This window comes from Mesoplodon bidens, assembly GCF_964165515.1.
Source record: "Mesoplodon bidens genome assembly, contig: HAP1_SCAFFOLD_579, whole genome shotgun sequence".
Classification (NCBI taxonomy): domain Eukaryota; kingdom Metazoa; phylum Chordata; class Mammalia; order Artiodactyla; family Ziphiidae; genus Mesoplodon; species Mesoplodon bidens.
In genome coordinates, this window is record NW_027671439.1 from 84,076 (window position 1) to 147,446 (window position 63,371).

The following is a 63,371-nucleotide window of genomic DNA, read 5'->3' on the forward strand; positions in this document are numbered from 1 at the left end:
TACCTACGTGAGCCATACAATTAAATGTTGACTGAAAAAAAATGCACAATCTAAAAGTTGAGAATTATGTTTTATTTGGAGGACATACTGAGGACTTAAATCAGGAGACAGCCTCTCAGATAGCTCTGAGCGACTGTTCTGAAGAGGTAAGGGAGGGCACAGGATATTTAGGGGTTCTTGCAAAAAAAAAAAAACCCAGGTAGTTGGAACATCAAAAGATTACTGTTAATTAAAGAAACTAGACATCTTAAGTTAATAAATTTAGTACTTTTCTATATATGGTGAGATGCAAGAATCTGGTCTCATGGAAATCATTCCCTTGATATGCACTTTAATTATCTAGGGCCAGTATCCTGTTTTCTCCATCCTGAATCCCCTCAGGGTGCAGCACTGGGGGTGGCTTCAGTGGCTGATGGCTTGATGGCTATAACATCCTTTGTTACTGATACCGCAGGCTACATTCTTTGTCCACGTAAATGACTTGAATATGGATAGTAAATCTGTGGATTTGCAAAACGTAATTCTTGGAGCATTTTTAGAAGGACAAAGTTAAGGGCAATTTCAGAATCACTAGCAGCTAAAATTGCTATTTATACTTTTCCACCGGTAGGTAGTAATCTGCTGTTGCTATCTTCAGTATTCCCAAGGGATAACAAAAGCCATTTAATTCAAGAAAGAAATGTAAACTTTAGCACAATGCAACTTCCACAAAACCAAACACACAAACACACACCCAACTCTCGCAGATATGAAGTAATAATCTGAAATAGAATCCTAGAACTAATTGCAAAAAAAAGAGCAAATGTACTCATATTAGATTTTATTCTTTTATTAATGTTTGATATATATATATATGTATTTATTAATAAAATTCAGAGTTGCTATATGGAGAAATAGCTTTGTACGAATATTGTCTTTGTAGTGTTTATCAATAATGTATGAGATTGCCTCCTATGCTCCTTTTCCTTTATTCTCTTGCAGGCAGTAAATGTAGTTATCAGTTGTTTTTAAAATTTCTAGGCAGCCAAAGGACTAGTATCACTTAAATAAAGAAGGCAAATTGTCCCAAAGTAGGAACAATTTCCCTTCATTATGGAACATAAAGTCCTCATATGAAGGGGGAAGAATTTCATAGCTGAAAGCTTTCAACTACAGAAGATTTATGAGTAACTATGTATGTTGTTTCAAAGTGGACTCTCTATAATTAATGTCTAGGGGTTATCTTTGGTATATAATGGATTTTGATTTTTTAAATATTATTAGATAATATACAGAAGAATATATTTAATTGTATGTAAGTTATGAGAAATAATAAAAAACTCCTGCAAACACACCACCAAAACTAAGAAGTAGAATCAAAACTGCTGAGTCTTCTCTCTGTTCTCTACCCTGATCCCACCTTCCTGCTTTCACCAAAGAAATCACTCTGACCTTAGCTTTATGTTCAACATCCACATAATTTTTATCTGATTTTGCTTATTATTGAGATTTATAAAATTGATATCATACTTTAGTCTTCTGTGCTTGCTTTTTTTACTCAACATTATGTTTCTAAGGTTCATCCACTTTACTTTAACTAGTGTTCATTCATTTGTACTACTGTATAATATTTTATTGTATAAATACAAGAAAATGTGTTTATTATTCTATTAATGATATTTGGGTTGTTTGGGGCCTATTATGGACAATACTTCCATGAACATTTATTTTAATGTTTCCTGGTACACATGTGCAAGATTTAGCATAAGTAAAAGAGTAGACATGCTAAGAGTAGAATTGCTGAGTTGTAGGGAATTCAAATATTCAACTTTAAAAATTCATGTCAAAATGTTTGCCAAAGTTATGGCATCAATTTTCAGCCCTTTTGCTCTATAGCTTCACCAGTTAGAATGGCCATTCTAGTCTTTTGTTCCTTGTATTAGTCTGCTCAGGTTGTCCTAGCAAAATACCTCAGATTCAGTGGCTTAAAAAACAAGAGATTTATCTTCTCACAGTTCTGGAGGCTGGAAGTCCAGGCTCAAGATGTTGGCAGTTTTGGGTCCTCCTGAGGCCTCTTTCCTTGACTTGCAGATGACCACTGCTTTCTTGCTATGTCCTCACATGGCCTTTTCTCTGTGTGTATACATCCCTCTTATCTCTTTCTCTTCTTACAAGGACACCAGTCATATCAGTTAGGGCCCCACCATTATGACCTCACTTAACCATAATTATGTTTTTAAAGTCCCTGTCTCCAAACAGCCACATTGGGAGATGGGGCATCAACATACGAATTTTAGGGAACACAATTCAGTCCATAACAATTTTAATTTGTATTTCCCTAATTACTGATAGGCTGAGAATCCTTTCATCTGTTTAATAGTTGCCTATGTTTCCTATTCTGTGAAGTCCAGAGAATATCTTTTGTCCATTTTTCTACTGTTTATCTTTTTCTTACTTATTTGTATTGTTTTTTAAATACAAGCAAATAATCTTTGGTCAGCTATATATGACACAAATAAGTTATTTCATACCTTCTAACTTTTTTAATGTTGTCTTTTGATAAATAGCGGCTCTCAATTTTAATGAAATCAAATTTATCTTTTAGCTTAGTGTCTTTTTGTTCTACTTAAAATGTCCTTCCCTAGTTTAATGCTACCCAGATATAGTATATTTTCTTCTGAAAGTTCTAGTGTATCTTTGTTTTATATTCAAGCCATTAATGCACTTACAATCGACTTGTCTGTATTATCCAATTTCTTTGTTTTCTTATGAATAATTAAGTTTTCCAGGACCATTTTGGAATGAATGGATTTTTTAGGTGTGTCTGAGCTGTTCTTGACCATTCACATAAATTTCAGAATTGGCAATCCTGTAAAACCTCTATTAAGTATTTTTATTGTAATTGTATTGACTATATAAATTAAGTTGGGGGAAACTTACACCATTATGATGAGTCTTTTCTATCCATAAACAAGATGTACCTCTCCATTTATTTAAGACTTCTTTAATATCTTTCAATAAGGTTTTATTTTCTCCATAAATGTCTTGCACATTTTTATTTAGATTTATTCCTAGGTAGTTTTTTTTTCCATTTTAAATAATTTTTAAGCTCTCTCTTTGTTCCTGGGTTATAGAAATCCAATAGATTTTTGCATCTTGAGCTTATATCTAGCCATCTTGCTAATATTGTTTTTTAGTAAGAGAGGATTTTCTTAGCAAAGAGGAATAAATGTAAAATTAAATAAAAAGGTTATGGGTCAGCTCTGGTCAATAGAACTTTCCATGATAATGGAAATGTTCTTAGTGCTGTCAAAAACGACAGCCATTACTCACATGTGTTTTTAAATTTTTAAATGTAAGTTCAATAAAATTAAAATTTCAGTTCCTAAGTCAAACTTGCCCACATTTCAAGTATTTAATAGCCACTTGTGACTAGTGGACACTATACTGGACATTGTATCTCTAGACTATTAGACTGTGAAGCCATGGCGTCCCGGGATTTTATCTTTGTCAATGGCATAGTGAGATCTTTCATGTGACAGTTATTCTGTTATTAAAAAGAGGGCCTCCCTGGTGGCGCAGTGGTTGAGAGTCCGCCTGCCGATGCAGGGGATACGGGTTCGTGCCCCGGTCCGGGAGGATCCCATATGCCGCGGAGCGGCTGGGCCCGTGGGCCATGGCCGCTGGGCCTGCGCGTCCGGAGCCTGTGCTCCGCAGCGGGAGAGGCCACAACAGTGAGAGGCCCGCATACCGCAAAAAAAAAAAAAAAAAAAGAGAAGTTACTTAACCTAGTCATCCCGAACTTTTTGAAATAATCCAACATAGCTTTCACCATCCATGAATTTCTTGAATCATATTTATGTTTCTAAACTATTTCTTATGTCATGTGTTCACTTTGTAGCAAGTTCATTGTCCTAAAATGGCACATACCAAAGTATCAAGAGGTTCCCTTATTCCTGATAAGCTGTGATTGGATGAAGAAGACCTTGTTACCCTGCCTATCTGATTTTTATTATAATCAGATGTTAATCTGTATCAGTCTCCATATTCAAAATTCACCTTCAAAATTATATGTTATTCCCATGATGGTTGTCTTTATTTCATTTAGCTAGTATCATGACCTTATAAATGCAGTTTTGGTCATTTTCTACTAAAACCTCATATTTATCTGTGTGGAAATACATCTCCTACTTGTTTGCCCTCTTATAAACTCTTCCTGTAATTTAATCCTCATGAGCTTTATTTCCCCGAATTTTAATTACTTAATATTTTGTAAAACATTTAAGAGATCACTGGTATGCTCTTTTTTTCAGTCATCTATACTTTTAAACAGTGTGTTGCAATAAGAAATAGTACTGGTAATCAGAAGACCAGAGTCCTAGTTTTACCCATAAAAATGAACTATATGTGCATTTAAATAAGTTTTATATAAGGTTATATAAGGTTTATTCTGATTCTAAAATTGTTATGATTATTTAGAAAATTATGTTTGAAATATGACATTATTCAAAACCAATAGAGGTTTGAAATCTATTAAAAATCTACAAAGAATTCAACTATTTCACCTTTTTCCCTGATTTGATATTAAACTGTAATCCTTCATCTTTCACTTAACAGCATGCTGTAGCTGCTGTTGACACAAAGACAAAATATAATGTCTAAATATTGTGTACTTGTTTTTAAATGAATACTTTTGTTTAAAATTGTCTTTTACATAGATTCTTGATTCCCTTTTCACAACTTTTCCATTCCCCATGCTACTGCAATCAATCACTCATGATAGAAAATTATTCTCTTTTCTGTTTGCTAAAGCTCTTTTTAAAATACCAAGTTTCAAATGATCATCAATTCAAGAAACTTTGGGAAATGAACCTCATAATTTCCAGAATGAATATTTTGTTTCACTGGCTACCAGGACACCATCCTCTCCTAGATTTCTCCCCTCTCACTCACCATTCCTTGGCAGCCTCCCATGGTGATGCCTCCCATCCCTCAACGTCTGTTAGAATGCCCTAAGGCTCATTCCTGGCCCCCTTCACTCTCCATCTACCTTAACTACTCATGAGTTTTAATCTAGTCCCATTACTTTAATGGGAAGATGACTTATGACTCCCCAGTTCATACTTCTAGCCCTAAGCACTCACCTAACCTCCAGACTCCTAATTCCAATTTCCCACTAAATATCTCCAATCTATGCATAATAGACATTTCAAACTTAGCAAATAAAACTAAATAGTTTGCTTTGATCCATCCATTGCACTCCAGTTTTTCCTGGCTCCATAACTCATCCAGTTGCTCAGGCCAAAAATGTTAGATTCATCCTTAAACTCTCACTTTCCCACAATTCCTATGTCCAGTCCATCAGAAATTCTTGCCAGTCTAACTTGAAAATACATCCTGAATCCACCTACCTCTCACCTTACTCTTGCCGTCTTTTCTTACTCCAAGCCATCATTGCTTGCCTCATCTAATGCAATAGGCAGCCTCTTCCACAACCTCCTTGCTTCCTCCCCTCTTGCCCCAATCCTTATAGTCTCTAACCAATACAATAGCCAGAATAATCACAAAAAAACCATGAATCATATTACATTATTTCCCAAAACCTGTTCCCATCACTTTAGAATAAAAATTAAACTTTTTACCTGTCCCACATGCTTTATTCAGTATTTCTTCTGCCCTACTCTCCAAGCTCGTTTACTACTACTATTCTCTCACACACACATCCAGATTTTCTTTCTGCAGTGGCTTTCCCAACATCAGGGCCTTTGCACTTGCTATTCCCTAAAACCTGGAAGATTTTAAAAATCTGTAAGATTCCTCCAAGCAAGATCTTAGAAGGTATTTACCTTTCATTTTGGAGAGACATTTGGTAGAAGACATTTTTGCAGAAGATTGATACATTTTACTTTGGCGGCTATTCACACATCTGGCAATTTCCAAGTTGGTTAAATAACAAATGTGAATTGATGAAACTAAAATAAAAGAACTGTAGTTGGTGAGACCTATGTGTTTTAAACCGTGAACTTTGAGGAATTGTAGACATGCAAACTACACCATGGTTTCAGTGTTAATGTGTGAGAATTAGCTAAGGTATTTTCCAAATACTCATTACTCTCTAAAGAGCTTCTGAGCAGGAAATCAGAACAGGGCCTGTGGACCTGAATTTTATCTAGTACCACAGTTGATTCTGTTGCAGATGGTTTTCAGTCAGCCCTTTGAGAGACACCAAGCTGGGGTATTTGCCCAGATATGATTACCAATGGTCATGCAAGTCACCAATGAGATACAATCGAGAATCAACAAATGACTGAAAAGAGTGACAAAAGAAGAAGAGGATCCAGTAAGGACCAGTAGAGACGCTATCCCAAGCACTCGTGGCGAGGAGTTTTACAAATCCATTCATATAAATGGATGATAGTTAACAGCCAAATGGCACTGCATACTTTTTTAAGTTGCTGAGTATTAAAGTGTATGGCTAAGCATCATAAGTTTTGTTAAATTATATTTTGGTTGCTATAAAATTAGGTGTACATTGTGTGTCATAGATGTAGGGATACAGATGTGTAAATATATGTCGTTGTTTCAGTTCTTCAGCTGATACTTCATAATGTCTTTGCAACTTCTAAATGAAGGACCTCTTCAAATATTGTTTAGAAAGAAAAGATGCCTGTTCATCCCTGTCCACCTCCCTTTCTTCATCCCCTTCCTTGTCCCTTCCCTTCTTTTTTTTTATATCTTTATTGGAGTATAACTGCTTTATAGTGTTGTGATCCCTTCCCTTCTTGAACAAATTAGTCCATTAAGTGAGGTAAAATAACCCTTTGTCAGCATGGGGGAGGTGGGCATTCAAGGAACCACATGACTTGGCATTGGGTCTCAGAGTCTGAGAAAGGGGAGAGGATGTCTGCATAAGGGAGCCTGGAGTTGACTGCTGAAATCTGATTCGTGTGAAAGGGCATCCACATGAGGAAGTGGCCTTGGCAACCACTCTGTACAGATTGTCATAACCCGTGCCAGGTGGAGAAAATGTGTGGATGGGAAAGTGGCAGCTACAAGAATTTACTTAAATACAGGAAGATTGATCAAATAATTAAGGATATTAAGAATATGGTAATCAGTGTTATTTTAATATCTGTGGAGGGAGTTAAAATATGAAAAGGGCAAAAACTAGAATGAAAGGGTGTTGAAAGGGAATGGAGGATGTTAATGTGAACATATGATTTTCAATATAGAGACATTATAGAAATAAACATAGACTATATGTATGCATATGTTTATGAATGTGTTTGTGAATATGTGTAAATGGTTATGAATATGTGTTTTCATATGTGTGTATGTATATATGTACATAAATCCCCTAGCTCTGCCTATTGAGAGTACCTGGGACCACTGCTTCCCAAGAGCAATGAATACACCTAGTGTCCAGATCTTGGTTTCTAAATACAGCTCTCCAACTGAAGGAACTAAAGGTCTTTGGAGAAATGGCTGATTCTAGAACCACTACAGGGAAAATATAAGATGACCCTAGAACATACTATTGTTTCAAGAAGTAAGGGATCAGCCATAAAAAGAAACGAAATTGAGTTATTTGTAGTGAGGTGGATGGACCTAGAGTCTGTCATACAGAGTGAAGTAAGAAAGAGAAAGACAAATACCGTATGCTAACACATATATATGGAATCTAAAAAAAAATGTCATGAAGAACCTAGGGGTAAGACAGGAATAAAGGCACAGACCTACTAGAGAATGGACTTGAGGATATGGGGAGGGGGAAGGATAAGCTGTGACAAAGTGAGAGAGCGGCATGGACATATATACGCTACCGAACGTAAAATAGATAGCTAGTGGGAAGCAGCCGCATAGCACAGGGAGATCAGCTCGGTGCTTTGTGACCACCTAGAGGGTTGGGTTAAGGAGGGTGGGAGGGAGGGAGACGCAAGAGGGAGGGGATATGGGGATGTATGTATATGTATAGCTGATTCACTTTGTTATAAAGCAGAAACTAACACAACATTGTAAAGCAATTATACTCCAATAAAGATGTTAAAAAAAGAAGAAGAAGGGAGATATCAAAGAATAATTGGGAAACATCAAAGGATATAGAAGCCAAACTGAAGGGGTTTCCACTGGACAAATCTTGAACAATCTAAGCCTCAAAATAAATAATGGTAGAAACGTATTATAGTCAATTGAATAAAATAGGAGTCTATGAGTTCATACTGATTTAAATAATTAAATTGAATAAATTATGTTTGATGAGGAACAGGATATTTACATAATTACAAAGTGCCTTACCACAAAAATTATTAATAATGAAGGAGAAAAAAATAACTTTACAATGGAGAAGACTGGGTGATATACACCTTAATCAAATGAGTAAAATAATATTCCAGTAAGGTTACAAGTTAAAAGTTTGCCAAAATTGTTTGATAGGAAGCAGTGAGAAGAACAGAGCTTTACCACTGTGTTATTCCTGCCAACTACACATATCCTGAATAATCATGAGACAAATACAAACAGCTAAATCCTACAAAATAGCTGATCCATATTCTTTAAAATTTTCTAGTTTATGAAATTCAAGGGAAGCCTGAGAAAATTTTCCAGATTAAAAAACTAAAGGGCTTCCCTGGTGGCGCAGTGGTTGAGAGTCCGCCTGCCGATGCAGGGGACACGGGTTCGTGCCCCGGTCTGGGAAGATCCCACATGCCGCGGAGTGGCTGGGCCCTTGAGCCATGGCCGCTGGGCCTGCGCGTCTGGAGCCTGTGCTCCGCAACGGGAGAGGCCACAACAGTGAGAGGCCCACGTACCACAAAGAAAAAATAAATAAATAAATAAAAAACTAAAGAGACAGGACAACTAAATGCAACATGCGACACTGGGCTGATCCTTTCATTATGAAGGACATGATTGGGATAATTGACAAAACTTGAAAGGGGTCTGAGGATTAGTAGCTCTGTAGTCATGTGTCAGTGTTAATTTCCTGATTTTCATGATTATAGTTGGATATATGTTTGTAGGAAATACTAGAGGATTTGGGGGAGACATTGCATTGTGTTGGCAACTACTCTCAAATGGTTTGGGAAATAAATTATTTTTATTGTCATTTCAACCTTTCTTTAATTTTCGAGATTGTTAAAAGAAGTCAAACAAAGGAGAAGACCCCTGAGTCAGGTAACCCTCCTTTTCCTGGCGACTCCCATAGTTAAAAGCTCAGTTTACAATGGTGGTCAGTTTTGCAGTCTATTTGTGCTAATTTCTGTTACTAACAACATAGCATCTTATTTTCTATTTGAGGTTTTTGGATTTTTCCTAATTATGCTTTTGCTTTTTATTCTATCAAATGTCTATGAATTTAATAAAGTCCTCGGTATTAACACAAAATCAGTAAGATTCATAAAAATAAAAATAAGTTCTTGGAGAAATTTATAAATTTCTACCTGCATTCAAATTGGAGTAAGTTGGCAAGAAATTTATAAGGGGAAAATACTATAAGGAGCACTCCCATTCAGAAACTCAAAATGGTTGCACGTGTTTATCCTGTAAGAGGTCTGTGATGAAACAGCAGGATGAAGGCTGTATGTCCAAACTTAAATGCAATCTTTTAAATCACCTTTCATGTCAGGCCATGTAAGAACTGGGCAATTCAAGAAGTAAATTAGGGCTTCCCTGGTGGCGCAGTGGTTGAGAGTCCGCCTGCCGATGCAGGGGACACGGGTTCGTGCCCCTATCCCGGAAGATCCCACATGCCGCGCAGCGGCTGGGCCCGCGAGCCATGGCCGCGGAGCCTGTGTGTCCGGAGCCTGTGCTCCGCAACGGGAGAGGCCACAGCAGTGAGAGGCCCGCGTACAGCAAAAAAAAAAAAAAAAAAAAAAAAGAAGTAAATTAGAACAATTCTTATTTTCAATAATTTCTTAGGTCAACACTTAGAATAATGAAAAACTTATCTTTAACTCCAAGAAATCTGGACAGTTATTAAAGCAAATGTGTTGTCCTACTGGCCTACACCTGGTTATAAACAGCAGTACGACTTCAGAAAACCCTGGACACTGAGTGGACTTTCTAAATATAGCTTTTTCTTTCTATAAAGGTGTTTTACAAGAATGCTATCTTTTGTGAAAATGTGGCCTTTATAAAGGGTACACTAAGGTCTGTGACTTTTAGACCTAGAAAAGATTTGAAATATTTTCTTAGCCTGGGAATCCACATTTTAGAGGCATAGAAAGAGAAACCCAATGAAATTAAATATTTTGCCCACCATCAAATGGCAAACAAGCAGTAACGACAGCACTCAAGCCTCTGTCTTCTAAATCCATTGAATGCAGCATAAATAGATTGCAATAACTGCTGATTTTCATTGTCCTCAACACTACATTTCTTCTGTGCCTTATCCCTTTTCTTTTAAGAGGGATGACAACATTATCTGCAAACTTTATCTATAACTTTTTTTTTTTAATTTTGCTGTTTAGTAACTCATTTTTGAAAAATTCTGTTTCTATGTTGAAAATGTGTAAGGACATTTACCTTCTTTCTTGAAACACCTTTGCCTGCATTTATCACATTTTATTTTGAACTATTGTGTAGCAATAAGTACAAAAGCGCGTCTAGTAGAAGAGATAATGTCAGAGGCAACAAGGTGTGTGTATGGGGGGGGTCGGGGTTAGAGTTGACATACCTTAAGGGAGATGAGGAGAGAGGGAAGAGAATAGAAATTTTATTTATTGGAAAAAATATGATGGCAAGTTAGAGAATTTTGGCTAAACTTAATACAATATAGCTTTCCTTAACTTAAATTCCGGGTTAACTTCCACTGTTTACATTGCCACAGACTAGGGAATAAACAAAGCAAAAAGATTTTTGGTACCACCATTTTGTGTTAATTTCATAAAGATTTCTACAAGACTTTTTAAAAATAAATTGAAAAACGAAAGTCTTGTCTTTAGCTTATTTTCCCTGTGTGCTTGCACTTTAATAAGTTGATAAATGATATTTAAACTCAATAGTTATGATTAATTCTGTCCCACAATTTTTAAAAGCACTGGGGATTGTGTGCGCGTGCATGCGCGCACCTTTACAACCAGTAAAACAAAGTTCTTGATCAAAAAATTATTATCACTTAGACTATTGAATAAAATCAGATATGATAGAGGGGCGAGCTGTTGATAGGTTTAAAAGTCACCCTAGGTGATTAATTCATGCAGCAGTGTTGCACGTTTCTCTTTAGATGAAGCACTTAGAAGTATAACCAAGCTTGGCTCTAATTTCATATCTGAGACCTGTTTTATTTAGAGTTCTTTGGCAAGTGCTTGCTCTGTGTTTTTATAGTCTTTGGTTGTGCTATAAAAATGTCAAAATTATGAATTAACAGATATGCAAAAGTGAAATCCTAGAAGATAGGATAAACATGAAGTCCTCTAATTATCACTCAAATAAGTTTGGTTGACACAGAACTGGGAATCAGATAAAGACATTAATAATTCATAATGCTGAAGTTAAAATCTTCTAGTTACAGTACAAAAGAAATCCTAATTTGTACCACAAGGTAATGAATTCAGTACTTTTCATTTGTTAAATATTTGCTTATTACCCTGCACCGTGCATATAACACTGTTGCCAAATTTGGAGGGCAAACAGGAAAAACAGACACTCTCTACCCTCAAGTTGTTTATACTGCAGTCAGTGAAATTTCTCTACTTTGAGATCTTTTAATTCCTCAGTTCATTGTAACATCTTCTTCAGATGAATTGTTTTTTGTTTGTTAAAACCAATGTTTAGCACTTTAAATAGTTTCTTCAATGTTCCTGATGGTGAAATAGAGTCATCATGCTAATTTCCAATACTAATTATAGAGTTGATAGGAGAAATGCTCAAGATTGATAGTAAAGTGATTTCGATAATCTACAAAATGTCTTGAGGTTTCCCAGATAACAACTTGTCTCCCAGACAAAAATGCACTTATTATTGATATTCCAAGCTTATAAAAATGTTTGTACTTTAATCATATAGCGATTTTACAACATCTTTTCATTCACATTTTAAGATATTTTGTTCAGTAGATTATCTCATTTTGAAACTATTGATTTATATATACATACTATGTAAATATTAGTATATATTTCTCAATGACTAGATTAGTGCTTTCTTAACTACTTAAATTTGTTTAATTCATATTGTTGTTCTTCAGCATTTCTTTTACTCACTGGAGCCTATCCCACTGACTTCAAAAAGCCTGAAAACTCTGAAAATCCCATTTAAAGTAACTGTATGGAAAATCGTTAAAATAACATATAATGGTAGAGAAGAAGTGTATTTAACATTGTGCTGAGATTATTCCATTAATAAAGAGATTAATCAATAATTCTAACATTCAGACATATAATAAAAATGAAAAACAATCATAATACTGAGCAATGACATTTTCAATAAAGGGAGATATTGAATATTGTATAGGAAACGAGAATCTGCAAAGCAGATAAGTTGGCAATGATTATACATATATTTAAAATACGTTGAAACAGTCATAGACAGTTTTTCTTTTTGGATGGAAAGAGGCATATTGAAGTGTTCAAGCACTACTTCAATTGGAATAGATATTTAGACACTATACAGAAAACACATGATTGCAGAAGAGCAGATATTAGCAGGTGTGTGAATGTGTATGTCTTTAATTAATGCATTTTCTTTTATTCAAAAAGGAGAATGCCAAATTTACTTTAAAGGTGGCATTGTGATATGTTAAAGTTCCATTCTTAGACTTTTGCTGCTGTTACTGTTCCTTTAGTATTCACCAAAGAGTACCGTCCTGTCATTTATCCAAGTTAGAAATCTAGAAGCAATCCTGGGATTCTCATTATAGGGTCCCCTACCTTCATGCTCCCCCCTCAAGAAGTAACAAATTCTTGGCTCTCCTATATAGGAAAGCTCTCTCCAATGTACGCCTGCTCTGTAACTCTCCGGGTCTCGGCGCGCGGCTGGGAGAGCCGCCCCCGCCGCCCCGCATCCCCTCGGCTCAGGATCAACGGGCCGCCCGCGCCGCCGCCGCCGCCCAAGTCGGTCTCTCACTCGCCCAGGGCGCGCGCCCGGGCGGGGTGTGCGCAGCCAACTCGGTCCAAGCGGGGGAGGGGAGGACATGGGGCGAGGGGGACGCCACCCAAGTGGTCTGGGGTTCGGACCCAGCTAGGCGAAACGCGCCGGGAATCGATGACGGCTGGGGAAACTCGGGCAAACCTTTCTTGGGGAGTCACCCCTCCGACACCCCACCGCCCAGGCGCTGCAACGGAGGGTGAGCGGAGGGTGAGCGGAGGCTGGGGGAGCTCAAACTTGCGAGAGCTGGAGGAGGCGTCGGGCAGGCGGCTGTCGCCCGAGCGCTGCGCCTGCGGGGGGAGGGGAGGCGGCTGCTGGGAGGGAGGGGGAGGAGGAAGAGGAGGGAACCAGGGAGGGGGCACGCGTTGGGATCGCGGCGCGCGGCGTCAGACGGAGCCTGGGCTCCCAGCGGCGAGGTGAGGCGGAGCTACGCTCCTTGCTGAACGCGAACCGAGCTCGGCGGCAGCGGGGAAGACGCGCCGGAGCCCAGGCCGCGACCGAGAGCGGGAGCGAGGCGGCAGCGGCGGCGGAGGGGGAGCCCGCAAGCTGCCGGGCGGGGAGCCCAAGCCGCGCTGTCGCCGCGCAGGGAAGACTTGGCCAACACACTCACACACACACGTTCACACACCCAGCCCGAGCTGGCGCTCGCGGCTAATCGTCAACATGGCGCTGGGGCTCCTGCCCGAGCGCGCGGCTGTCGCCACCTGCCCGGAAGCTTTGAGCCCGCCCCGCCCGGCCCCGCCCCCGCCCCCACCCGGCCCAGAGCCCACCCCTCGGCGGGGCCGACCGCAGCAGACAGCGAGAGAGGCGAGCGGGTTGCGGGCAGCGGGGGACGGCAAACTTTGCTGTTCGCCGCGCTTCCCCGGCCCGGCCCCTTCTCCCATCGCGAACGTCGCCACCCCACTTTCCTCCAACCCCGCACACCTCTCCCCACCCACCCCACCTCCTGTCGCTCCTCCTCGCCGCCTCGACTCTGCTCCGGGGAAAACTTCAAAGCGCCGGATCGCAGGCTCCCTGCTTACTCCCCGGCTGGGGATTTCAGGTCAGTGCCCGGAACACCTTTCCCCGCGGAGGCCGCGCGGGCTGGCGGCCGTGCGTGCGGCGGGCTGCAGTCGGCCCCCTCCCTCGGGGCCCAGACTAGCGGCGGGTGGCTCTTCTGACTCTCGCGTACCCCTCGAAGCTTGTGCCTCGCGCTTCACTTTGGCTGCTTTGCTCGCTTTCGTTTTTATTTCCTAGCTGTAAGTTATTAAAAATGCAGCCAACCTAAGCGGCCCGGCGTGGGCTTCGGGGAGGGAGGGGCGCGGCGGGGGCGGACTGCCGCCCCCCTGGGGGCTGGGAGGAGAGCAGGGAGTTCGCGGAGTGGAAGTTTGCAGGCAGTGTGTGCCTGTGTGCGCGGGAGCGCGGTCGTCGCTGAGTGCCGCGAGTCGGGCGTGGGGGGCGGGGGGGTGAGCTGGGCTGGAAGTTGGGAAGCTCGGCTCGTCGTTAGCTCGCCAGCAGGAAAGGGAGGGCGGCGGGTTCCCGTCTGCTTTCTTTTTCGACTCGGGAAAGAACTGTAAAAACCCCCAGCCGCCGCTGCCTCGTCTCGCCTCTCCGGGGGCAGCTCGTTCTTGCTCGTGGAACGACGGCGTGTGCGTGCGCGAGGGTGTGTGTGGCGGGCGCCCCGAGCCGAGCTCGACCTGGCCGCCGCTGCCGCGCGACTCGTGAGGGGAGTCCCGGTTTTTTGTTGTTTTGGCTTTCTTTGGCTTGCTCCAAAGCGTGAATCACGTGGATTAAAAAAAAAAAATACTAGGAAATGGAGCAGAGCGAGGGGTTCCGACTCTGCCCGCCCGCCAGCCAGCCAGTCAGGTCAGACGCTTTGTTTTGTAAATGTTCTTTTAAAATTGTAATCTGCCACCCTGGTCCACCCCCACCTTCCCCGCGACGTCGTGGGGTTGGTTTTAAGTTGTGAGACCCCAGGGGTGGGGGTAGATCGTGCGGGGGCGGCGGCGGGCGGGGGGGCGAGACCTGGGTCCTCCTCTGGGTAACGTGGAGTCTGGTGGAAAGCCCTGTAGGTCGTGTGCGAGTCTGCGGCCGGAGGAAGTTGGTCCCACTCGGAGGGCGTGCGGCGCAGAGGCTGAGGGCGAAGAGGAACTTGCGCACCCGGGCGCGATCCTCGGCCGAGGCGGGGAGGGCGAGGCGCCGCTGCGCCTTGGGGCCCGCGCTCGGAGCAGGCGGGCGGCTGCGCTGCAGAGCCTCCGCCAACTAGGGGGCTCGGGGCGGCGGCGACGTGCTCCTGCTGTTTACCAAGCAAGCCCCGGGGCGCCGTGTGCGGAGTAGGGCGGCTCGAGGCACGCGTGGTCCCGGCGGGCTTCGCGCCGCCTGCACTCTCGAGTGGGCACGTCCCCGGGTCCCTGAGACGGCTGAGCCTGGCCTCGTGTAGGCCGAAGCCGGGGCGAGGCTTAATTTGCAGTTAATGAATCTTTTCCAGAAGTCCGCGATCTCCAGCTAGAGGCTGTGAGTGCCCGCGCGCGAGGGCGCGCGCCGCCGGCGTCTAAAGGGTTGGGGGGTTGCGGGGATGGAAGAGCGAAGGAGGGGGGAGGGTTATGTGTATTTAAAAACAAACCTTAAAAAAAGAAACCAGCGCGCTTCAAATAGGTATTCGTACAGCCTCTTGTGTCTAGAGTAGACAGCTCAGGGTTTTAGCTGCTTTTTTGTTTGTTTGTTTTTTTCTTTTTTTGAGAGAAGGCCAGAGGAGGGGTAGTGGTATTTGCTTCTAGGGGTAGTCTCTGGAGAAAAATCCGTAAAATGACTTAGGAATAAAAACGAGGAGGAAATGGCCCACCCCAGAAGGTGGTGGGTGGTGAACGCAGACAGACTTGGGTATTTGTAGCCATGTGACACTTGCTGTGGCACTGGAAACGGACACCGCGGGCCGAAATTAATCCTTAGGAGGTGTTGGATTCGGTTTGGCCAACAGAATTGCTTGTGTGGAAGGCATTTTAATTGTCGGCCTCTGAGACTCCTGTACGTGGACACTTGGAAAACACATTTGCTTCTCGACCCTTCCCACTCCACCCCCGACCCGTTATCTGGTCTGGGCTTTGCAGTGTCGGTTCCCGTGTTTATTATGGGCATGATTTCACCGCGAGGAGGAAGCGGGGAGATGGCGGTGATTAATATGCCGTCCAGGTTTAATCCGAGGCTGGCCTTTAGTGTGCGGGTTTACGCCGTCACTCACCGGGATTGCCTGGGGTAGTGGGGGGGGGGCGCGGGGCTCGGGCGCCAGGCGCTCCGCGGGCAGGTCGGGGTTGGGGCTCGGACGGCCCCAGCGCTGTGCTTTGAGGCACTGTCACCAGTAGGTGACTGAGAGTTAATTAGGAAGTGTTCTCCGGATCAATGGGCCGCACAGCTTATTAGCGATTCTCTCCAGCCCTTTGCAGGGCCGGCCGGGCCTGTGCCTCCCACACAGGCCGGGACCCCGCGGCCCGGGCTGCGGAGAGCGCCTCTGGGAAGTGGGGAGGGATGGGCGGCGAGGGGCGACCGGGAGGTGAGTGTAACTTGGCCGGGCGGCGCGTTGCGTGCGGCGCCTCGAGGCCCGCGCAGCCCGCTCTTTCTTCCTGCTCTCGGTCGCCTCGACTGTGTCTTTAACTCGCTCCCGCTCGCGTCGCTGCCTGGCTGCTCCTCCCCGCCTCCCTTGCCTATCTCTTGTTCTCTAAGCACGACGCCTGTGCTCCCCGCCCAGTTTGGGATTAGACAAGATAAAAATCGGACTGCCCAGCGCGCAGAGCTGTGACTGTGCCCCGGCAGCCGGGCTGGCGGGAGCGCTGTGGGCCGGGGCCGGGGCGGACCCGCTGTGCGCTCGGGGCAGCCCGAGCCCGTAGAGTCCCACCCCGACCCTGCAGGCGCGGTCACGCTCCAGCGTTCTGTCTGTCTGGGGGCGGGCCGCGGAGGCGGCGGCAGACTCCCGTGAGCGAGCGAGCCTTTGGGCCCAGCGACCAGGGTGGAGGCAAGGCTGCGAGGGTTTCTCTTAACCCTTTAAAGACGATAGGGAGAGTGGGGGTGGGGAGTGTAGTAGCAATTCCTGGAGGCAAAGTAGCCCCCTGGGGAGAGGAGGCGGGAGTCTGGGCTTAGGGTTTTCCTTTCTCTTCTGTGTATGCAATCTCACATCCTGGTACATTGGGCTCGATTCTTCGAGGAACCAAACGCAGCTGCTAGGTGATCTAATTTGACCCGATACTTCTCAATGGGGAAGGTGTGAACACACACAGTGGGCACCCTCACTTAAGGAAGTGAGTTGGGGAGATGCAGAGGTTAGACCTTACCGTTCCCAGCGGCCCAGTATGTGAAGGTCTGCTCAGAGCTTTAGTCAGTGGGGCCTCTGACCGAGAGTGTTGCCTACCAAAGACCCAAGCCTGAAATGCCTGTCCACTGCGTACAGGTATGCGTCGGAGAGAGCAAAGGGGTCCTTGAGTTGTCTATGTAAATAAAAACACTTTTAACCATGAACTTGTGGAGAGTTCAAATAAGATATGTGCAGGGAGGCAGCCTCCAAACAGGAGTTGGACAGCGATGTGTACAAGGTCGATCATTTGTATACACATCCATGGGGTCAACATTGAATGGGTCTAAAAATTTAATACAACTCTGCAGGCATTGGTCTCGTTCTTTCCCTGAGGTAGACCCCTGAGGTAGGTGGGTTACCCTATAGAGAAATGAATCATTAGTCACATTCCTCTCTCCTTCCCCCTCCTCTTCCTTTTAGGGTTTGTAGTCTTAGGGGATCCTCTAGTTACATTAAACTGCAACCCCATATTGGTCTGGGAACGAGCCCCATTATAGGCAAAGCAAGAATGTAAGTCGTGGGGAGGTGTACGTGTTAGACAGGAATGCACAGATTAAGATGTGCGCCTGAATGACATGTGCTGAGACAAATCAAGACACTTGGGCTCTGGTGCCCACATGGAACAAGAGATAGAGAAGAGAGAAAGAACTGGCCGCGAGGAATGTAAACATGGGTATGCAAATACTGAGACCTAGAGCGAGATCCTAGGAGAAAATCCCAGACTTTGTTGAGCTGGCAACTGGAGCAGAATTTCTGTAAGTTCGTTCGAGAGACAAAAGCCCATTTAAAGGTGTGAAGAGGGTCACCTGGAAACACAAAAAGCATTCACATGCATACATCCATGCTTAGATACACAGGCTGAACGACAAAAACTCCTCAGTGCCTGATGAAGATTTTCCTGCCCGGTGAGACAGAGCAGGGCACGGAAGTGTGGGCCACACAACCACATTCGCACACTCATTCACTGGGAAATACTGTGTCTTCGGCTAGAGGGAAACTGAGGGCGACGGTGCCTAGCTAAGGGTGGATGGCCCTTGGTTACTAAGATTGCTTCTGGTTATAGTTTCTTCCCATCTGGAGTGGGGAAGAGAGTATGTCTTGAGCAGGTAGGAGGATTTCTGAAAGATTTTTGAGTTCTGGACCCTGAGAGGATGGATGGTGGAGGAAAAAGGAGTAGCTTTGCATTCTGGGTCGGAAGCAAGGGATGTTGCGCTCCTCTAAGCCCTGTTTGCTAAGGTGGCGCAGGGCCTAGTGAACTGAGAGAGACTGAACCGAAAGAAGTACGAAGCTCGGCCTCTGGGCGGAATCAAGGGGAGGTATGCTTACTTTCCCTTTTTTTTTTCCCCCTTGAGGAGACCGTGCGGGGACGGCCAGCGTAGAGAGGATTAGCAGGCGCCTCTGTGACCCCAGACGCGCGCGTAAACTCGGCTTGGGTTTGGTTTGCGCGTGGCGTCGGTTTGCCGCGGTCCTTCTTTGTCTGAGCCCAGCCGGGAATTCCAGCTTTTATTGGGAAGACAGCACTCGGGTGGAGCCCGCGCTGGGTTGGGCACGACAGCCGGGGCTGGGCAGGAGGCTCGCCGGCCTCCGAGCCGCCCGAACCCCAGGACGGTCCTCGGGAGTGCCCAGCGGCCCCGGCAATGCCACCTCGGTGGTTTCCTCGAGGGCGGCGGGCCCGGCAGACCCAGCCCGGCGGGGCGTGGGGCCTCACGGGTCCACTTGGGCCGCCGTACCGCCCCTCTCCCCGCTGGCCCCACCGCTCCCCCGCCAGCCCCACCGCTCCCCCGCCAGCCCGAGGCCGAAAGGAGCTCTGAAGGCCCTCTGTTAAGCTCCAGGGTCACACCCGTACCCTGGGGGCCGCGCAGGGGCGGGAGGACCTTCTCCTGGCTGGAGGCCTCCAGCCCTCGGCTCACACGGTTTGGGCCTGGAGGGGCCTCGCCCAGGCAGGGGAGGGGAGGCCTATCCCGACCGGGCTGCCTCGCCCGAGTGAACGGCTGGCAGGATTCCGTCTGTTTGCAAGGCTGGCTGCGCTGCCGGGGCCTGGATGGTGGCGCTGGCTTGAGAAGCAGCCGGGGCAGGAGTGGAAGGTCTTCTCAGGCCACCCCCGTGGCAGCCAAGCCGCCTGTGCCCCGAGCACTTGGCCGGGGACGTCTCCCCAACCTCCAGCCCGGCCCGTCGGCTTTCGCTGGTTGCCCGCCATGTGTTCCTCCGGAAGGGATAGCTGACTTTCTGTTGGATGGGAATTAACCAATGAGCTTCCCCCCACCCCCGCAACGTTTCTGTAGCAGGCCCCCTTTCCCAGCGCAGGCTCATTTCCGCCGGCCCCTATTCGAGGGTGTTGGAATTGGGTGGGGGCGTCCCCGCACTTTGTTATTTCTTAGAACCATGTCTCCCCGGCCAGCCATCGCCCCTCAGCACCCATGGGCTCCGGCGCCCCGTGATTAGACTAGCGGGGAAGTCCGCTAGGAGAAGATCCTGACAGCATTAAATAGAATTTGATCTAAAAGACAGTTTCCAGTATAATCTCGTTATGCATCACAGACTCCCGGTGTTATTTTGTGGAAGGCGGACAATGATCAATTGACATTGACCCGGGGCCGGGCGAGCTTTTAGATGGTAATTGCCATATTGATTTGCATGCAAAAAGGAGACCTGCTAAAGTTAAAGACCGGAAGCTAAATGAAACTAAATTTATTGTCTAGGTGCAAACCAGAGGAACTACTGGGGGGAAGAGGGTGAGTGAAGTCAGGGTGCCAGGGGCAGAGCAGGTGAGAGGCCCAAGAGCTCCGGGAGGTCACAGATTTGGGAGCGATCTTTGCCCTGGTGATTTCAAAACGTGAGGAGCGGGCTTGTTTAGGGTATGGGGACCCAGCAGGGAAAAGTTATAAACAGGCACTATTGCATTGAAGGCACTGGGATCTTTTAATGCTAATAGTAACTGCGAGGGGGGAGGAGAGGTTTATAGGGTTATAGGGGTCTTCCTGCACCATTTCCGGCACCCCCCATTTCTGTTGTTCTACCCGAGCGCTTATAACCGTGCCAAGGGCACCCAAATTCTTGCATCTGAAGAGTTACATTTTTTTTTAAAGACAGGCCTTAAACTTTCCCCGCCCCCCTCCCCCCCCCCCCGCGAGTAGGGGGCGGTTCTGCATGCCGCTGCGGGCAGACCTAGACGTTTGGAGGCTGCGGGAGTTCCTCCCCGGACGCAGCAGCAGCAGCCCCAGACTCGGCCGGACGCCGATCGCTTTGGGAAGCGGCTCGTTCCAGGTGGCCCAAGTGGCGGGGGCGGGGGAGGGTCTGCCGGGGCCAGGGACTCACGGTGCCGGGGGTGGGGGGATCACCTCCCTGGAGGTTGGAAGGGCCTGCACGGAGGGTGTGGAGGAGGGAAGGCGGGGGCTGGAAATCCTGTCCCAATCGGCGGTGATCGCCAAGGCCGGAAAGTTTAAAAAAGAGAGAAAGCCACTGGCTGCAAGCCAGGGGCTGCCGGGCCGCCGGGGCGTGTTTGGCTGACTAGAGGGGTGAGGACCCGGCTCCGCCATCGCCTCGGTCCCTCCCGCTGCGGAGGCCCTGGCTTGCCCCAGGCGCTCCTGGAGCCATTTCACGCATCCGGAGCCTCGGCCACTGGAGGAGCCACCCGCCCGGGGCCGGGAAGCCGCAGGGGCGGCTGAGTGTCCGGCGCTCCTGCCCGTTCCCCTTCCCACCGAGCTGAGCTGGAGACGGCCCTGGGTCGTGGAGCCTGTGGCGTCTGTGGCATCGGGTGTGGATGGTTCCCGGAGCTTCTGAAAGCCCGGGGCAGACCAGGAAATTGAAGATGGGGTGGGGAGGGGATGTTGAGCGCTGATCCTGCGCTGCTGGGATGAGAAGTTGGGGAGAGGAGAGAGAACCCCAACCTCCGGCTTGTCTCGGGACTTGGCTTTTTGTGGGGACCCCCAGGAGTCCAGGAGGGTCCAGCATCTTGCAAGCCGCTTCCCCCTCAGTTGCCTCCCCAGCCCACTTTGGTCCCTGGGTTTTTCATTAAAGTCCTAGGAAAGGTAGATGTAGGCAGTCTTTCCAAAGGGCTTTTGCTCTGTCTAGATAATTTGATTGATTGCTTTATGTGGCAAAACTAGTGTGGCAAGCCTTCTTGTAGTTCCAGGTGTCAGCACTTTTTCCAGAGACCTAAGAGTAGCACCCACCTCCCACTGCCTGTTCTGGGCTCCTGGAGGAGGGGAAAGTGGAGCCTTGTTGGGAATCCCTGGCCTCACAGCAGGGTGTTCCAGTGTAGGGAGATGGGTAGGATGTTGGCAGAAATTTCGAAAGACTTCACATGGACCAAGAGATTTCTGGGTGTAGGAGAAACTAGGATGCGGGCTCCTTGTGGACCGAATTTCATAGGTGTTAAGTGCTATCCTTTTACTCTGTATTGGAGTACAAGGGCTAAGGAAGCCTTCCGAACTTCTTGGGGATTCGGGATGGCACAATTTGACCGATAATTGGCTCCTCTCCGCAACTCCAGGACTGAGTTTGACCGTGGCCCATTTTTACTAGCTGTGTGACCTTGGGGACAGGTTATTTATGGCCTCTGAGCCTCAGTAAGTTTCTTATTTGTCAGACTGGGTATAATTTTCCACCTTTAGGATCAAAGAATACTTGGCACATAGTAGGCCCGGAGGATTAGTAATTGCTTTGAATGACTGGTCAGATTCCTATAGGTTGCTTCTCCGTTCCCTGCTGCCCCTGAGGTGCCCGCCGCCCTCCCCCCGCAAGACCTGCGTAGGCCAGTGTCTGGGGACCAACCTGCAGGTTAAGCTCCCCTCCAAGGGTATTCCTGAGGCTATTCCTCCAGGTCTGCCTCCGTGGGTTCCTCCTTCTTTCCCTTTGTTACAGTTCTTTGCATTCTGGGCTTTAAAGGAATCCATATGAAAAGGCTGGGATTTTTTTTTCTCCCCCTAAGTGGGATCATTTATATGGTTAGGAATTGATTCCAGAACCGGTATCTAGGTGCTCTTTGGCAAGTCCTCCCGTCATTCTTTCGGGGGGAGGGAACAGCAGCGGCTGGAGGGGAGAGACCTGGTGGGAAGAGGTGAAAGGGTCTGGCCCGCTGCAGAGGCCAGAGGTGCTGTGGTTTGTCTGATAGGGATTAAGTCCGGATGTTATGAGGTCTCAGTGTGGTTTTCAATAAAAGTCTGTCAGGGATTGCTTCTTTTCTATGGATATGTATTTTAAAAACTTTACTAGCATGAGAAGAAAACCAGACCTGTATGGATCCAGGCCGGTAGTAAGCTACTGTGATCAGGTTTCCTACTAGACTCCCAGAGGGGAAGTCAGCGTTTGATTGAAGCTACACTTGGTTCTTGACTCTCTGGGGATGCCTGCTCTGAAACAGGAGCCCTCCCTTTCTCTCCTCCCCCCCACCCCCCTTTTCCCTTCTTCCCCTAAAAGCCTTTGTGCTGAAAGAGCTTCAGTAGGCATGAGTCCCTGGTACCTCTCTAAAGAATGCCTTCCAGTCTTTGCTGACATTGTTTTGTGAACAGTGGGTTTTACCAGGCCAGCAGTTTTCCCCCGATCTTAGCTCACTATTTTAGAGGTTCGAGTATGCCCAGGATGCGCCCAACTGCAGTGCTTTCCAGTGTGTGTAGCCAGGGCCTTGCCTGTAATCTGAAAGACACCTTAACCTTTGCCCTAGGTGCCCCCCCGCGGGTGGGGGTGGTGAAGGTGGGGAGAGCAAGGACAGGGGATCTTGTTGAGGGTCTGTTTGTTTTCTCCAGCCACAGAGGCAGAGGGGTGGAGTGGGGCGAGGCCGAGAGTACGTTCCAGCCTTGGGTCTGATTTAAAACTTGGTTTAATTGGAGAAACTCTTAGGCATTTAACAGTTCTGTACAAATGCAAACTTGACATAGCTCTAGGCCTACGTCAATTAGGAAAGAATAAATGAAGTACAGAGATGTCCAAACTATGTAATTCCTAGAGTTGTCTGCCCTCCCGTAAACACATGACAAGTGCCAAGGCATTTCCAGTCAAAACACCCATGGAACCAGCAGCCTCCATCCTTTGTATTTATTATTTTATTAACAGCATTTTACAGAGCATTTAACAAGCACAGCCTGCCTGCTTTCCACCACAGCTCTCAGCAGACTGAGGGGTGGAAAACAGATGGGGGTGGCGAGGAGTGGTCTCTAGAAGAGACTTCTAAGCTGGAGACATCTCTTCAGATGGGCAAGGAAAAGGAACATTTGGGGTTCCTTTCTCCTGGCCCCAAAGAGAAGACAAAAGTAATGCTTTGGAGGAAGAAATCCCCTCTCCCTTCTCCGGAGGAAAGTTGTGCAGATGTGGTCTGTCTAGTCTCCACTTGGATTCCAGAAGGTGTGAAGCAGGGTCTGCTTTCCCAATACTCTGCCCATCAGTTATTGGTGCTTTTCAAAGAATAAGTATTTGTCTGCTATCATTATTCTATATCCTGGTGGAAAGTTTATAAGGAAAACGAATGCCTTTCTTAAGTCATAAAATGAGCCTTGTATGATTATTTAATTAAAATCTATTTAAGGACCGATTAGGCGTGTAATTTGCGCTAATAATGACGATGATGGAAATGTTCGACTTAACCAAAAATCATAAAAGGAGACATTTTGATCAGTGGGGCGACCAGGAAGGATTCAGGGAGTTGGACGGTTTTCCGAAACACGAGGCTTTGGGCTGCAGAAAGTGCCGAGCTGCCTAGCCTCTGGGACCACGGTAGAGAGGGCTGCAGGACCCCAGGCTTGGCCGGGGCAGGCCGACCCACGCTTTGCTGAGCAGAGAAACCGACCCTGGGAGTCTGAACAACCTTTATTCCCAGCTGAGGAAATGGGGGAGGGGGCCTGAGAGGAAGAAACTCTGGGAGAGAGCTGATGAACCCCACAGAACTCTGCGCGAAATGGCTGTGTTCTCTTGCTTTAACAATCAGCAGCGACACACGCATTGCTGTCTAGGCTAGCCTTGGCTGGAGCCTGGAAGGGTGGGGGGAGGGGGGGTCTCTTGTTCTGGAGAAACCTGCCAGCTGCTGGGCTTGGTGCGAAGGCAGACACAATGCTGCTGTTGGTTTGATCTCTAACTGGATTGTTAGTCTGGCTTTAACTGTGTGGTAAGGGGGGAATGTGAAGGCTGTTTACAGCGAGTGCAAATAATGTGACAGCTGTTGGTGCAGGAGCAGCGCTGTGCCTCCTCGGCGCTCACACAATGCGTGCACTGTGCAGGCCCACGGAGAGCTGCAGAGGTGGCCGCCCCTTGCTGGCCCGGGAGCCCTCGGATGCGCTGCGAGAGAGCCCTCCGGCGGCGGCACCCGCACCCCGCGACACGCATCTTTCTGGCTCCTGGGATCGTGGTGGACGTGCGCGCTGGTTGGTGTGTTGTGGATTAGGGAACTTGTTAGGCAGAGGTGGCAGGAGAAGGCCTGCGGGGTCATGAGTGTCAACTGTCTGGAGGGGTTTGGCCGGGATCTGTTGACCTGGGGCCTCAGTGGCTTGTGACCGGGTTGTTAAGATTTGGGAAAGTAACTTTCCACCCTAAAGCAAGCCTGTTGGAAAGAATGTATTAACTGAAGGCTTTCTGGAAATTGCAGAGGCTCTGAAGGCCGTTGTTCTTCCTCTGAAATGGCCCTGTTATTCAGACAAGTTCAAGAGACAGGCGGCCGCTGTGTTCTATGCCCTCGGCCCCGTTTCCTGGATTGGAAACACAAGTGTGTAGGTTCAGGACCCGAAGGGGGGTGAATGGGGGTGGGGAGGGGTGCAAGTCGGCTTTTGATCACCCGCCTCCCTTTGCCTTCCCGGTTTTTAAGAGCGCACTTGCCTTTCAGCTGCAGGACCAGCGGTGCTGTCTTGAGGTCTGCCCACAGCGCCACCCACTCTGTGACTTAATCAACGAGATGCCCACAGCCCGGCCTTCTCTGAGTTCCTGGTCCTCTGCCAGGCACTGCGGGGAGGCGCCAGGGTGGGAGGGAGAACAGTTGGTGGGTGGCAGCAATACCCCGCTGGGCCGGTCCAAGCTGGCAGGCTCAGGATGGTCCTCAGGATGGTCCAGAAGATGGGCCTGCCCCTGGGCTGTCCTGGGGCAAGCTGGGGGTAAGCACCACTCCCCCCAACCTCAAGGTTGAAGGCTTCCGCAACCCTGGCCCCCGGGCTTTGGAGGATCATTTAGAGCTGACTTAATTCTATATCCTGCCCTTCTGTGTGATTTCGGCCCCTGAGTGTACAGCTTGCAGGATATCTGCAAATTACGGGTCCACCTCCGCTCCCCCCTGCCCCCACATCTACTCTCTGAGTTATAATGTGGACTTCTACATCTAGTTGGGTTCCCTAGTGGGGAGCTGGGAGATGCTTCTGGAATGATACATGAACTTCGGTGCCAGTTCTATAAATTGGTCTCTTTTTAGGACGTGTGCCATTTTCTGTAGGAATGTTGCTTGCAAAACGAGTTTCGCCTTGGAGGAAAGGCGGAAAGATAAACAAGCCTGCAACGCCAAAGCGCTGGCAGTCTTTCCCTCCTTCCAGCTCTCTTAAAGCAGCCGGGCTGCATTTCCAGGATTAGACTCGTGCTTGTGAAGAGGGACTCTGGTTGGCTTTTCTTTCCCCCGAAGCAAATGCAAATTAGAGAAAAATAATTTTCTTTCAACGATATGCAACGTATGAGTCACTTGTTATCGTGCTCCGAGGCAGGTCTCATTGGCGCGTCTGCCAGCTCGCTCACATCTGCTGGGCGCTGTTTGGGGCATTTTAACCTTGGTGGTGTCGTGTCTGGTCCCACGGGTCAAGGAGGAGTAATTAAGCTCTGAACAGCTAGAAAAATTCACGGGCCCCCACGTCTACCGCAGTTTTCCCACAGCTTTGTTTGGGGTGTTCCGGGTTCCAAGATGAACAGACGTGGGGTTCCTATTGTTCCTCGTAAAGAAAGTGGGAGCCCCTGTCCTCCTCTGACCCTCATCCCCAGCCTTCCCAGGACTCCCAGGCTGCACACAATCAGCAGGGAAGCCGGGTGCAGGTCACAGGACCCTGTGTTTTATGCATCTTTTTTTTTTTTTTTTTTTTTTGCAGTATGCGGGCCTCTCACCATTGTGGCCTCCCCCGTTGTGAAGCACAGGCACCGGACGCGCAGGCTCAGCGGCCATGGCTCACAGGCCCAGCTGCTCCGCGGCATGTGGGATCTTCCCGGACCGGGGCACGAACCCGCGTCCGCTGCATCGGCAGGCGGACTCCCAACCACTGCGCCACCAGGGAAGCCCCTATGCATCTTTTATTCGTAAAAAGTTCCTTTGTGCTTCCTGTGTGTACTAATGATAGCTGTCGTTAATAGCTTTCTGGTCTAGCTTGTTCCTTGTGGGGGGAGGAGTTTGCAGTGAGTTCACTATTTCTACAAAGCCCTGATGGAGGCTGCAGTGCAGTGACACCCCGTCTAGAGTCGTGGTCTATGGATCGTTTATTCTGGATCTGCCTCCAGGTTGTGTAGACTCCAAGTGGGAACCCAGCCTGTAGGGACCAGACCCGAGGGGGTGTGGAGGGTGGGTGGGCGGGGAGGAGAGGAGTCAGGTTGATTGATTGCTTTCAACCGAGGTTTCCTGTCCTGGGCTGCTGCCTCCTGTTGAGGGACACCAGCTTCCAAATGGGGCCCCCTCTTGCATACACGCGTGGTTGTGTGTGGCACAACCGTGAAAGAAAGTGAAAGGAACAAAAAGCCGAGGCCTGGCGTCGGGAGGGGGGGTTGGCGGGGGGAAGGGGAAGTGTCTGAGGTTGGTCCAAGAGCTGACGGGGGGCCACGGCTCTGTTTTTTGGAAAGGGGGTGTGTGGCGGGCAGCCCCGGTTTGGCAGCGGCTCTCCCGGTCGATCCTTGCTGGTGCCCCCCTCCCCAAGCCCCCGAGCCCCCTTTTACAGTTGGCTACACCTGGCTTGCATCTTTGAATCGGGGAAGGTGGGGGAGGCTTCCACGGAGAGAACACTCCAGACTGGCCGAAGGGAGCGCAGGACGATGGGCCGGAGCGGTCTCCAGTCAGTGCCCACTCCCCTGGGGCGCGCCGCCGCACATCCTGGGTTCTCCGTGCGCCCACCCAAAGTTGCTTTTTGTCAGAGATTCAGCGGCAGGCGCCTGGGAAGGGGGAGCCCAGAGGAGCGCGCGGGCGGGGTGAGCTGGGGTCGGGGGCTGGCCGAGAGAGCCGGGGGTCCTGGAAGGTCGGGCGGGGGTGCGTGTGGGGGGGCGGCCCCGCGCGGGGACCTGGCGTAGGAGGGGCGCGGAGCCTGCGGCAGCGCGGGTGTGTGTGGTGGGAGAGAAAATCCCTTTGCTGCCGACCGATCCGTGCTCGGGGCTGAGGCGGGGGAGGGGGCGCCGCTGCCGCTGCGGGCCAAGTTCACTCCCGACTGACCCGAGTGGCTCGCGGCGCTATCCTGGCGCCCTGGGAGGAGGCAGGGAAGGTTCTGGTTGCTCAAAAGGTCAGGGCCAGCCGCGTGAGTTTCCCGTCCCCCACCCCGTCACACCCGCACTCCTGCTCCGCAGCTCTGTTACTAATGCAAAACTTGGGTCGTGAGTGGGGACGCCTCTGGAGGCGGCGACAGCCGTGACTTGGAGTGTGCCAAGAGACAGCGCCTGGGCAGGCTGGATCACTCCTTCCACTCCTCACTCCCCCCCAGCACCCATGCCCGGCTGCAGGACCCGTCGGGCGACCTCCTTCAGCCACACCCCAGGACGCCTGCGACCCTCGCCCCGACCTGGGGGCATCCTTGGGGTTCCCTTCTCCCCACTGCTACACATACTGGGGAAAACATCCCAGGAGGACTTGCCCCAACGCTGCACACCCTGGACCGCTTTTTCTCATCTCCCACCTCCTCGCGGCCCCCAGTGCTAAAATAGGAACTTCTTCTTCCCTCCCTTCCTTGACACCAGTAGAGAAGTGTCTGTGTGTGACTCAGTCTGCGCTTGGAGCAGTCCCAGGAAGGGCTCCCGCGCCATGAGCTTTGGGCTTCCATGAAAGCCACACACTCTGCAGAAGGTCACCCCTCCCTGGCCCCCTCTGTGTCCCTGCCTCAGCCTTCCCTCTGCCGCAAGGAAACTATGTAGCCATTCTGGGGTTGGTTTGTTACGTAGAATGTTTAGTGGAGTCAGATGCTGTTTAATGGGTCAGATGTGGCCTGCACCAGCTATTGCCAGGCAGAACTCGAGTCCATAGTGCAGTTTAATCCTCTGGAAAACACGGTGCCAAATATTTACAGATGAGGGGGCCAGAGTTGAAGAGGTCCGGCCACCTGCCCAGAGACACGCCGTGGATGAGAGTGGGAGCTGGGAGGCTGTGGTGACTGCGCGCGCGCGTGTCCTCCACAGAGAACCAGCCATGCCGGTGCAGCGAGAGACACCCCTTCCCCGAAGAGGTCCCCAGCCTACTGAGGACCGTGGTACATGGCATGCTGGCTGGGAGCCCTGCCGTCTGCCCGGCCTTCTGAGCCGGAAGCTCCCCAAAACCCGTCCAGGTCTTCTTGGTCACTAACTGGATAAATGCCTGATGCGGCATGGGGTGCCTAGAGAGTGAGGCCCTAGGAAGGGGCACCGTTCGTATTGGAGTGGAGTTGGGATGGTTTGGTGGCACTGCTTCCCATTCCGTCGCTGTCACTTGACAAGCGTGCTGTGCAGACTTGAACCAATCCATCAGCGCCTCAAGGGCGGAGGCAGTGGAAAGTGGCCCGGTGCCAGGAGGAGCTGGGGTGGAGAGAAAGGAGAGGTGGCAGGAGTGGCCTGGTGCTGCCTTCCTCCCTGCGCTCACGCCAGCCTCTCACGGCCACTGCTCCTTCCTTTGCAGCCTGTTTGTTGCCTGCCAAGGGAAGTCGCCTTTAAAGAAAAAAAACAAAACAAACGTTCTCTCCTTCTCCTCATTCCATAATGGTGTCTTCATGGCAGGAATCGGCAGAACGGTGGTGGGTGCAGCTGGGGACCCGTGTGCCCCCTCGTGTCTTTTCACAGAGGGCCAAAGTGCCCTCGCTCAGGGATGCCGAGGTTGGGGGGACAGCTCCTAATCTTGGTCCCTCTGACCTCTTTCTGCCAATCAGGCTCTTCTCCCCAGCGTCCAGGCCAAGCTCGGATGCTAATCATAACTCTTGGCTCCCGGACCAGATGACTGCCCAAGTCTGTCGAGGGAGACTCAAGCTCTCCTGTGCTTGCCCCTAGGGCCAGACCGAAAGCCGGAGACCACGCGGCAAGTCTGCGTTTTGCAAGCCGGGTCTCTCCCAGAACTGGGTGTTCAGCGGGCAGCCACCACAATTCCTGGTCTGTTCTTCAGAAACCAGACGCTCTTCCGTCTCCCCGGCTGACCCCTTCTCTTGGCCACCTTCCCTCTTCATCCCTGTCCCACATCCTTGCCCCCTTCTCTCCACTGCTGGAAAAAAGGGTTAAAACCCAGAGCCAGGGTGTAGCTTAGCAGCTCCCACTGGAAACAGGTTGGTGCTTGTAAAGTGCTTTTCATGACTGGCTTCACACATCTTGGCACTTCCAGAAGCATCACCCACCTGTGGAAGAAAAGGGGGGGGTCGTTGAGAAATAAGGGCAGATGAGCCTCTTATATACAGCAGCAAAGCGCCTGCTGTGTCTGTCATCTAAATCACGTCATTTGCCCCCTGCAGCATGACCCACAGCCAAGGGTCAGGGAAGTCACTTTTGAAGAACTTTTCCTTGGAGGTTAAAAAAAAAAGAAGAAGAAAGTAAGAAAGACCCCCAACTATTTCAATAGCCGCTTCTAGAAGAGGAATGGGGTGAGCGTGGCGGTGTCTCTGACCCTATCTCTGTGTCCCTTGCGCCCACGATCCCCTTAGTTAGTTTAGTTCTACATCCCAGAGAGATGGGGGGTGGGCCCGTTCTTCAGTGATGGTGGGGTGTACGCAGTATGGCCTTTGCCCAGGATGAGGGTGTTCCTGCCCAGGATTTGGGCTGTCACTCTGGAGAAGGGCCTCACGCCAGGCAGGGCCCCCGGCTCCTTGGCCCTTTCCACTCAGGTCCATCTTTGGCCCGGAACCGGAAGAGAGTTAAAAGTCTTTAGCTCGTTGCAATGAAATTATGGCTGGCAGTGGCGCCGCTGTTTGTTCAACAGACCTCCACTTTTAAACAGTTCACAAAAAGTTCATGGGGCAGCTAAAGTTTATAAGTGTGTGGGTGTGGGTGTGTGTGTGTGGGTGTAGTCAGCAGGATCCAGTACTGAGCCTTGCCCCTCCTCCTCTTGTTTCTTCACGGCCAGCCCCCCGCCCCGCCCCGCCTCCACTCCCGTGACACCGGACCACGCTCGGGGCCTCAACGGACCACGCTCGGGGCCTCAACCCTCCATCTGACCCTGTGCACGTAAGAACACTTCATCCTGCCACTGGGTGTTATTTATCTGTGCGGCGTTAATATTGAAAACCCCACCAGTCAAGACCTGGAAGGGCGGGGAGAGGCTTTGAAAGCACCCCATGGTCCCAGGTGTCTCTAAAGTGCATTCCCCTCTCATGCTAAGTCCAGGCCGCCCTTTCTAAAGAAAAGCCCTTTCAAGGGAAGGGGGCTGCTGGCCCTTTTTGAGGGGAGGGGAGAGGGTTCAGTAGGATGATTGTGGCAGGGGCCTTTCTGTTTCCTCAGTCAGGTGCTCAGAGGTCCTTGTCCCAAGGTGACAACTGAAGGAGACATGTAAGAGGCAGCTTGTGTAAGTTTTGAAGACTGGAGCACCAGAAGAAGATTGGGGCTTCGAGGGCACACACGCTTCGTCGCTCATCCTTTTCTTAAGGGTTTGATGGAGTGACCCTTTGGCTTCTGGTATAATGTCCAAATTTCATCATGACACCCAGCCAGGGGGTGGCATGGTGTGGTCCTCCCGCTGCAGCCACGGCCAGGACACTTGCACCGAGGAATGTTGCTCCTCCACCTTTTAGATGAGGCTTCCCTGGACATCTTCCTTTTGGTCTTCCTTTTGTAGAAGGGGCTGCAGGGGTTAGGGAGGGGACACTTTGTTGAACGTGCCTTCTGGTCGGCCCTGCACTAGTGGTGGCCTGCCCCCAACTTGATTTGTATGTTCGAAACATGGAAGAACAGCCCGTGAGCCCCCCACAGAACCTTCCTTGATGCCCAAGTCCATCTGAGTCCACCTTTTCGGGGCACTGTGGCCAGCCACTGGAAATGCCCCAGTCTGTCTAAAGAAAGGGACGCTTCCTAAAGAAATAGCTTCTCTAGAATCCCACCAGGCCGGACACAACTGGGAGATCCCTGCCTCTCCTCCAGCTTCATCGTTGAGCTCTAACTACGCGCCGTGTGTCTGCGGCGTGGGGCTCTTGATGAACAGATGGTGTTCTCTTCTGTATAGGGGCCGATGGGGGATGCTGGTGGACAAAAGCCTGTGTTAGGACAAAGAAATGCAGAGGGATAGCCTGGCTGGCTTTGGGATTCAGGTCTCCCAGGTGCTCCCCGACCCCACCCCTAGTCACTCTCGGAAAAAGAGTCCCCAGTCCTTGGTGGCTCCCACCCAACAGACCTGGCAGTCAGCTCCGTGTGCTAAAGTGTAAAAGCAAGCATTTGCGAATTTTTTCCTGCTAACAAAGGAAATGTGTCGACTTGGGGAACATTTGGGCTTTCGGGAGCTGTGTGGGTGGGTGTGTGAGGGAGGAGAAAGAAAAGTTGCCCCCATGAGCTGCACACCAGTGATTTCACACTCAGGTTTGGGTCCTGTGTAAAGAGGCCGTGGCTGGGGGGGGGCCCTCCCCCGCCACCCTGCCCCGGACAAGGGAGTCTGAGCAGGGGAATTGCCTAGGGCCATCGGTCCCAGGCATTAAAGGCTCCCCTACTTATTAACCCAGCATTTAACAGCAGGATATGGAGCTGAAGCACAGTCAAAAGAAACGGCTCAACCTCCAAAGAGCAATTAAAATCCTGCACGAGGATAAATCACGCACCGTGATAATCCTGTGAATAAAATGCAGCTTGTCCTGACCCTTCACTCATGCAGCAAACTAGAATGTGGTGTGGGTGGGGCTGGTGGGCCGGGAAGTTAAGGAGGGGGCGGGGCTCTCCCCTGTGCCTCAGCAGCCTCCCCCCTCCTCCCGCTAGACGGAAAACGGGTGGCTTCTGCTTGCTCCCCGTGGGCCGGAATCTTGCAGCCCCAGCCCCAGCCCCAGCCCGGCAGCCTGGGCTGCTCCAATTTCTGCACTCGCTCCTGATTGCTGGTCCCCAGCGAGCAGGCGTCATTGAATTACTCAGCCCCCTCCCTCTGCAGCTCCCAGGCCAAACCACCCAGGTTTGGGGCTTAATCTAATCTAGGGCTCGGGTGGGGTGGCTCGCCAGCGCACTGACTCTTTTTACCCCTCCATCTGTAAGTCACACGCACCGCAGCCGTGGAAGTGAGTCGTAGTTTGGGCCACCACACCGGACTGTTGTGCCTTTTAGCCCACACCCCACCCCTGTCCCCAATCCTTTCAGCCACAAGAAGAGTCAATGTGGGGCTCCCTGGAATCTAGCACCGTCCACTTTCGATCCAAGTGTGTTCTCCAAAAGGCTGGGAAAGGGGAAGGGAGAAGGGAGAAGGGCAGGTTAAGGGTGTCATGTGCTGTACCTTGAATGGTGTGGCCTGTGGCTCTTGAACTCTCTGCATCCCCAGCGCCTCCTGCCAGGGAAGTTCCACCTCCCTCCTTGAACCTCTGGCTCAGGTGTGTTCCTTTGCTTCTGGCCATCTGTAGAACGTGGAGCAGGGTCTGCCTTCCCAAGTGCATTCTGTATGAAGTGCCTAGAAGGAGGGTTTCTCTTGTTCCCTCTTTGGCTCCTTTTTTATTCAACCTCCTGGGCTTCTTTTTGTTTTAAACAGACTAGACGCTTGAAGAAAAGCTGCCATCCAAGAAGACGACATGCTTTCAGCACACACACCCCCCGCCCCATATGGGAATGTTCACAGCTGGATGAACAGCGAGAGGGTCCGCATGTGTGGGATCAGCGACAACAGGTAAATGCGCGTGTCCGGCTGAGGCCTGGGGAGAGCGTGGGTCCTTCCTCAGGGCTCCTGAGCAGAGCCCCCCCTTCATGTCCTCACAGCCAGAGTGGGCCCTAAGGGGGTAGGGGGGAGATCTCCTGCCTAGCTGGTGGCCCTTGATTTACAGTTTTAACAGGCAACCTGGCTCAGCGAAGCATTGCCGCCCTTTAAGAGGTTAGCCCCTAAAGCGGCCTTTCAGTGCACTTTCGTCCTTAATTTATTATTTCATATTTACGAAGGAGAATTAATCCCAGTCTATATGCTGCTTTAACTCTAAATGTCAGGAGTGTGGGCCCAGGTGGATCGGCCTTCGATGTGCTTTTAAAACAAATAGTTTGCTCAGTAATAAATGGAACGATAGCCACCCTTCACACCATTGAAGCCCAGGGTTTCTCTGCGTCCTCCGCCACCTGTTAAGCGAGGCCACTGGCTCCTGGTTTCAGTCACCCGGCAGCTCTGTTATGCTTCCTCATCAGTAATTTTGGAGTGCGGGGTAGAGGCAGCTAAGCAGTAGATAATTGAAGCTGCTCTTCCGGGTAATGATGAAACTTCTCTCTGCCGCTTGTCAGTGATTTTATCCTGGGGATTTGGAAGTTGGCACCAAGCACTTTCTTTATCGATGCTCTCTGATAACAAGTTCCAGGGGCAGCCGCAAGCAGCCTGGCACAGATGTGTGGCTTCCCCTGGAGCAGCTGACATTTGTATGATATTAGTGTGTTATCCCCCATCATTTTGATAGAGGCAGTCAAATATGGCTTCATTATCACCATGGAAACCAGTTTCATAGGACATGGTACCTAACTTTGTTTGGGGAAAAGTTTTGAAAGCCTGTCCTCACGGGTAACACAGAAGTGATTGATGTAGCCAGCTCGCAGACTCCAGCCTTGAGGTCCCCACTTTGGCTTTGGACATTGTATTACTTCATTCCTGTCCTCAGGTAGAGCTTATAAGGGTCTGCTAGGACAGCAGAGCCCGGACTGTCCTGCCCGGCCTCTCTGGAGGAAGAATTGTGAGGGTGACGTGGTTGTGCAGACTTCCTGCCTTACCCACCTCGAGGACGTAGCATCTGTGATTTCACATCCCTGTTGCCCTGCCTTTCCTTTGTTTTTCCCAGTCCCGTTGAATCACCATTCGGGGACAACTTTCAATATGGGCCATTGGGGAGGATTTTTTTTTTTTTTAAGGGCAGTTGGAAAAACGGAGTTATTAGAAACTGGTCTATTCTGGGGCAATCTATGAAAGATGGATTAAGTGAGGAATGCTTTCATGAAGTTGGTGTGTCCTTCTAAATAGGAAAATTCCTGTAAACGAAGGTGACACTTCAAAGGCCGTACTGGAACTAAGGGAAGACAACCCCTTGAATCACAACGTGGTAAGAGATTAATGGCTTCTGTTGATGTGCTGAGTATCAGTGATCTGTAATCAATCGTGCATTCATTTGCCTACCATTAAAGGGCCTTTTGGGGGCGGGGCGGGGTGTTTCAGGGCAGGGCTGAGTAGAAAGCCTAGGCCGCAGGACGAAGCCTCACCCAATTTCTTCCTGGCTCACTTTCTTGGCTGTGCTCGCCATTTACGTCCTCGTCCCCTGGTGACTGGTGGGATACGTGCCGCCTTTTCTTCGATAAGCTACGTGCCACATCAGTGCTCCCAGCTGGATAAATGTGTAGCCTCCAAGTAGACCCTTAGGGTTTCCCTTCCCAGTAAAATATGAAACAGAGCTGTCTTCAGATACCAGGGAGAGGAAGTCAAAAGACACAACTACAGTTTGACCCATGGCCTCTTTATTGATTTAGAAATGAGACAGCTCAAGTCCTTCATTCCTTACTGTCCCCCTGAAGATTGGTTTTTGTTATGTTAAAGAATGCCTCCCCGCTCCATCCGGGGAAAACGCAGTGCACATCGCCCCGCCCTAACCTGACTGGGGCCTGGGGAGGGTGAGTCCGAGTTCTGTACCCCATGAGGGTGGTTCTGAGAGCAGTGGAGTTGGTATCACCTCAGTTGCAGCAAAGAATTTCTGCTGAGAAGGTGGATCTTCCAGAGTTAATAGATGACTGATTAATGCAGGGGCCTCAAGTCTAAGGGGACCAACGTTTTCCGTGCTTTGAGGACACTAGTTGGACAACGGTGAGGCGGCAGGCAGAGGAGGGTTCTGGATAAGCGGGGGCCAAAGACCTTGTGAATCCTTTAGTTTTTAACCGTTTCGGCTCAGATGTTGAGGCTGATGTCCGATTGAGCTAGTCCGCGGTTTCTCTTTGGGATGGGCTGCTTTGAAGGCATGTCCTCGGTAATACCCATATTCTTCTTCTGCGAAGGTGGACGCGACCACGGCCCATCGGATCGATGGCCTGGCAGCGCTGAGCATGGACCGCACGCACCGGCCTGATCCGGGAAGGGCTGCGTGTCCCCGGAAACATCGTCTATTCTAGCTCGTGTGGACTGGGCTCAGAGAAAGGGCGGGAGGCTGCCACAACCATAGGTGGTCTGGGGTTTTCTTCCGAAAGAAACCCAGAGATGCAGTTCAAACCGAATACACCCGAGATGGTGGAGGCCTCCGCTGTCTCCGGAAAGCCCCCAAATGGCTTCAGTGCTATATACAAAACGCCACCCGGAATACAAAAAAGTGCTGTCCCCACGGCAGAAACACTGGGCTTGGACAGACCTGCCAGCGACAAACAGAGCCCGCTCAACATCAATGGTGCTAGTTACCTGCGGCTGCCCTGGGTCAATCCCTACATGGAGGGGGCCACGCCAGCCATCTACCCTTTTCTCGACTCGCCAAAGAAGTATTCCCTGAACACGTACAAGGCCTTGCTACCTCAGCAGTCCTACGGCGTGGCCCAGCCGCTGTATTCTCTGGTCTGTACCAATGGGGAGCGATTTCTCTACCTGCCGCCACCTCACCACATCAGTCCCCACATCCCATCATCCCTGGCCTCGCCCATGAGACTCTCGACGCCTTCGGCCTCATCAGCCATCCCGCCTCTGGTCCACTGCGCAGACAAAAGCCTGCCCTGGAAGATGGGCGTCAGTCCTGGGAACCCGGTCGATTCCCACTCGTATCCCCACATCCAGAACAGTAAGCAGCCGAGGGTGCCCTCTGCCAAGGCGGTCACCAGCGGCCTGCCGGGGGACACGGCTCTCCTGTTGCCCCCCTCGCCTCGGCCTTCACCCCGCGTCCACCTTCCCTCCCAGCCCGCTGCGGACACCTACTCCGCGTTCCATAAGCACTGTGCCAGGATGTCCACCTCGCCCTCGGTCACCCTGTCGAAGCCATACATGACGGTCAGCAGCGAGTTCCCCGCGGCCAGGCTCTGCAGCAGCAAGTATCCAAAGGCTCCAGAAGGAGCCGAAAGCACCCAGCCAGCTCCCGGGCACACCCGGAAAACAGCAGGTGAAGACAGAAAAGATGGCAGCTCACCTCCTCTCTTGGAGAAGCAGACGGTTACCAAAGGCGTCACCGATAAGCCACTAGACTTGTCCTCTAAAGTGGTGGATGTAGATGCTTCCAAAGCTGACCACGTGAAAAAGATGGCTCCCACCGTCCTGGTTCACAGCAGAGCTGGAAGCGGCCTAGTGCTCTCCGGAAGTGAGATTCCGAAAGAAACTCTTGTCTCCTCCAGGAAATGGCTGTGCTATCTATAGATCTGAGATCATTAGCACGGCTCCCTCGTCCTGGGTGGTGCCCGGGCCAAGTCCTAACGAAGAGAACAATGGCAAAGGCCTGCCGCTGAAAAACAAGGCCTTGGACTGGGCCATCCCGCAGCAGCGCAGTTCTTCGTGTCCCCGCATGGGTGCCGCCGACGCCGTGGTCACTAACGTTTCGGGGTCGGTCTCGAGCGCCGGCCGCCCAGCCTCTGCGTCGCCGGCCCCAAATGCCACCGCCGAGGGCAGCGAGACCAGCAGGAGCTCCGTGGATACCACGCCATCCGTCATCCAGCACGTGGGCCAGCCCTCGACCACACCTGCCAAGCACAGCGGCGGCACCGGCAGCAAGGGCGCCAAAGCCAGCAACCCAGAGCCGAGCTTCAAAGCGAATCCCTCGACCACACCTGCCAAGCACAGCGGCGGCACCGGCAGCAAGGGCGCCAAAGCCAGCAACCCAGAGCCGAGCTTCAAAGCGAATGAGAATGGCCTCCCGCCGAGCTCAGTATTTCTGTCACCAAACGAGGCGTTCAGGTCCCCACCAATCCCCTACCCCAGGAGTTACCTGCCTTACCCAGCGCCCAAGGGCATTGCCATAAGTCCCCTCTCCTTACACGGCAAAGGCCCTGTCTACCCTCACCCGGTGTTGCCCAATGGCAGTCTCTTTCCTGGGCACCTCGCCCCAAAGCCGGGACTGCCCTACGGGCTACCCATGGGCAGGCCGGAGTTTGTGACCTACCAGGACGCGCTGGGGTTGGGCATGGTGCATCCCATGTTGATACCTCATACGCCCATCGAGATCACTAAAGAGGAGAAGCCGGAGAGGAGGTACCGGTCCCACGAGAGGACCCGCTACGAGGACCCAAGCCTCTGGAACCGGTTTTCTGAGATACTGGAAGCCGGCAGCACCAAGTTACATCCAGAAGTCCCCGCGGACAAGAACCTAAAGCCCAGCACCAGCTGAAATCAAGGGAAGACCGTCGTCAAGAGTGACAAGCTTGTCTATGTAGACCTCCTCCGGGAAGAGCCAGATGCTAAAACCGACGCTAACGTGTCCAAACCCGGCTTCACAGCTGAGAGTGTCAGCCAGAGTGCCGAGCCCACCAAACCCCCACCTGACCCGGCTCTACAGCCACACCGGGATTTCATTGCCCTGAGAGAGGAGTTGGGGCGCATCAGTGACTTCCACGAAGCCTATACTTTCAAACAGGCTCCGGGCCAGCCAGTCTCCGGCTTAAGCAAGGAGAATGTTCCAGCGGTAACCAACAAGGAGAACCTGGCGACGCCGGTCTCGACTCCATTCCTGGAGCCGACCCTGGGGAGCGACGGCTCTGCGGTCACGTTCGGGAAAACCCAAGAGGATCCCAAACCATTTTGCGTGGGCAGTGCCCCACCGAGTGTGGACGTCACCCCCACCGACACCAAAGACGGAGCTGACGAGGCAGGATCAACCGATGGCAAAGTTCTGAACCCGAAGCCATCTAAGCTGGCAAAGAGAATCGCCAACTCCGCTGGTTACGTGGGTGACCGGTTCAAGTGTGTCGCTACCGGACTGTACGCAGACTCCAGTCAGCTCGGCCGGGAGCAGCGGGCATTGCAGGTGAGCCCCCCCCCACCCGAATTTCAGGAGCCTGACCAGTTGTCAGGTTTTTTTAATGTGTGAAGAGGAGGGGGCCGGGGGTATGATAGGGCAGGACACCGGGCTGATTTGGTTAATGAAGCTTAGGATAATTGAAATGTTTGAAATGTGTCCAGTAAGGGGACGTAAGTGGATACTTGAAGTTATTCTGTAGATTTTAAGCGAACTCCACTCGAATGCTGACAACGGAAGTTTTAATTATTGCGAAGGATGTCTAAAAGACTGCATGACATTTACCTATCAATCGCTTTGATTTCTCTGCCGTTACTGTACGTTAACAAATATACCTAAAAGCGCTGCTTAGAGTGCCTTACGTGATACTTGGTGGAGGTGTGTAGCGGCCGCATGTCTGTGAGATTCGTGCAATTTTTTTTCCACCCAAAAAACAAACAAACAAACAAAACAAAAACACAAACCTTGCTTAAAGGGATAGAGTATGTATTTAACTTGCTAGTGAATGATAGATGTTGTATAGGAATTTCCTTAAGATATTTTACTTTTAATTAAAAGACAAATAAAGCCAAATTGTTTTGCAATGTTAAGAAAACAATTGGTTTATGCTTATAAAAATGGCTGAAGTTATCTAAATGATCCATTGAGTGCCCATTTTAATTACATACATGGAAGGATTACAAGAGGACAGTATTTTGTCTACCCGCTGCTTACTGTGAGGTCAGTTCTTCAAATTTTTATTACTGGAATCTTCCATAAACCTTTTGAGTTAAATTTCATTTCCAAATATACAAAGGGAAGTTTGTGGGCCATGGTCGTCTTTATTCACTGTGCATTTGTTTTCTTTTCTGTTGTGTTTTTGTTTCGCTTTCTTTGCGTCATGTTTTTGTTTTGTTTTATTTACCTTCGAAAGAGAATGTCTGTCTGTATGCCACAGTGTATGTATGGCTATACATACACACCACATATATCTCTACATACATATGGCTTTAGGAATAAAGAGTGTGTGACTAGTTACACATAGACACTCTTACGTTTTTATCGTTCAATTTTAAAATATCTCAGTTGTATCATAAATTGTGGTTGGTTTTGGGCAAACTTTTCTTTGAAGATACCTTCCTTTAAGGTAAGGGCAGTGAAATAGCTTTGGTGGTAAGGTGTGTCTTTTTTCCATCTCCGTTCTCTTTGTAGCGTGCAGTGATGCGCTTCTCAGAGTTGGAGATGAAAGAGCGAGAAGGCGGCCACCCCACGACCAAAGACTCCGAGGTGCGCAAATTTAGCCCCACTGACTGGGAAAGGCTGAAAGGAAGTCAGGACAAAAAGCCAAAGTCGGTTGCCCCGGAGGAGGCCATTGCCGACCAGAACGACAGTGAGAGATGTAAGTGAACCCAGGCGGCTCGCGTGTGGTACCACGTCGGTGGGAACGGGGCGCTTCCGCTCCCAGTGCCGAGGGAGGTGAGAGGAAACAGTACGCTTCCGACGGCCCAGCGTCTGGGTGCTGGCTGTTCGGAGAACGGGCTGCTCTGGCCACCCTTCCCAGCTGTGGATTGCAAGGCTGGTTGTCCTTTGGAGCGTTGCGACATCCAGGAGTGAAGCACCTATGAAATGCTGTTTCCTGGCACGCGTCTCCTTTTTCCGGAGCAATGCTAGTCCTGTAGTTAGTAATAGTCTGATACAGTAGAGCAGAGGAATGGCAGTGCAGGACCTCCAGCGTAGCAGGTATGTGTTCTGTTTTGTAGCAGGTACGGACACGGGTTTTTGGTAGCAGTGGAATGGCACTTGCAGCCAGAGCCAGACCCTCCAGAGTGACAGTCTCCTGTGGGAGGGAGTGGAGGGTACTCGGATTCTCCCTCCAGAGGCAGAGGTTTCGTTCAAGTGCGATGAGGGCTGATGAAGGCCCCAGAGAGATGAGCATCATTGTGTTCTGTGGAGGCTCGTTTGCAGTCATGAGGAGCTGACACCACGCTCCCAGGCCGTGGGATCAACGAGGCCGTTCTTCCCACCAGACGGCTGTGTTCTGTTCTGGAGGCCGAACTGGAGAGAAAGCTCGTGTTGGCCTCGAGTCACACTCTGCGGTCCCCTCAGCTGCTCCCCCACTGGGGTTGACTTCGGGCTTTGCCCTCGAGACTTCCTGGGCTAATGAGATGCGTTGGCAGCAAGTGGAGGTCTTTCTCCCGCTTTCTTCAGTGTGCGTGCTGGTGGCCTGTGGCCTGCAGCCTGCTCCGGACCCCAGAAACCTTACCGGTGATGGTGAGTGAGGGCACCTCGGTGAACGTCGAGGACAGGGTGGGCGTGACATCCTCCTGAGACGGGACGGTCGGGGGTGGTGGGCACGTTTGGGAGGCCCAGGCCCTTGGACCCAGTCGTAGGGTCGGCGTTGGCCCGCATGCTTAGGTCGTGGGTGCCTGATGCAGTTCGGGAGAATTGTGGTCAGCAGCAGCGTGTGCTTCTCTCTGCTGCTTGGAGCACTGCCCTCCCCCAGCTCATCTTTGGGGTCAGACAAAGGCCTGTGGCCAGGGTTCTGGGTAAGCCACACTGGGACTGGTCTGTCCCACGTGGCTCCCGTAGAAGGGGATTTCTGGGGCTAGTCAGTGGCGGCCTTACCCGAGGGATGGGGCTCTCGATGTGCCTGGAGTAGACGATTCCGAGCTCCTCCCCCTCGGGATTGGAATGAAAAACGGAGGGTCCAGGCCACCCTGGAGTGAAGCAGCAAGAAGGCCTCCCTCCTTGCCTGTGCTCACAGCTGACATGCAGCCCTTACCCTCCCGAGTGGCCTCATAACTCAGCTCTTGGGAAGTTTCTCAGAGAGATGTGGTAAAAGTGGGCAAGGCCAAGTTCACGGGGATGCACTTTTCTGAGGAGGGGATCTGCCTGTTCTGGGTGGACGGTGAGGGAGGCTGGAGGAAGGGAGCGGGCAGTTAACCGGCCTCGAGTCTTCTCGCCCTTTTCTCCAGCAACGTGGCCAAACCCAGGGTGGCCGCTGCCCTTCACGTCTCAGTGGCCTCACCCACCCTTCTTCCCAGAGACGTTTGTGTGCGTCCTTCCCAGTCTTTCCTGCTGAGCGTGGAGACGAGAACTCGGTGTGGCTGATGGGGAGCAGGGCCTGAGCCCCAGATGATTCCGAAAGCCCCCTCCCCCCACCGCCTGCCTCCAATCTCAGACTGACCGACGGGTCTCTTCCTGGAGCACCCGGGACATGGCCCAGTGAGCCATGAATGGCCACCATGGGAGGGCAGGAGAAGGGTTGGGGAAGGTGAGGGGCTCCGTTTGAAAGGTTGGGGCAACGGAGGTGGGTTCCCCACCCACCCTCTGTCTTGTAGAAACGTGGGGTTTGTAAATAGCTGGTCAGGAAAGGTCACCTGAAGGGGCCACTGTTCTTACTGCGGCCTCCACGTCCAAGGCCCAGCAGGTGTTCACTCCATTCAGCTGGATATGAATGGGCCTTCTTGTTCTTGGGCCATCATGTCTTGAGCTGATATGGGCTCAGGTCCTTCTCATGGGTGTAGGTGTGGCCGAGAGCCGAGCTGTGAGCACATGGGAGCTGGGGCGGGGATTTGGAGCGGGCAGGGGTCCCAGAGAGGGTCCAGGATGCCTTCAAGATGCCTTCCCCCTTCTGAGGCAGCCCCTACCCATGGAGGGCCCAGGAGCTTCCAAGGTGGTGGGTGCTGTTTGCGTGGCCCTGGTTGTCCTGGTGCGGGTGCATCTTGTTGCTAGGGGCTTGTTTAAAAAAAGGAATTAACTTGAAAACACAGTGGCCGAGATACTCATTTATTCTTTATGATCACATGGGTGGCTGAGTGAAATTTTTATTTTGGAAGTTCACCAGAGTTTGGAGGTTCCTCAGACTTGGAAGTTCATCACTAGGAACCCTCAGTGGCATTTGAAGATGGGGCGGGGCAAGGTGGCACTGGTCCCTTCCTTCTCAAACTTGGAGTAACCATCTCCCTTGCCAAGCACTTGGCTGGGACAGGCCTAGGACCTGCTCAGTGGCAGTGCCTGGCCAGGAGCTGGAGGAAGCCTCAGTCGAGGGGCTTCATGAAACTTCTTTGCTCAGGGAACTTCTCTTCCAGCTGAGCACTTGCACGTTTGTAAACTACTTTGGAACAGAGATCCCCTGCACTCCTTGTGTAGCAGGTGTAACTTTGAACAAGGTTAGCCCTGACTGGAGGTGCTATTATAGTTAAGCTACAGAGAAGGGGATTTTAATCCTGGGGAGCCTTCCAGCAAGTCAGAACCCTCTCACCTTGTTTAGGCCTCACTGGGCATGGCTCAACAGTGGTGAGGGTGCTTTGCTGCCACAGTGACTTGTAAATGTTGCTGTGGTGATGCTTCTGTGAGGTGATGCTATGGTACAATCATAATGAATTTGGGATATATGTGCTGTGAGTCCTAGGACCATGCTGCAGGGACCACGTTCACATCTTGCTTAGACTGGGTGACCAAGGGCACATGGCTTCCCACTTTTAGAAGGGCCAAAAGTAGCAATGATGGCAAAGCCTGATGGTTAGGATCCCCGTGTATCTATTTATCTCCCCATCTCCTTTGCCCTCAAGGGTCATCCTCCTGTGGGTCGTGGTTAGAACAGTCTTTGAGAAGCTCCAAGTGACACGGAGCCTCTACCCCATAGCTGGTGGCCATGGGCATCTTGGGCAGTCGGGGTGGGTGTCCTTCAGGGTTATTACTGGCCTGGGTAAGGTCACACTAGCGTAAGGTCTTGGGGGGCCTTAGCTGAGGGGAATTGAGATCTTTGCCCTAAAAGGCTCCGGGGTTGGGGGATGGGTGGATGGACCTAGTTTGGAAAAAGAAACTTTCAAATTGGACATGGGGGTTCTTAAGGTAGCCCTTCCATTCCTCCATGGATCCCCTCCCACGGAGCTTTTAGGGAAGGCTGATTGGACCAGAGAAGTGCAATGGTGTAACCAGCAGGGCTCACCTCTTAAAATTTCCTACATTTCAGGCCTGAGATTCAGGCTGGTCTGAAAGTCTTGGCATCTTTTGGTTAAAGGGATTTTTCCAGCCTTTCTCTGTGCTGAGCCCGGCCCGTGATTATGAAGCCCACCCTGGAGGGAGGCTAGCAGTAACATTCCCACTTTACAAGTGAAGGGGGCCGAGTTGTAAAGCGGCGCCATTCCTGCCCGAGTGTTTAAGAGGGTCACAGAGCAGCCCGAGTGAGAGTTGCAGCACGCCGTCTTCACCGGGCCTGCAGTAGCCTGGGCTGCATCACCCGTAAGCACAGGCCAGGAGTTTGGGGTTTCTCCTGCTGCCATGACAGGATACCCTCGCGGTTGGGGTGATTCCACCATTCCGGCAAGAGTAGATGGGGATCTCTCCCACCTTGGGATACCCTTGGAGAAAAGCTAAGTGTGTTCCACCATTGAGAACACAGGTCAGGCTAGCCCAGGCCAGGGTGAGGTTCATCCCCACAACTGGCTGCCATTAAATGCTGGGAATGCCCCCCAAGAGAGGCTGATCAGGGGACCAGCCGGCTGGGCAGAAGTGGGAGTGATACTTGAAGTGGTCTAGGGAGAGGAGGAGGAATGCGAGCAGCATGTGAGGGGTGTGTCCATGATTTCATCTAGAAAAACGGGCTGTGGGAGCTTAGCTCAGGTGTTAACGAAATACCAAACTCATACACCCACCCCCACCCCCGGCCGGTGATGGACACAGGGTCATCTTCGGGGAACTCTTTAACAGCACAGTGATCATTATGGAATTATTTGTGTGTTAGAAACAATGTGACTAGCAAAGCAGTTGAACTGTTTCTTTGGCTAGAGCAAAAGCGAGGAGTAATGTTAGGCTGGGGTGATTGGAGGAAAAGCCCCAAGTGGATGCTAGATTGAGCAGAGGGGGCAGGAGCAACACAGGCGGAGCTGGGGTGTGAGCAGTTCAGCCCTGCCCGCCGCCCCCCCACCCGCCCCCCCATGAAGGGGGTTGGAGTCTTGTCTTTGAAATGTCCTTAGATGCTTGTTGCCTGGGAAGGAAGGCGTGGAGACGTGCCAGGTGGGTGACTGGTGTCACTGAGGGCCTTCTTCCTAGACAGGAACTAGGAGCAGCCCCTCGATGGCAGTGAAATGCTTTTCCCCCCACGGGTGTGGAAGGAGGACAGACGGAGTTGTAGCAATCTGGTTGAGTTCTTTGAAATTGCCCTTGACCCTTGTGTGTGCACCAGGAAGCCTTTCCTTTCCCTTTGCCAGGCTCCTCTTGCCTTGGTCTCCCCAGCTTCCCAGCCTCCCACCATTCTTTCCCTACCCTTTTTCTTCACCCTCGCCCCTGCTGACCCAAGTGAACATTGGTGCTATGTCTGTGTAGATGGCAGTTGGGGGCTATTTGGTCTGTTGATGACATCAGCCTTTTTTGTTTACTAGCAGCTGTTTCCATAGTCATTTGTAGTTCCGCCCTGATTGGTTGGATAGTCATTTGTAGCTCCGCCCTGATTGGTTGGATCTTACTGTGAGGTCACTCACCCCCCCTTTAAAAGTAAGCCACCTTGGAGAGTTAAGCAGTTAGGGAGTTATCTCACATGCCTATAGAGAGAGAGTGTAGATGCCTCACCTTGACCCTTGAAGGATGGATTGTGAGTGGGCTACACGCCTCATCTTCTGCTTTCTTTGCTGGCTGTGTTCAGCTGTCCTTCCTTTGGGACGTCTTTCTGAGGGTTTTGTGCTTCCGGCGTGTGAGGCCCCTGGTCTCCAAAGAGGGGTGGTCTGTTGGTAGCAGATTGCCTTGGGCATGGGGGTCCTGCCTGCTCCTGGTGACCTTTGTTCCCTCCTTTCCGGGTTGTCTCCCCTCCCCTAGGGGAGTGTTATGATGGAAGCAAACCTGACCCCTTCGAAGCCCCAGAAGACAGTGATCTTCCTGAGGACATGGACACGGAGCCCCCCAGAGAGTCCCCCGCCGACCAGACGGCCCCGGACGCGTCACGCAGCCCCACCCTCAGGCTGAACAGAAAGCGCAAGGTCTCTGGCAATAGGAAGCACACTGAGACCACTGTGCTCCCGGAGAACTCTCTGCTGAAAGCCAAGCCGAGACGGGTCTCCAAAGGTGAGCTCGGTTTCGCTTCGGCCCGCAGGGCACCCTACGGAAGTCCTGGAGCGGAGCAGTGGAAAGTTCCAGTCCCACCCTGGATCCCTGGGGGGAGCCACTCACACCTCCCCACCCCCCACCCCCCCAAAGCCAGGTGGCGGGGCTGGAGCCCAAAGGTGGCCAAAGGCAAATAGGCCCCCTCCCGAGACTTGGTGACAAGTTCCAGCCAACACAGTGACCACACCCCTCCCCTCCCCCACTCCTGTTAGTGATGTGTAAGACAGTTCGTTCCCCGCCCTGGGGGGCTTCTTCATTAATTTGTAGTTATTTCTCCATTAGCTGACTGGCCTGAGAGGGAAATGACAAACAGTTCCTCTAACCGCTTAGAAGAGCCACATTATAGTGAGCTGACCAACCTGAGGTGTGCATTGAATTAACAGGGCTCCATCCCAGAAAGCAGCGCCGCTTGCTGCACCTTAGAGAACGGCAGAAGCAGCAGGTGTCGGCAGCAGAGAGCAAACCTGGCCGGCAGGGCAGGAAGGAAGTGACCCAGGCGGTCCAGCCTGCGGTCACCCCCCAGGGCAATAGCATCTCCGAAGAGAAACCTGGCAGGAAAAGGGCAGAGGCCCAAAGCAACAGAAGCTGGTTGGAGGAGTCCCTTAAATGCAGTGACAATGAACAAGGTACGCACGGGGCGGGGGGCGCTCCTGGAGGGTGGATCACCCGCCCTCTGTGGGAAACGGCCCTGGAGGGGACCTGAGGGCCATCCAAGTTGACAAGAGTAGCGTGTGGCGAGCGGGGAGTTTTCTTCATGAGGTCCTTTCAGCCTGCACACTTCTTATGGAATGGACAGTGAGGTGGGAGCTCGACTTCCTGGGCTGCTCCTCATCACCCAGCCCGCGGCTGGGCAGGAAGGGAAGTCTTGGGTGACCCCGGGCGCTTGTCAGTGCCCTCATTCCAGCCTCAGGCTGTCTGTCCCCAGTCGCCCTGTCCCGAGCACCCAGGCCCCCCATGGGTGGGGACGGGAGCGCAAAAAGGGCTGGCTTCTGCCCTCTCTTGCGGCCCTTTGAAGCGACTTGCCATTTGGCGTTTCGTGGGTTAGCCCATTTGCCGGTTGAATGTGGGATAATTAAAATATTAGTGCTTTGAAAACATAATTGGTATATCTTTAAAAACTGAAGCTGCTCCACCGATCAGTGCTAACAATGGGCTTTTCTTTCCTCACCGGCTACAACTGTGTAACGCCCGCTGCTTCTCCCCCTGACAGATGTGCTGTGCATGGACGAAGAAATGGATCGGCAGCCTTCGCCCCTGCCGCAGAAATACACCGACAACAGCGAGAAACCATCCGCGAAGCGACCGTGCAAAACCAAGCATTTGATCCCTCAGGAGCCCAGGCGGGGCTTGCCGCTGCCAGGGGACTCCTACGTGGACAATGCGGATGGCAAGGTACCTCTTGCCCCTGGCTCTCCCCCGCCCCCCGGGCCTCTGCAGGCACATCCCGCCTGCCTACTTCTCTGCTTCTGGGGACAAAGCTTTCCTTTTCCTGAACCCCTCCCCCCAAAACGTCCCTGCCCCTTCCTAGGGGACGTGTCTCCTGGGTGGCGGTGAAGTTCCCAGCGAGTAAAAATGCAGCCCCTTCCTCGCGCCCCGCCTCCCTCAGACAGAGAGGAGGAAAAGTGCTTTCCTCCACTCAGGAGCGGCCTGAGCCCAGTTCCGACTATGATCTTTCGCCGGCCAAGCAGGACCAGAAGCCCTTGGACCGTTTGCAGCAATTGTTACCATCTTCCCAGGCCTCGCAGCTGACATGCTCAAGCTCCCCTCCAGAGACCACCCAGTCCCGCCCGATGCCACCAGAAGCGCGGAGACTTATTGTCAATAAGAACGCAGGCGACACCCTCCTACAGCAGGCCTCCCGGCTTGGCTACGAGGTGAGCATCCTTGTGGGTGCCCCGGATCAGGATCCACCGGCTGCTGCTCCTTGGGTGGGGGACACACTGGCTGGGGATGGGGGGCGTGTCTCAGAGCCCAGCCCCCTCCACGTGGCGGGCTGGGCTGGGTGTTCCAGCAGGGTGTTTGCGTTGGCTCCCGCTCACACTGCGGGCTCTTTGGTGGCTTGTTCAGTCGTGGTGTGAAAAGAAAGGCAGGCCTCTCTGATGTTCCGTTCCCGTTCAGGCAGGTAGGCTGCTTCGGCCAGTCCGGCTCACTTATCTCTGATATAAAATCTGACCTAACCCAGGGCTTGGCGACCAGGGGAATTTTAATGAGCCCTTTTGGATTCTGAATAGCAAGAAGGAGAGTAGTTATTAGCTCTACTAACTTGTGCTGTTTGGGGCAGAGTGATGCCCCTGTGGGGTAGCGGGTGGGAAGTGTCTGTGCAGAGTAGGGGTGGGAGTGGGGCAGACCTGAGCAGTCTCTTTCTGAGAGGGCACGGGAGCCGAGGGCTGATGGGCGGGGAGCAGGGGTTGAGCCTTGCACAAAACTCCCTGTCCACACTGCTGTATCCCAACCCAGCACGGCTGATGACAGTGATGGCCTCTATTGCTAGAGCAACATAGAAAGATAGCTGATATCTGCCTAAGCCCGTGTGATCTGTAGTAACTCCTTTCACCCTTTTAACATGTTCACTTGGGAGTAACGCGTACTAGCCCACTCTCGGATGAGGAAACTGAGCCTCAGAGGGGTTAGCTGATACCCGTACAGGTAGCAATCCAGCAGTGCTCCACAGCCCACCACGCTCCTCAGCAAGACTGGCTCACACTGGAATTGCCCTTTTGACAGTTCAAAACCACTGTGAGACAGATGACTCTCCATGCCCTGTGCAGTTCCCCCACCATACTTGTCAGTAGCAATTGTGATGTAATAGCCCACAGGGCAAAGGCATTTTTCTGTGCTGGCATCAGCCCTCTGGGAGTTGAATGGTGACAGTAAAACGCGGTGCAGCAGGCTGAGCGTGGAGGTGTGGCTGAGCACTGGGGTGGCAGGACCCAGGCTGGCCCGGAGCCCTGGCGCCCACACCCTCAGCCAGCTCTGTGCCCCTGTCCCCCGTCTCCCGTCGTGTCCCCCCACCCCGGTCCATAGTGCCGTGAGCCCTTGGAAGTGTGCCTGCCTTGGCCCTAAGGCATGACTGTGGGTGGGAAGTTGGAAGCACTAGGGCTATGCTTAGTTTGGGATGTTTTTTTGTTGTTGTTGTGGGTTGAATGTGCTGTTGTTTATATCTACACGTCTCTTGGAGACCTCTCCATTAGCTAGAGAGCACTTTGTGGTAGTTAGCGCAGTTACTTGCAGGTGAAGTCCAAGGAGCACCCAGTTGGTTTCCCAAGAGCTGAGAGCGGGCGCCTAGGAGGACAGAGCAGATGTTGCACATAGTGTTGAGCTACACCCCCCCGTGGTTGAGAAGATAGTCTCCTTGCTTCCAGCAAACGCTGGAGGTCGGGGGGAGACCCCTAACCCCAACTTTTGGGTTAGGGTTGAGAAAGTAGACTCCCGCTTCCAGCAAATGCTGAAGATGGGGGGGCGGGGTGCTGCTGCACCCACCGTGGAGGGCGGGGCTCCGAGCCCCACCTGTGAACTTGGCATCATTTCCAGCAGCCTCCCTTTGGGACCAGAGACGTCAAAAGACCCTCGTTGGTCCTCTAAGACAGTTTCCATTTTGGTTTGGTGGCTCTGAGGCCTGGACCAAGGGGCACTTGATCCATACTTTTTTAGGCTACCTGGCCTTTGATTGCACAGGAAACCTTGGGAATGTTTAGGGTCGGATTTGTTTTTTTCTTCAAATGTAAATTTCAATATGTAGATTCCACAGATCACCAGTGTTGATGCTGAACATTGTGACAAGTAGATGAACGCTTTCAACTTTGAATCCAACTTTCTGGGATTTCTCTGGGCAGAATTTTAAATGTTGGGATGAAGGCCCAGTTGGGAGATGTGGCAGCTTCAACCTTTTCAAATTGAAGGACAGTTTGCTTAAGCAGATAAGGGTGTGGTTTGGGAGGGTTTTCCTGAAGTTTTGTCTTCAGCATTCTTGGTTATTTTCTTCTGCTTAGCCAAAGATACCATGTGCAGTATAAAGGCTGTCTGAGCTTTATGTCATGATAATCTGGTTCTGGAAGTTTAGAAACACACTCTGGCTTCAGATCCGCGTTAAATAGATCACTTGCGTGGCCAAAGACCTCAAACCTTTCCCTCCTGGGAAAAAGGCTTCTATTTCTTAGGCTGAAACGCCAGTGTGCAACCACATGCTTGTGCCTTTAGCGGTGATGGTTAAATTTTCTATGAACTGATTAAGTCATGTTTTTCAAAAAGTTAATGAGGCATTTAATTAACAACGTCGGGCTTATGGCCTTTATGGTTACATTTTGCGGGTAATGGCATTCGGCTTATAGCCGCTGAACAGAGAGCTGTCCGACAAAAGCAGTTTGACTTTGCTTGGGAATGGCTGGGCTGCCCTTCAGACACTCCCGTTTATTTCTAGCGGAGAAAATAAACCAAGGAATGTGTTGCGTCGACAGACTCGCCCTGCCTCTTCACCTTTCAGTTAGAGAAAGTGTTGGTGGCGATGGTTGCCATCCATTTAGAGGCCATCACCCTCCTAGTTAGGATAGTGTAGTTAGCCCACTTGACCCCCAACAGAGAAGGCCTGTGGGATGCTCGTCACAGCTGGATTGCATCCCTCTAACTGGGGCCCTCTTGGGCCCTTTGAATCTTCCCAGCTGACCAGGTACCAAAGACCTGAGTTATAGGTCTAGTACTTCATGTTAATTGAACTTGGGGTTTAATATCTCTGGGCCTCAGTTTCCAAGTGTTGAATGAGGATGGTACTACCTTCCTTTCCTGGTAGCTCCTGGGTTCCTGTGGGTGACAGAAGACGTCCTCATCTGGGGAAATGAGAAGCACTGTGTAAATAGTGGGATCAACGTGGTTGAGTTAGGACAGCCCGTGGCAAAAAGTCTGACCTGGCCGTGGGGCTACTGCTGCCTTTGCTGCCATCTTCCAGGAGAAGAGAGTTGACTTACCCACCAGCTTGGACGGCCTTTCATTTCTAGGTACCCTTGAATCTGCCCTAGTAGTGATGAAGGTTTCCAGGTGAAGGCCATGATTGTCACAGCAAATAAACCCTGGGTTGAGTAAATTGATGTGTGCACAGCAGTTGGTGGCGTTCAGAGCTGATCCCAGAGCCACGTGACAGGGCCTCTCCCTGGCTGGGGCACACAACTCATTAGCTTGCAGCCGTCCACTCAAGTCTGGCTAGTGAGGGCCTGCTAAAAGAGCAGCAGCTTCATGCGGTATCCTGGATACCAGGGCTCGGGGCAGGTGGCCTGGGAGCCCAGAGGATTGTGGGCTTTCTGGCAGGTTGGGATGTAAACGGAGAAACGCATTCGTGGGCGTGCCTTTTCTCTTCCTCCTCTTGTTTTGGAAGGGAGCTGCTGCAGTGACCTGAAGTAACAGGGCCCCGATGGCCAGGTTTACCAGCATGCCCCATTGGGTTCACGTGGTAAGCAAATGGAACATTCTAGTTTGCTCCCAAGTGAGTGGTCACCTTTGATTGGCGTGTCCTCCAAAGGGCATAAAAGGTTTTACAGAACCCATCTCGCACTTATGAGCAGCTAGAATGACCCCCGTTTTAGGTTTAACAGATAAGTTACCTGAGAGATGTCACAAGGAGGCCTGTTCTGACCCCATCCCATCCCCCCCTTACCCAGCAGACCATGTGTTGGGCCACATGCACGTTCTGCCTACTCCCAGCTCTCAGAACCTGACGGCTCTCTGCTGGGCACGACTTACCCAGTATTAACAGTATAACGTGTTTTCTGGTGGCAAATGCTTTCGATGTGTCTGAAAACTTTCTTAAGGTAATAAAACATTGAATAAGTTCCTGCTCTGCTTACTGGGAGTGGTTCATATTAATATTTTAACAAGCCAAAGAAATAAGGTTAATAACAGTGATTCTAATGCACAGTGTTGACACAGAACATCTCCGGGGGCGGGGGTGAACGTTTTATTTGATTCTTGAAATGTGGAGGTTGCAGCCTGTGGTGTATCAGGTTCCTGTCATTAACTTGGGGCAGAATCAGTCTAAAATTTTCATATTTACTTGTGAGGGTGGAGTGAGGCAAAATAGAGGGTGGGGTTATTGGAGGCATTTTGTGTCATTCCTCGAGGATGGAGGGAGAGAGCTTCTCTTTAACTCCACTTAACGTACAGACAAGAGCATCTGAGGCCCAGGTTCTTATTTGGGGTCTTAACAGGGGGCACGAGGATGTAGCTGACCTGGGTGTCCCTGCTTCTCTAAGCTGGGGAATGTTCTCCAGCTGATTTAAGCTCTCTTTAAGTGTTGGTCATCCATACTTTGATCTAAACTTGTGTTATCGTCCACTGCCACTGACTGAACAGACCCATCAAGTGAGAATGGTCTGTGCTTGGCAATGTGTCATCTAAGGTGTTAGCAGCCGTGACACCTCTGTACTGGTCACGTCGGCCCCTGGGCTGAGGGCTTCCATCGCTATCCGAATGCGTCCTCTCAGCAGCCCTGTGGAAGCTTGGAGAAGTTCAAGGGTAACTTGCCCATGGCCAGGCCACTGGTGCAGCAGAGCCTTAGACAACACTGTCTGCATCTCCAAGCCCTCTCACCCCCCACCAGGATGCCTGCCGCCTGCCCGCGCCATGGTGGGCTTTTGGCCCCAAGGATGTATGCCTTTGAAAGTGGGCACCGGCAAGCTATGGGGAGGTCACCCTTACAAGGTTCACTGTATGGTTGTCTGATGGTATCTCCTCTCCTCTCCTCTCCTCTCCCCGTAGGAAGTGGTCTTGTACTGCCTGGAGAACAAGATTTGTGATGTGAACCACCGCGACAACGCGGGTTACTGTGCCCTGCACGAGGCTTGTGCAAGAGGTTGGCTCAACATCGTACGACACCTCCTTGAATATGGCGCCGATGTCAACTGCAGTGCCCAGGATGGAACCGGGTCAGTGGCGGTCTTGCTCTTGGCCTGGCCCTGCTGGGGCATAGGCAGTGGTTCTCAGGGTGTGCGGGGAACCCCAGAAGGAAAGATGGAGAGTGAGTGCCATGTAAGCACACTGGTGGCGGAGTCCTCTAGAATGGAATCGGACAGATCTTTCTGGCAAATTTACATAGAACTTTAAAACTCTGTGACGCTCTTATAGACAGAAGTCCCTGAAAATGTTGAGCCTGCATGAATAATCAGGGGTGTTCTCTTTTAAGACCCTGGACTCTTCACCAGCGTCTGTTGAATCTCAATCTTGAACATATATGTGAGTTGAAAGTTGCAGGAGTACAGACAGGTCCAGTGGCAACTGGCTTGATAGGACCTGCCGTGTCCACCCACATCCCCGGGCCTGGCCCCCACTCTGTCCTTGACCTCGGTTTATTGGCCAGAGGCCCATGTCTGAGTCAGCCCAAGCATCTTCCTGGTTGTACCTGGGATGCCACCACGAGGCAGGGCACTGGGGCTTTCCTGACGGTCATAAAATGAGCAAAACCGTAAGGTATTTGGTGGTTCATGGTTTCCAAATAGCATCCTTTCTGGATGGGATTGCGGACAGTGTTCCTGACCCCAGCGGACACGGGCAGGAGGACTCTGTATCCTCCTGAGAACTCGCCCTGCCTGTCGACTGCTTCTGGGCGAGAGGGTTGATCACTCATCTCCAAATTGGTTTCAGGAGAGGTTCCACTTTGCCCCTAGTTTCTTTTACCAACTGCACTTTTTGGGTTTTGTTTGTAATGGTGTAACAATGGCTTCTCGTATCTGCTTCCGTGGTGCTGGGGTTCTTCCCCCCACCCCGCCGTATGTTACCTTCTTACAGTCTGTCACTATTTAAGTTCATTGGAAACATTTTCATCGTGGCCTGAGTTCCTCCTTGGGCCATGCATTAAGAGAGATTTGCATTGAAGAATGAGGCCTGAGATGGTCCCTTCACCTGTCCCGTAAAGGGTTATGTGTTGAAATAACAGAGTAATTTGTCGCAGCGACCGTACACTCACCTCCTCGGTGAAATAGCGCGCCTACGAGGCTTGGCCGCACACGCTCGATTTTGCCCCGTGTCCTTAGAAGCAAGCGTCGCGTGCACGGGTGTAATCCTCCGCACCTCTCCTAGGCCTCTCCACGATGCTGTCAAGAATGATCATCTCGAAATTGTCCGCTTGCTCCTCTCCTACGGTGCTGTTCCTACCCTGGCTACGTACTCAGGTAGAACCATCAAGAAAGTGAACCACAGCGAACTTCTGGAGAAGTTCTTAACAGGTACGGCAGAGGTCAAGACACGGTCTTGTTCAAGCATCTAGACGGTGACTTCACAGCCTTTCACCTGGGTTCCCCCTACCCCCACCCCCCGTTTACTCTAAGTGACCCTTTACTGGGAAAAGCGGCCCAACGTTAGTCTGTCAAAGAAGAGATACGTACTTTGAGTTTTGCGAGGTGGGGGGCTGGAAAACTCTTGGCTAGCCAGGCTAGCTTTTGTTTGGCAGGCTGGGGCGGTGAGGCGGGCAGTCCCTCAGGAAGGCGGGTGGACGCGTGGGGAGGTTTCAGTCAGATACCTGGAGGCGTGTGCAGTGGGACTTGTCAGGAGGTGACACCAGCCCCAGCGTGAGATGTTCCCGAACTCCAGCAGCATTTGCCTCTTACCAGCAGGCGTTATCTTGTTTCTCTCTCTCTCTCTTCCCCTCCCCCCACCTCTGCAGACTGTTTAAATAACCTGCAGGCTCCTGACGACGGTAACCCCGGTTGCTCTTCGGAGTTCTCTGGCAGCTCTGTGTGTGCTGAACAGCCTTGTTCGTTTCAGTTGGGCTTCTGGGGGTGGTGGTGGTGCTGTGAGCAGGACTTGCTTGGGAAAGAATTTTTCCAGAGTCCTTTTTGGCGAACAGCTGGAATCTTGCTCCAGCTTACTGACCTCTCTCTTGTTTGCCCCCCCGGTTAGAACCAGATGATGAAAGTGGTTATGATGTTTTAGCAAATCCCCCAGGACCGGAGGACCAGGATGACAGCAACGAGGCCTATGGTGACCTATTGGAATCTGAATTTTCCGAAGACCCCCTTTTGCCGTGTTATAACGTCCAGGTGTCCGTCGCTCAGGGGTGAGCGTGGCCAGCATGTGGTCAAGAGCCAGCCCAGCTGCTCTGTGGGGTGGCAGGAGTTAGAAATCCCCTTCAGTAGATGAGGGTGGCTGGGTTGGGGGGTGAGTGAATTCCTCACCAAGTGTCCACCGACCTCACATAATGCAGTGGAACTTTTCCAGAAAAGTTTGGGGGTGGGAGGGCTCCCCAGCCAACTGCCCTCATTGGAACACACCCCTAGAGCCCAAAGGACACGGGAGTCAGCGACTGCAGTTGCACAGTTTCAGTCAGTAAACTCTTGGGGAAGGGATCCTCCCCAAACGGCTACCATAGGGGCCTTCCAAGGCGCGTGAGGTCCACGGGACGATACTGATGTGTACCCGCTTCTCGTATAAGATTAGAGAAAGCCGTATGTGGCACCTGGGATCTTATGTGTCTTCAGATTTGCATAGATCGAGTCTTGTCCCCACGGTCGGGCCACTGTGCCCCATGACCAACCCTTTGGAGTGAACACATCAGGAGACCTTGCTCTGCTGTGTGTTGACCCCGGTGCTTAAGGAGTAGCATCCTCCTTGGACTCTGAGGCTGGGAACGTGTCTGCCCTTGTGGTGACATTCTATTCGGGATAGAGATGATAAAGCGTGGCAGGGTATCAGGAAGGATTGTACCACCTCCCTTCTCGAAAAAGCCTCACTCCCGGCAGCATTGAGAGGCAGGTTGGAGGTGTGGGAAAGGCAAGGAAAGCCAGGTGACCTCGAGTGTTTCTCATGCTCTCTCCGTGAGGGCCGGAGGAGAGGAGAGGTCAAAGAGGTGTTTGCCATCTCCCTTGGGTTGGCATACAGACTGGTTTTCCCCAGTGACTAGAACGGGGTGCACTTACTTGGAGAGGGGTGACCTGAGTTGTGACCAGAGCCAAGGCAGCACTGGGGTGGCCTGCAACGAGGCTCGTTCAGGGGCGCTGCTCCTGCTTTTGTCTAAGTTGGCTGGTCTGCCCTAGGTGGTCTCTTAACACATGCACATGAGTCCAGAGTTCCCCCGCTAGAAGTAGATCTTCCGGGCTTCCCTGGTGGCACAGTGGTTAAGAATCTGCCTGTCAGTTCAGGGGACACAGGTTCGAGCCCTGGTCTTGGAAGATCCCACATGCCACGGAGCAACTAAGCCTGTGCGCCACAGCTACTGAGCCTGCACTCTAGAGCCCGCGAGCCACAACTAGAGAAAGCCCGTGCGCAGCAACAGGCCCAATGCAGCCAAAAATAAATAAATAAATAAAATTAAAAAAGAAAAAGAAGAAGTAGACCTTCTAAGGACAGTGAGAAGTGGGGTGGGGGTGGGGTAATCAAAGTGGAAGTAGCAGGCCCTTTCACCGCCAGGAGACGGGTAGTTCATAGTTGGGAGCGCCTCTAATTTTGCCGGAAACTCAAACCACTGTCCTTTCTCTGGTGTAGGCCTCGTAACTGGCTGTTGCTCTCAGACCTGCTCAAGAAACTGCAAATGTCCTCCTGCATATTCCGCTGCAATTTCCCAAATGTGGAAATCGTCACCATCGCGGAGGCCGAGTTCTGCCGGCAAGTGTCAGCAAGTCTCTTATTCTGTTGCCCCAAAGACCTGGAGTCCTGTAATCCAGAAAGTAAGGAGCTCTTAGATCTGGTGGAGTTCACGAACGAGCTTCAGACTCTGCTGGGCTCATCCGTGGAGTGGATCCTCCCCAGAGACCTGGACTCAGACGACAACTGGTGAGCTCGCCAGGGCCCGCCGTGTACAGTGTGTCATGGTGTTAATCCTTGTGCATATGTGTCATAATACGACTATTTCTGTAAAGAAAGGACACTATGAGACACGACTCCAGTCGGAAGGACTTCATGTTTTTTCTTTTTAAAATTTTAAGTCAGTTTTTATGAAGTTGTTAATAAAGTTTCTTTACTTTTCAATGTACACATGCTTTGGAATATGTTTGTTTTTACTCGGAACAATTGTTTCTTTTCTTTTTTAAGGAGAAAAAAAAAAAGGCAAAGGAGCTCCACACTTTGACTTAATTTCATACAAAGCTCCGACGACAGAGGCCATAACTGTTGAGAGTTGCTTTTGGGGCAAATTAAACCAGTAAAATTTTAAACTCTTCCTCCATATTAAAGGGATTGAATAAATTGGCCACTTTGGTGTACCTGTGTCCTGCGAATTGTCCAGTTGGAGATGGAGGTTTAGAAAGTGAGTTTCAGTCTTGTTTAAGTCTCTTCCCATCAGACTGGTGTCGTGATTTCCTACACACCATGTTACTTCCTGTCTACCTTTCCTTGGTGTTGTTCATGCCTGGATTGTCTCCTGTACCTGCTCAAACCTTGGTCCATTCTCATTTGTACCATGGAAGTTTGTCATGCTGGATACTGTCAGAACTAATTTTACTTAAGTTTGTGTTAAGGTGCAAAGCACATGTTTTGTATATTTTCTGTTTTTTGTGTTTGTGTATATTTTATGGTTTCGCTTCAAGAAATTTTATGGGAAGGGAAATAGCAAGATGTAAAGAGCAAAAAAGTCATCATTCTCTTTCAATTGTTAGAACATCTATCTGCAATCATAATTATGATGCACTGTGGTATGTGTTAAAATAGGAAATACATGTAACGTCCCGTAGGAGCAGCAAACTCTGGTGTTGGTGAGGGTGTGTCATGGAAGTAATCACAAAGCAGGTGACTGTTGGTTGGGGTCCTGAAACATTAGTGTGCCTTCCCTGTGTCCAGTAGTGGTCTGGAGGGGTCAGGAAGCCTGCCTTTGAATTTGAGGGAACAGAGGGTTTGAGGTCCTCTCTCTTCTATTGCTCTAGTACACTGCACAGCAGCAGTATACTGGGTTTATAGTTGACGTTTAAATCGCTGATTGATCATTAAGATTGGGATGTATCTTTGGAAATGAAAATAGGAAGAATCGTATGCTTTTTCTTTTTTTTCCTATATCTGAAAAGGTATGTAGTACTTTGCTGAGTGGTTGGGAATCAAGTTTGCAGTATTCAGTGTATTCAGTTTTAGTATCTAAGTAGAATTAAACTGTTGCTGTAAACTGGAATAGCACTTTGTTACTGACAAGTTTTAGAATGCATGTGTTCGTCAATTACCTGTTTGGGAAGATTGTAGTTAATGATTTTGAGAATGTGGCTATAAACTTCCAACTGACTCAAGAAAAGCAAATAAGTCAAGATTGACAAATGTATAGGCTCTTCATCTTATTGTGTGTGTGGGTTTTTTTTTTTTCCTTTTAGTTATTTGTCAAGGTATAAAGAATTCTATCACACTTAAGACAAGTTAAGTAAACTTCACGGGGTGTATTCTGACATGGCATGGAGCCGATCCCATGGCCTAGATCTTAAAGGTGATTTTATGTTTAAACTTTCATGAAAACATATGTGATTGAAACACATTAATATATTGATACAGAGGGCAGTTAATTTTTGTCTTTTTTGTGTGTGTGTGTGGTACTGTTGTGGCCTCTCCCATTGCGGAGCACAGGCTCTGGACGCACAGGCTCAGCGGCCATGGCTCACGGGCCTAGCCGCTCCGCGGCATGTGGGATCTTCCCGGACCGGGGCACGAACCCATGTCCCCTGCATTGGCAGGCGGACTCTCAACCACTGCGCCACCAGGGAAGCCCTAATTTTTGTCTTTTGATACATGTGAGCGCAGCTTTCATTTTGCTGAAAGAATGTGACCAGTTTTCAGTTTGGGATTCTACCATTTAGTAAAGATAGTCCACTTAATTTTAGAAATAGATTTAATATATAATACCTAATAATACTTTTATGAATGTTTTTTTACTGAAAACTTTTATTGTAATACTCTGAAGAAACTATGCCATTCTAGTCTTCAAGACTTAAATGAATCAAGTGTTTATTAGCTGTTGTAGTTTTTAAACTAATAAAAGTCACTACATCAGCAATTTGTAAATACAGTTTTTAAAATAATGCCTTAACAACTTTACAGTGGTTATAATGACTGTATTTAGGCCTAAAGTTAGTTAATAATTTGACATGAAGGCTTTTTAATAGTTTGATGGTGCAGATAAGGGATAGGTAAACTCTGGCTGGTGGGCCAGATGCAGCCCGTCGCCTGGCTTTGTAAAGGAAGTTTTTCTGGAACATAGTCGCACCCGTTGTTTACATGGTAGTTATGGCTCCTTTCACCCTACACCAGTGGGGCAGAGTAGTTGCAACAGTAACTGTACAGCCCACAAATCTGGAAATGTTTAAATTTAGATTTTAAAAATTGAAAAATTCTTTGAGCCTATACAGGGCAAGTGCATTGACCCCTGAGGTAGAAAACAGTCAGGAACTTGGGTGCGGAAGCCAAATGGCCTAGGTTCAAATCCCCTTTCTCCCATTTCATAGCTAGTGACCATGGGGCAAATCACTTAACCTCTATGCCTCCTTATGAGGTTTAAATGCACTTATTTGTATAAATAGTGCCTGGCACATACTAAGCGCTGTGTAAGTGATTGCTGTTGTTTCTGCTTGGAGTTTTAATAAGTTATTGTTAATAGAAAAATGACACTAATGATTTTCCTTTTAGAGTAACAAAGGCACTTTGAGTCTTTTACTTTTTCAGGAATGTAATAAGACTTTTTTCATTGACAGTCAGTGTTCCCTGTTACCAAAATTTACTTTATGAATATAAAGAATTGAATGTCTTCAGGACAGTACTTTTGCTTAAATGTCAAACCATTATTTTCCCAAGGTACATCAAACTGGCTCTGCATAGCCCAGGCCTCTAAAGCTTGTGTGCACACCCTAGGTAGCATGTGAGATACATTTTGTAAATATAGTTTTTTAAATAATGCTTGAGACTTCCCTGGCGGTCCAGCAGTTAACACTATGTGCTCCCAATATAGGGGGCTTGGGTTCGATCCCTGCTCAAGGAACTAGATCCCAAGTGCCTGCCATAACTAAGAGCCCACATGCCACAACTAAAAGATCCGGCATGCTGCAATTAAAGACCGGCACAGCCAAACAAACAAACAAACAAACAAACAAATAAATAAATCTTTATAAAAAATAAGTAAAATAAAATAATGCCTTAGGAGTTAGGAAAAGAAAATATTAGAACATTTTTACCTTTGTATTATTTTTAAAAATCTGTGTAGTTTATCATGTACATAAATTATAGGTATGGAACTTTGTGTATATAATTTGTTAATAAATAAGATGCATATTAAAAAGTTTTCTTATGGTTTGCCCAGTCAGGTGTTTGGAGGCCATTGGAGGACAGGATGATGAAATATAGGGCCTCAGCAAAGATAGAATTTAGAACCAATTCCCTGACTTAGAAGATAAGGAAAATAATTCATAGACTGTAATTGAGTTGTCCAACTTTGCATAAGTGTTCAGAAACAGGAAATGCAGTGGCTAGAATCTAATCACTGACCAAGCAGAATCTGGGTCACTGGACTCGTAAACCAGAAGTGACTGTTGAATTTCTCAGGTTGATGCTCCTGGCATATATGCTTGATCTGTGTGTGTGTGTAAATCTCTGACAGAATAAGCCATACTCAGGCACACCCTGTTTCCTTATTCAAGCATCTTAATTTCATCCCATTAAATCTTTGAAGTATCCGACTACCAGAAGGCATGAAGAAACCTGGGCTGAGAGTCTTCATTCCAGGAGACGTGATCTTGACTGCATGGCTGGTTTGAGGCGCATCACTCTGAACTGCAACCCGCTCATTGGTGACCTGGGTGGAAGTGCTTTGGCAGAATCTCTTAGTGAGGATTTATGGCTTAGAGGGAAATTCTAAAATTGAAAATATTGAATTTTTAATATGAAATATGCTTAGCTTTTGGCATGATACTATTGTGATAGGATTTTTTAAAGCCTCATTTTACTGATAGCTTTTATTTTGCTTTTCAACTTTCTCTCAGAGTTGCATATATCCTTTACAGAAAATACAGAGTAACAAGAGAACAATTACCTATAATTTTAATACCCAGATATAATCACTGTTCATTTTGGTGTATATACTTTCAGTCTTTTTTTTTCTACAAATATATATGTACACTTAGGGATTACAAAAATAGAATTGTAGTATACTTGCTATTTCATATGCCTGCTTTTTTCACTTAATGATGTATCATGTAGTATTGCATCGTATTGATGTCCCATAGTTTAATCAATTCTTTGCAATTCTATTTAGACAGTTTGCTTTTCCCTGTCAGAAACAATGTGAATACGTTGTATATACATCTCTGTGTGCATCGGGATTACTTCTGTAGAATAAGGTACTACAAGTGGAATGACTAAGTGTGACCTATTTTTAAGACATTTGATACACATGGCCAAATTACCACCCAGAAAGGCTATGCCAATTTGTAGTCCACCCCAACAGTAGATGGGAAGCCTGCCTCTCACAAACACTGGCCTGTAGCACTTGTAAAAAAATGTAAAACTACAAAAATGAGTACCTCTCCATTTTCTATGCAAGTGGGATTACTCCAAATTTTATAACTTTTTTCAATTAATTCAGTATGAGCATTTTAGCAAGTCAGTAAATTTGCATCTCCTACATCATTTTTTGTGATTGTTCAGTATTCCATTATATGAATATGCCACAGTGCACATAGCTTATCCATTCTTGTATATAAGCTTTGTCCAGTTTTTCAGTTACAAATAGTACTCTGATATATATCCTTACCTATATCTCTGACTATTTCTTTTGGTTAAATTCTTAGAAAGAGAGTTGTTGGATCCAAAGTGTATAGACATTATTTAAAGGCTTTTCTTACAGAATCGTGGCTTCATCTGATAGGAGAATAACCACATTTTGTTTTATTTTGTATTCATCTGATTGACTGGTGAGGTTTACTGGCTGTTTGTATTAATTTGGCTATTTGGTTAATTATACCCTGTGTCCATTCTTCTGTAGTGAGAGTTTGTAAGGGTTGTATCATATCCTGTCAGATCCGTATGTCTGACTTGCTATTTCTGTGCGTCATGGGGGTGTTGAAAGACTCCAGTTATTTTAATGTGATGGTCCACACAACACTTAAACAAAAGACTCATCATAGTTTCCTTTCATGTAATATTTTTTAATCCCTGTGCTTTAGTGATGATCCCTTTGGTTTAAATGAGTAGGTTGTTCAGCCCCAGAACTACTAGAATTCATGATCAGTTTTTCTGGGTTTTGTCTGACCTTTTACTGCAAGGGTTCTTGACCATCATACTTTCATGATAGGTTTTTAGTATGTATTCTCTATTCACACATTGTTGAAAGTTTTTATTATTTGTATCCTCTTAGACTTGTCTTTTTTTCCTCTAAAACTAACAGTTATTACATTTCTTCTATTTTGTTTTCCCCTTTGAACTAGTTTCAAGTGTGATTTGGAGCTGAAGATCATGATCAAAAGAATGCAGTGCATTTCTGAGCTCCACCAGGTTTTGCTTGTGAGGTTTACATGCCCCTGCCGCCCTTGCTAATTATGAACTGAGATTCATTTTGTGATGCTTTTTGCTCATAGGTTATATACAGTTATTCTTCAGTTCTGTAATTGTAAAATATGTTGTCTGATTTATTGGTACTAAAGCCAGGGTTATCATTGCACATCCAAGAAGAGGTTTTTAAATTGGATTATGTATTATGTGTGTGCGTATATGTCTCTGTTTTTTTCCATACCCAAAATTACAAACCTGCCATGACTTGTCTTGTGCAGGACTCTTCCACACGTGAGAAAATGAGAGTTGTCTATATGTTAAATCTGTAGAGTTAGCAAGTGACCTTTTGTCTTTCATCGAAAGCACTTGACCTGCAGCAGTGCGGCCTCACCAGTGAAGGAGCAAAGGCTTTACTAAAGGCCCTTGAAACCAACAGAACTCTGCTCGTTCTGGATATAATAAAAAATCTGCTGGTTGGTATGTGGTCACTTTTTTAAAATTGATAAACACATAGCAAAACAAAAAGAATTTGTTCAGGTATTGACAGTTTTTTAAAACTTAATGTGTTTAACTTTCCTCATCATATCCAGTTGGCCCTTGAACAACGTGGGGTTAGGGGTGTCGACCCCTACGCAGTTGAAGATCTGGGTATAAGTTTATAGTCAGTGGTTCCACATCTGTGGATTCAACCAGCCTTGGATCATGTAGGACGATAGTACCTATGTACTGAAAACTATGCGTGTGTCAGTGGACCCGCGAGGTTCAAACCCATGTTGTTCAAGCTTCAACTGTACTTTTCTAGTGTTGCACTTCCCTTATGTTTTTAGCAGCTACTGTACTAATTAAAGTGAATTATACTTGTCAATTTTTCTTATCTCTACTCTGAATAGAGGTGAACCTAGATACTAAGCCTGCTTCCACCAAGAGCATTCTTTCTTTCCTGTGCAACCTCTGAATTCTTGCCAGGAGTACTTTATTCATTTGTCAGATTCACAAGTAAGTTTGTAATCATCTTCTGTGTGCCAGAGATGGGTTTAGGGACCACGGATAAAGCAGTGAACCAGACAGACAAAAGTCTTGCCCTCATGGAGCTTACATTCTAGTGAAGGAGATCAGATAGAAATGAGTAAACAGATAAGTCATATAATTTTAGAGGGTAGGAAGTGCAAAAATATCTTAATGTAAGGAGAGTGAGGGAGAGCAGGTAGGACTCCATTGGATAGGTTTGTTAGGGGACAGCTTCACTGGAGAAGTGGCATTTGAACGGAGACCTGAATGAAGAGAGGAGCAAGCCATGGAAGATG

At 49.6% G+C, this 63,371-nt stretch overlaps 1 protein-coding gene across 1 annotated transcript; it reads left to right on the forward strand.

Annotated features, from left to right (window-relative positions):
- The first annotated feature begins 13,407 nt into the window (after positions 1–13,407).
- On the forward strand, positions 13,408–56,513 carry LOC308611344 (BCL-6 corepressor-like). Its single transcript, XM_081260165.1, is given in 19 exon segments — positions 13,408–14,101; positions 29,983–30,111; positions 30,535–30,691; positions 30,965–31,028; positions 33,174–33,308; positions 34,629–34,707; positions 35,648–35,701; positions 35,703–36,941; positions 36,943–37,938; positions 37,942–38,577; positions 39,760–39,946; positions 45,364–45,609; positions 46,032–46,274; positions 46,859–47,040; positions 47,289–47,522; positions 52,390–52,556; positions 53,707–53,852; positions 54,526–54,682; positions 56,107–56,513. Coding segments are annotated over 15 exon segments (4,953 nt in total). The 5' UTR covers positions 13,408–14,101; positions 29,983–30,111; positions 30,535–30,691; positions 30,965–31,028; positions 33,174–33,213; the 3' UTR covers positions 56,399–56,513.
- The last annotated feature ends 6,858 nt before the right edge of the window (positions 56,514–63,371 follow it).